The sequence below is a fragment of the Lissotriton vulgaris genome, chromosome 5 (genome assembly GCF_964263255.1).
Source record: "Lissotriton vulgaris chromosome 5, aLisVul1.2, whole genome shotgun sequence".
NCBI classification, from domain to species: Eukaryota; Metazoa; Chordata; class Amphibia; order Caudata; family Salamandridae; genus Lissotriton; species Lissotriton vulgaris.
Window position 1 is genome coordinate 1463233111 of NC_141693.1, and position 72089 is coordinate 1463305199.

The 72089-nt window shown below is 44.8% G+C and overlaps 1 protein-coding gene and 1 pseudogene across 1 annotated transcript; one reads left to right on the forward strand and one right to left on the reverse strand.

Moving 5' to 3' along the window:
• Positions 1 to 5141: 5141 nt before the first annotated feature.
• Positions 5142 to 54894, reverse strand: DYRK3 (dual specificity tyrosine phosphorylation regulated kinase 3). The gene is made up of 3 exons (XM_086923410.1): positions 54298 to 54894; positions 33169 to 33284; positions 5142 to 7078 (listed from the first exon to the last, which is right to left on the reverse strand). The coding sequence occupies exons 1-3, from the start codon at positions 54338 to 54340 to the stop codon at positions 5498 to 5500; spliced, it is 1740 nt and encodes a 579-aa protein (XP_086779536.1). The 5' UTR covers positions 54341 to 54894; the 3' UTR covers positions 5142 to 5497.
• Positions 54895 to 57052: 2158 nt separating this feature from the next.
• On the forward strand, positions 57053 to 59674 carry LOC147712755 (uncharacterized; annotated as a pseudogene).
• Positions 59675 to 72089: the final 12415 nt, after the last annotated feature.

Here is a 72089-nt window from a genome sequence, read left to right on the forward strand (position 1 = left end):
TTCCTCGCCCAATTTCTGCTGTCATTATTCGGTGGTAGCATGCACCACCTGATTTAGAGATGGCCTGATGGGTAGTATGGCAGCATTTAAGTGATGTTTGGGTCTGCCAGCAAAGGAGCCCTCTGAAGGGTACAGCGAACCCACTCTGCTACCTTTTTTGGTATAGAGTATGCATGCATCATTCGGTAACAACCGATTAGCCCGGAACTAACAGGCAACATCGCTCCCCAACTTAAAAAAAGCATGCTGCACCTTCACTAGTTACAATCCCCTCTCTCCCACATGTATGTAGAGTGCTTCACCAGAACTAAAACCAAGCCTCCAAGGCAACCCCTTCGATGTCTTTGGAGAGACGGAAGGTAGTCCTTTGGGTTCACCCCCCCACATGCTGCACAATCGTGGCAGTGCTGGAGGAATCCGGGGTATCTCTAATGCCCAGAGGCCCCACAAGGAACCATTTGAAAATGGTAGTCTCGACAGCAGTGCTTGCACTGTCCAAATGGATTTATTCAACCGGAGGCAATTACTTTTTGTGGTCATGTCTGAGGAATAACCAAGGCTGTGTGTAGGCCTCGACACCCATATTTAATTCTAATTGATGGCTTTAAGATCCTCAAGGTCAGCTTAGAGAAACTGCTTAAGCTCGCCTGAACGGTTCACTGCTTAGTTTCAAAGGATATTAGTTCAATACATTCAAACATGTTATGCTGACAATGCCGTCTCACAAGGCTCATGGAGTACAATAAATGAAATCCAAAGTGTAACCCATCGCTCACTGGTCCTACTCTCAAACTGGTCCTCCATTCTTGACTGAAAAATGTCACCACTGTTAGCCCACGTGTGCCTTGCACTTCACCTACAACCCAAAATTAAGAACTCCCAACTTCAAGCACAATAGACTAGAAAGTAGACCTGGCAGTGTCCAAACTACCAAGCTTTGGACTCCTTCCTGGCATTTATAACAACAAATGCCATAATCGGAAATTTGTAAAGGAATTAAAGACCTGTTTTTCCTCACTGAAGATCTAGAGTATTAGCAGCAGGCACAGTTTATATATCCTTTCACAGATACTGTTCTTTAGTGATACAAGACCATGGAGTGAAAGAGGACTATACATATAAATACATAGGGGTCACTAATAAAGCGTTATGAAAAAACACATAACAAGTACTGTTTTTTTGTTATGGTTTGCGCAAAAGTTTACTGTTGGGGGAGTTGTCACACCTTCACCAAGCTTAAAAAAAACTTGACAAAACCAGAAATCTTTGGTCTCAAAAAGCACACACACATTGCCAAAGTAGTCCTTGACACCTAAGGGAACTACTGTGTTTGGATGTGCTCCTTGTGAAAGGTCCTATAAGTATTTTGTGTATGTAATTTTAGTAAAAATCAAAAGGTCTTTGCCAACACTAGACCTAAAAGGATGTATTTCTTACAGTAATTGTTTGCCTCACAATCAGTATTGCTTTTAAATACCACAAGACACAGTCTTGTTGAGACTCAACTGGCTGAGAATACTCTGTCCATCACTAGAGGTATGCACAGATTTCTCTTCTGAATCTTGTCTAGGGGTGTTCTTATTAGTGCATCTGCCCTGAATATCAAAATGTTTATATGTTGTTAGAACAGGGTTTGTTGAAAGTTGCCAGATTCCTCTAGCCCATTCTGTCCAAATTTTAAGTGGAATTTTATTAAAGGGAAAGAAAACCCTATTCACAATTTCAAAAACCTGAATTCACTGGTTTCTAAAGGTACATAATTGTTGATGGATTACAATCTTTCAGTCGTACACCTGTTCACGTTCATATTTGTTTAGCCATAGCTCAGCTAAGTAGTGGCCCCAGCTGGTGGTGTTCTAACTCTTACATCTCCCCTTCGTGCATTGTGGAAGTAGCCATATATTTAAGCTTTCCTGAAAAATTGGAGAAGAGGCATAGAAATATGCCCTAAATGTAGGAGGGCAGGAAAATATATTATTCTAATTCCAGCCCTTGAATATTTGGGTAACTTTTATATTCATGCACCTTGCCAGAGAGTGAAAAGACAAGTAGTTGGTCGGGGAATTCTGGGAGGATGTGGTCTAATGGCTATGGCAATCAATCTCAAATCTGGGGAACTGGGCTTGAGTCTCGGCAATGACTCAACATCCTGTGATTCTGGGCAAATCACTTAATCTCCCCGTGACTAACAAAAATTAATTTGTCCTTGTGTAACGCAACTCGAGAGCATGTAAACCGCTCTTATACTGATACCGTCGGGCCAAGTTCGCGCTATATGAAACCCCGAAAGAAAAGAAAAAAGTTGGTGCACATGTGGGGAATATATTTGCAAGCGAACCAGAGACTGCGGGGAACTAAGAGGTGGGAAGTGTCAACACATAAAACACCAGCCTGTTGAAATTTTAGTTCTTTCAGTCACTCTCGGCAGGATCACTGCATTGATTTAACTTTTTTGCCCAGGTTTATTCAGGCGTCTATTATCAGTTTATTTTTCCATATATCACTTTTATATGAGGACCTTTTCACTGCTTTCTCCTTCATGTAATTACACAGTGAACACGTTCGTTACGGAACTCTTCACCAGCTCACAAAAGGGCGAGGGAAAAAAAAAAAAATAACAATTCCAATCTTTTCGTTTCTTAAGACCATCCATGATCATGCTCGTTTATCATGAGCTGGAAGAAAAGCCAACTGAAGCTCATAAAGAGGATTCCTTCTTAACCAATTCTCTTGGTCTTGCTTAAAGTGAAGGTTCACTCACATTCAATTTGTTAGGTGTCTTAACCACCTTGTATTTGTAGCTTTGCAGCGGTAAGGACGTGTTGTTCATAATAGAGGGCTGAATCCAAATTTACCATGGTTTTGGATTAAGATGGCCCTGTTGAAATTGTAGTGATTCTACATGCCGCCATAGGTTGTTTTTTCTTTTTGTGTGCAATGAATTGTGTTTATTCTCTATAATGCTTCTCAGTCAAGATTGCTCTGTTGAGACTGCAGTGCTTTGATATGGCACTTTTGTGTGATGCATTGGGTTTATTCCATATTTTATACTTTATATGCGTCTGTGTTCTTAAAATAGTTTTTCTTTGATGGATATTTGATTATATGAATAAAGAGGTTTTTGGCTGACTGAATCAAAATTTTGCAAAGGAGGTTACAAAGGAAAAGAGCTCTTTCAAAATACATCAAGTCCAATGAAAAGGGCATGGGTGGAAGAGGTAGCTGCAGAAGCTGATAAGTGATTCTTGTTCACCTTCAAGTTAGATGCCCCAAACTGGCTACATACAAAGTACCTATTGGGACAAACTGCTCCGGCTACAGTCTGCATTCCCATCATCTTCTTCCCTCATTTTCTGCGATCTCGCTCTCTCTCTCGACAATGATCCAAAAGGATCTCTGACGCTGGGTGTGTCACAGATAACCAACTTGACATTTTTCTTGGGGCGCTCTCATTGTAAGTGGTAACATTCACACATATAATAAAGTTATTTTAGATGCCAACAATCAGCTTATCCATATTTCTTCATCTTTGCCCCCCCCCCTCCCTTTAAGAAGGCTAGATGTTGAGTTCACCCCTGCATCATCAGACTAAGCCATGCGGCAACCAGTCTATACTTACATCTTTATGAGGGGGTGTTGCAGTTATTCATTACTTCTAAATAGGTGGTGAGCACGTATTTTGAGCAAAGGAAAAACCAAAACAACGACATGATCCATGGGCGAAGCACAAACAAAAAAATTGATTGCTAAAAATAAACCCTAGAAACTGAGATGTAAAGAAATAATTACTACCCAATAAACAGTAAGTTACATTCTACTGAAAGTTTGGTTTTTTTCACTAAAAAACAACACTGAGCTGCACACAGATTACAGATTTCTAGGTTAGGCGATGCCCATTGATGTTCCACTGTTATCTATGGCAATAAACAATTTCCAATTTTAGCTGAGTCAATGTTTCATCTGAAATGTTAAAAATCGCTGGTTAAATTAACTGCATGGGCATTTTGACATCCAAGTTTCAACTACCCATCCATGTCCGAGGTTTGTGTGTGATCTGTACCAAATGCCATGCATAAAGTCTTGGTTTCAGCAGTCAACCACATAATTTGTTTTCGTTAAACTATAAAATGGCATGAATCCCATGAGAGACATACTTCTATGCATAGATAAACTGCATCCCACTTTGTTGTTGAAATTAGCACACCATATCCAAAGAGAACGACCACTGGATACAAACCAATAGCAACCCTGATGACAGTTTCATGAAAGATGTCAAAGTAACAACAAAAAAGTGCAAAGTTCACACAGCCACAAAGCTGGAAACTGCACAGGACAGAGGAAGGGCAAACAGAACTACAGTTCTGCTACTGGCGGCGCAGAACATACGTTTATGGAATTGAAATTTAGTATTGCGGTTGAATCCCCATCATTACCCATGCCAAAACCTTTTACAAATAGAACTTAATCCTGAGGGAGAGGGAGCCTCTGGGAACCAAATAAAGTGAGTGACATTTTTAAGCAGTGTACAATGAAGTTTAAACTGTCTGTAGGCACAGTCTGAATTTAGAGTGTACATTTAGTGTTGTTAAAAGGTACACAATAGAAAGCCTTGTAAAACTAAGACAGCCACAGCTGAGGCAGCTTCCTTCCAATACAGCACAGTGGCTATCAAAATTGCTGAATGAGTTAACAAGGCCGTTTAGACCTCGGCCCCTTTTGTTTATAGACTACCCACAAAAAAAGAAAATTATGTTGTTATGTGCCCCATCCAATCGAAGACTCATCAGCAAGCTCCGGAGTAAATATCGTGTGATCCACCCAAAACAGGATTGTTCAAAAATGAAATCGCTCACTCGCCCAATGAAGGTTAAACGAATAACCTAATCCCCACCATCTTCCTGCCAACAATCAACAGTAGCCATAAACGCATTCAGAGTGTTTCGGTGTTAGAATAATGTGCAGAAAAGGTAATTTGGCAATAACATCCAAAGCAGTCAGAAATGGTGGTTAGGCGAGTTCATGTAGAGAAAAGCATAAATAAATAAATAGAATATTTGTAATATAACCTTCCCAGAGAACCCACAATGCCACACATCTTTGGAGCACACAACTACCTCAATCTGCCATAAATGACACCCAAGTTGGCGGAAGTTCAGGTTTTACTGGCAACTCAACATGTTTCAGGAAGGTCGTAACAGTGCTCTTTATCAACAACTTTTATGCCTGGTCTCAAATGCTGGTGATATAGTCTCTACCCTCCCTAGTGCTATAAATTGCTGACCTCGCTGAATGGATCTCAAGGCGACTGTGTGCACCAGATTGCAAATGAAAAATCTGGTCAAATAGCCCTTTGTTTAAAAGTCTACATTTCAAGTTTATGTACAAAGTTTTTTTTTTTAAATATGTAAAATTCAATAAAACTATTGCAATTTGTCAATGTAAAAGGGCCTGCGGTAGAAACCTAAATACAACATAAATGTATTTTTTTGCTAGTACATTAGCTAACCAGTTTGGGTAGAACTGTCCGCAATGGGATGCTGCCATTGGATTCATTCATTAGGTTAGCTCGTAGTTTGCTGGCGACACCCACTACAGGAGGTAGTTTTGAGTTTATCCCTGGGAAAGAGCTAGTGTGGTTAGAAATCCGTTTCACAGAAGTTTTATCAGAACCCGGGGGCTTGGGAACACGCTTGCTGATCCAAGGATGTCTCAGTGCTTGACTCGGGGTCATTCGAGCTGACGGATCCCAGTTAAGACACTCCTTTAGAAAATCAATAAACAGCGAGTCATCACAGCCTTTCAGGGCAGTCACCCAGTCTTTGTTGCCAGGCGAAGCCCGCATTTTTCCACGACGGGACCGGCTCCCGTTGAGTGCCACTGTGCCATTAGGAAGCGTTGTAACAGTGCAGTATCTGGGATAGCCTTTCGAGTTGATGAAGTTCTTGGCTCGCTTGGACTGCTCGAGGAGCTTAGGGGGTGGAGCCCCAAGGAGTTCCATCATGCATGCCAGCTGATCCCCCTCGTCCTCACCAGGGAAAAGGGGATAGCCGGTGAGAAGCTCAACCAAGATACAGCCAAAACTCCAAATGTCGATGGGCATACCATACCTGCTCCCCAGTATCACCTCGGGGGCCCTGTAAAAGCGTGACTGAATGTATGTGTAGACTCTTTGGTGTTCAAAGCAACTGGACCCAAAGTCGATGACCTTGATTCCGCTGCGGCCCTGCTGCTTTAACAGGATGTTTTCTGGCTTGAGATCACAGTGAATAATTTTGTTTTTGTAGAGGGCCTCCAAGCACTGCAGGATTGAGTGGGCAAATTTGCGCACTAACTGCAGGCTGAAGCCCTGGAACTTGTTGCGCTTGATGAGCTCATACAGGTTCATGCTCAGCAGCTCAAAGGTCATGCAAATGTGATTACGGAAGGTAAAGCTTTCAAGCATATGAATGACGTTCATGCTACCGGTTTTATCCTGTTTCTTCAGATGTTCTAGGATTCGGATTTCCTCAGCTGCCTGCCGGTGGAAGCGCTTCTCATTACGCACTAGTTTTAAGGCCAGGTGCTGATGTAGCTTATGATCAAAGACCTTAGCCACTTGTCCAAAGCTGCCCTTGCCAATAATCTTCAATACTTCATAGCGGTAGTACAGATGATCGTGGGGCACCAGAATATAGCCGCCCTGGTCGTCATCGTAGCCCCCATTGTTTGGGCCACCCACAACACCTTGTCGTTTTTTTGCATTTGGACCCACAAAGTAGATTTCTGAAAATCCCCCAATTTCCTGCAGTTCAAAGGCAGACAGTTGATGCTTGTATTGTTTTATAGATTGCTCTGCAGTCAAGTAGGACATTTTGGCAGACTTGGTGGAGCTATCACTGGACTTCGTGGTGCTCGAGCTGTCCACACTTTTTTCTTTTGAAAGCAGGGGCATGGATTTCTCTGATCCAGGACCCCCCGCTGATGGCAGAGATCCATTTCCCCTCCGGATGCTGGTATCCTCGAATAACTGTTGGACTTTCACGTGCCCTTGGCTACCATTCGACTGTGGGTCCTTCATGGTGTGTCTGTTACTGCTTACCTGTGCAGAAATAAAGAAAGAAGCAATTAATACACATTTGGAGAGAACAACAAGAGGATATAGAGCAATACAAAAATCACTTTCCAAAACAAGGCATTTCAAGCTTTTGAAAACGTTCTTATTCATCTTATTTGTAGGTTGCAGGGCAGCCAGATTAACCACCGCATGGGTTTTAGCATGAAGAGAAACTTCATTTCTAGTCACTTCAAACATGTTACTTCTACCCATTACCCAAATTAGGTTAAACAGGACAAAGATGGTAGGCCATTCACACAAAGAGAAAATGTGTTTGAACCACCTGGTGGGGAGGGGAGGGGGGGGGGGGGGGGGGACACAGTAAAAAAAAACAGTCAAAAACTGAGTTTATGGCATGTGTTGTGTGTTTTTTATATTAACTGGTAACTTTCAGTGGACTTGCATATCTGAACCAGAACCTTAACTCCGTTTTTAACTGATGGTTTTTCAGTGAATGTTATTGTTTATGATGTACTTAATTTCCACCCGAGGCCATGAACAGCAGGGTTTGGGTGCAAGGCCCTGCGCCCACCACGCCCTACGCTCAGTCTAAGCATGGCAGGGTAGGGCAGAGGGCCTGGTCCTGCACTTCCCAGCAAAACCAGGCACTAATTTTCATGTTTGGCTTTGCTTGAGCTTTATTTTAAATACTGTCTGAAATTCGCAACTTAATGGCGAACTTTTAAGTTAAGGACCGCTTTAGTTGCTCCCCCTTTTCGGGAGTGGTTTCATTATTTCATACAACTGGGTAAACGTGGGGCAGCTCACTTTACTCCGGTGCGTTTTGGCTTATCTAATTAGCCTGCTTCACAGGTAAGCAGTCTATCTTCCCTCGTGATGACAAGGTGCTTTTAAAGGGCAAGTGACAGACTACCTAGCTGTTTATCGTAGCCTTCTGGTTGTATATTTTTTAAAGTGCGCCTTGTGACTTACGAATCACGATCCATTTCATACAAATGCTGCAGTCCTTTGTTGTCATTCAAGTAGTTCCAAAGTACCTGGTCGTATATTTCTTTAGAGTATATTGAAAAACATATATTGTATTTCATAACTTGGGTGCAATAAGATTTACAAAATTACAAACCATTCCACACATACGCTGCAGTCCTCTGTCTTTTTTTTAACGCAGTCCTGCCACAACTGTTTTGATATCCCCTCTTCGGCCTTTGAGCGCTTCAAGTCAGTGAATGGGAATATAATTATCACCTATCCCATTCTTTACCCGCCTCCACTACCAATTTAGATTAGGGCAAAGTTCCAATACCTTTGCTCAGTCGGTGGAGATGGGTGGGTCAGCCTTCCATTCGTTTCATCCCGGACAGACTTTCCCTGTAAGTGGGGCCACCCCACTTACGGAGAAAGTGTGTTCAGAATATAGATATACGGGGAAGGTGGTGGGTAACCACAGGGCGATGGAAGGAGGGGGGGAAGCAACACGGCAAGAGCAAATTTACCTCAGTCATAGCAACAGCAGTGGACAGATACTAATCAAAATGAAGCAATCATTGCTTGGTCCATGCTCTACAGAAAGAGAAGGAAGTGATGCCTGGCATGTGCTCGCCAATTAGGAGGCAGCAAAGAAGAGGGACAATGAAGCCAACGAATAGTAAGCAATGAGCAGGCTCCAAGTCCTTTATTTTAAACAGTACCCCTCGCAAAGGCATTGCATGTGCTGTCGGCAGGCGAGATCTAAAAAGCAGCTTCACTTCATAGGCCCCTAACATTCTTTTGCCATCTAAGAAGTTTGAAGGAAGCCTTCTCTAAAATCAAATGGCTTCCTTTATGTTTGACCAAGCTCGTCACAAGCAAACACCTTATGGCCACAGGTGAGGATGTTTCAATGTGATCGCCAACACCCAGCTGAATGGAATGCAGCTAGCCATGTCCCCCAAGGGGTGAAAGTAGAGGGGATAGGAACATAGTGTTGTTCCTCTACGACACAAATAATTATATCCCAATGGGAGCACCCGGGACAGTAGGCGAAGGATTTCCTCCCAAAGGAGAACATTGCTGAGAAAAGCGAGGAGAGGACAAACCGTACGAAAGGAGCCAGCTTGGGCTTGGCCTCCTTTTGCGGTCACTCAATGGGCATGTGTGACCCCGCTTATGGTAGAAATTTGTCAGACAACCCAACAGCTGAACAGGGAACGTACTCTTGAGAACTGGTTGCCTGAAAAGAAATGTAGAGTTTCGTATGTGCCAAGTGTAAGGGTTTAAAAATATAGCTGCTTATGAGATCTCTCGTTTTCACTGGAATAAACTCCAGGCAGCTTACCCCCCAGGAAAAAAAACATTCTGGACACAGTGGTTGCATGTTGTGAGAAAGATCCGAGGCTATGGGCAATAGAGGAGCCTTCTCTTACTCCTTCAACAAGGACAAAATACAGGGCTCATCACAGCTTTCATAACAGTGACAGACTCGATGACTGTGGGAGAGGAGTACAAAATGAATAGAATGGTACAAGATTTTGAGTCCTAGACCATGGGAAAACCCATGCCTGGATATATAAAAAAAATTGTAAAAGGCACCTGGCAGCAGTGGCCCTTTAGGCAATATAAAAGAGAGACGGCCTAGACAGGCGGAGTTAGTTCCAGGTGAAAGGGCAACTGTAAAATCCAAGACCCTAAAGAATTGATTGAGGCACTATAAGGGACTGTTCTCAACAATATTCTCCCTGGTGCTATTTGGCACCATTAGGTCTTCTGATCTCTTGACAATGCTAAAAGACAGTAACACCCTCAGGGCACTGAAACGAAGTGTACTCACACATGACTAGGCAGAACTGACAGCAAGGCAATCTAAAAAGTGTGTGTGTTTGTTTATTCACCCCCCACCCCAACCCAAGGATGACCTGCTTCATCATTGAGTTCCATCCTCACACCCAGACTGCAAGGTCGGTTTTGAAAATGAACGACATTAGAAGATCCGAGTGCAATGAAAATTGTGAGTACAACTATCTCCAGAGATAATAATCAATCTCTATCCGATGCAGACTCTCGCCGGGACGTCTGACAGCTCCCACCCAGACTACTGCAGCTTCTAACAGCTATACAACAACCTATACACACATACAGGATTATATATGTGTATGATGTCTTTCTTCTAATTAACCAGACATACTTTTTGTGAGTTTAATGATTGAGAGGGAGTAGTACGTATCTGGTTGGGCCACACCCACTAGATCCTTTGTGTGAGTGTGAATCTAAAACTCGCCACATGAGAAACGGGAACACTGTGCAGTCAAATCAATATGGGGATTCCAGAATCCGAGATTCTGCTCAGCAAAGCTATTGAAGTCCTACATGGCACACAGACCGCAGCTGCCTGGGAACTTCCTGGTACACCATTTATGGAAACCCGGAGTCCCTATCCTTGCTCTGGTAAGTATTAGAAATAGCACTTTAAAGGCCAGGTACTATAGGAGAAAGATATCCACCCCCTCTTTTTCGCATAGAAACAGTCACAACTGCATTGAAAGAGGGCCTCCCAGAGGGTGGTCATTTTGAAAATAGGAAGGTGGGTATCGAACAATTGCAAAGTACATGGTCCAAACTGAATGTCAACAAAAGGTTGGCATTGGATTCTCCCAGAGGGAATTAAGCAGTGTTTAGATGGTTTCATTCTCCTTCTCTTCAATTTCAAGAACAAGTATTGCTGGAGATGTATTTTGTTACAAGGACAATCGCCGAACCCCCGAAGTTATTGTGTGCAATATTAGAGTACAGTGAATTATAATTAATGTACAAATGTTTCCTGCTATGAAAAGTATGTCCAGCCTAATTCTCAAGAGAGTTTCCATCACAGTCTATTTTCGTTGATAATTAACAGAATCTGACCAGAACATCTGTCCACGATCATACATTTGTCCAAGATCATACTGGCTACCAAGTTCAACTAGCATGTTCAAAGACTCATTTGTGAGAGCGGAATTCCCATTCTGGGTTTACTCACGCCAGTATGGTGGAATTTCTATCATCTATTCTATGTTCCTAGGTGAGACCAGCATTAAAGAAGCTTAAAAGTCAAAAACCTGTATTTTTGTGAGTATTCACTAACTTTTCTCAAGTAGTTTCCCACTCAAGAAACACATTTACAGAAATGAATTGAAAGGAATGCTCCACAAACATTGGTGTAAAGGAAGTGTTTCACCTTCGGGGAGAGGAGACAAAAAAATTAAGTGCGACCAATGTACATCAAATTTCTGCATTTGAAACTGTACATATATTACACTGCAGACAGAGGTAATAATTACGCCTTAGAAGCACTCGCGGATACAAACAGCTTGCATAGATATACAGCTGGGAATTATTTCACAGGTCCCAAAAATTAATGTAAGTAACCCTACCTGACTGAATAATGTTTTTTTTTTTTTTTTACAGATTCGTGGTTAAAAGTTTGGTCATTCTTAGAACTCGAGTCTCCCGATTCCCCAGATGGAAAATTAGCAAACTGGCCGGGCGTACCAAGTGATCACTTGGTTGAATGGTTATTACCAAAATTGCATTAAGTCTGGGGGGAATAGAATTCCAGGGAAGAATGAGGCAATATCACTGGACAGTCATGTTTGCTTCCGATGTGAAGCCCACTACATGCTTGAGTATTTCAGAGGTGTCTTAAAAAACAGGAATAGCTTACTTGTTCTATTTCCCAAGATGTTCCTCACATGGGGGGTAGATCGGAAACCTTGGCAGTGCCCTGTACCTTAACTGTGGTTTCTAAGGCAATCTACGGGGATGGCACCAAAATCCAGCCAATAGGGGTTTTCTGAACACAATAAATTACGATCACGTGGCTTGTATATTGCGGATTAGAACAGAATCATGGCTGCCTCGACACTTCGCCCTCCCACGAAAGCTTCAAAGCCAGCAACGAGGCTTACAGGCACTCGTCATGCACTGTAAAGGCACAGGATATCCAATTGAATGCACTTTTATTATCGTCAATATTGTCGGCTGTGACTCACGTTTTAGCGTGCACGTGCATCCAGCACGGATTACTTTTACTGTAATTTATGGGCGTCTGCATAATTGCAACCGGAGTTTATTAGGCACAAATTGAAGTCTATCTTTTGCTCTCTGCTTGTACTTTCAGAGGATCCGTCCTCGATGCATGAAATCCACAAGGTGGGTGCGAGGTAGACGATAGAACAGCCTTTCAGAAATACTACTTAACTAAACATGAATGCTTGAACGGGAGCGGAGTGGGCATGACACTACTACGAGCCGTCGGAAGAGGCCAGCGGCACTGCTCCCGGGTCTGTCAAGTGTGTCCAGGCAGAAGAATTCAGTAATGCTGGGACAGTGAAAGAGGACGCCTCACTGGTGCTGCAAATACAATGTGGTGAGACATGGGGTTTCATAGGGGACAGAAAGTTAAGTTAGACATACAAATGGAGACGTACACATGGGCAGCAGATTGGGTCATCTTGTCTGCCCATTCCTCGACCGGCTGGATGTGATTTGTTCTTAGAGTGTTATTCTTCAAAAAGCCAATAAAATATTTTCATACTCTGAGGCACGAAATGGAGTCCACGAAATCCTGGTTAAAAAATAAAAAAAACACACAAGTATGCAGGTCTTGATAAGAAGCTATAAGTGTACACTAGTAGAGAAGTGTGGCTCAATGGTTAGAGCGGCAGACCCATATGCAGTAGTCTGGCCGGGACCAGGGTTCAATTCCTGCCTTGGCAGGTCTCGGGCTCAATTTCCTCGGACCTGATAATTCTCGCCTCGGTGCCTATTCTGATCATGAGCCCCACTCTGCACCTCTGGGCAATAGCTTGCTTAATCTCCACAACGGCCCCAACAACACTGAGGATGCCTGACTTTACCTTGGGGGTGCCCCAGGAGTGGGCTCCTCACAGGGAAAGGCCAGGAAGGGTTCCTCGGCGGTATTCGTACAAGCGCCGAGATGCCTCCGTGTAGTCGTGTGCTATATAAGTGGGTAATTATCCTTTATCCCACGCGGATAGACAGAATATGACTGGGATGTGCCACGAATGTGAAAGAAAGGGCCTGGGACGCAAGACCTAGATTTAGCACAGGAATCCTGCTTCTGCTACGTGAGATCCGCACTTTTAACGCAGATGCAATCTGCAAAAGTAGAAGCATTACAAAAAAATGGAAGCTTTGCCTTCCTCAAAGTAGGGGCAGAGGATCGAGTCAATATTGTCTTCTTAACGTCTCAAGAGACTGATCCCAGCTCAAAAGGAGTCACACATTTCACTTTGTGGCAGGGCTTATTCCCCTGTGGTGGGGGGTGGGGGTGGGTAGAGGGGGGAGTGGGGCCACGCCCATGCTGCACAGCGGTGCTGTGCTCATGACGAGCTGGGCTCGTCATGACTCCGCCCACTCCTGTGGAACACCCGCACAGGAGGGGAATTATCCCTGCGTGGGCATTCCGCGGCAGTTATGACGAGCTCAGCTCGTCATGAGCACGGCTCCACTGTGCCTTATGACCTTATGACTAGCTGAGCTCATCATAAGCGCCGAAAGGGCTAGAAATGTTGCAGACCGCTAACAGTGTGTAATCTAAAACCCCATTACCTACAGAAAGTAACCACACCAGCCCTGCTCATGGCCTACGAGGAGGCTGTAAATGACTAAGTGCTTAGACGGGTTGACTGCTCAACGTTGTAGAGACCATGGGAGGCCGCTTCTTCTCCTTCCTCGCGGCCAAAGCATGGAACGCCCTTCTGCTCCACCTCAGACAGACAACATTGCTCCCCATCTTCGCAAGAAACCTCAGAACCTGGTTCTTCAATCGAGCCCCTCCTTGATGGAATGGAACCTGCACCCCCCCACCCCCCCTTGAGACCCTTACGGGTGAGTAGTTGAGCTTTAACAAACCCCTGATTGATTGATTGATTGATTGATAGTCACAACATGTCAGTTGCTGTGCGGTCAGTTTCCTTTTGTTCAAGTTTCCTAACATTTTTGTTTTGCCAATCTCTAGTTAGTCCTCAAACAGCTCGAAGGCTTCTCTGGTTATATGTTTGCAAGGCAGAGAGGAGGATAACCTCCACTGATTTCCACACACTGCAGTCTCAATGTACCCACTGAGGGCCCCACTCTGAAGTGGGGGCAACCTATTCAAATTCGTGGGTTTCCGCAGTAGCACCTATGGGAGCTGCCTTCTGGTCTTCCTGTGTAAATTATGTCCAGAGGCTTTGGACATATTTGGGTGGGGTACTTCATATCTATTATTTTTTGAATGTTGGGATATTTGCGAAGAGTAACATTTTTTCTGTATCACTCATGATCACCTGAAATGCTTCACGAGCACCATCCATGTACCTATCATTATGGTTAACCATTCACAAACATTTATTTTGCAAGACGTACATGTGTAAGGTTGAAGATGGATGCTGCCATGTGCAACCGCTATACACCAATTCTTCCTCTGCAGTTCTTTACTTAAGGGATTCTGCAGAGGGACTACACGATGTTTCCTGCACAAGCAGCCTCTTGGAAGATGTACTAGGTCATCTACATTTAAAGAGTGACCACTACAGTTTATTCTTGGAAGAGGACGTCACAGAATTCGCTCTGTTAAGGGAAAATGTGACCAAGACTCTATGGGACCTTTGCTGCATGGGAACATCTGAGCTAATCCAAGAAGAAGAAAGAGACTGACACAAAGTACTGAAGCCCTCTCCATCCCTCAACAGAGATGGGAAGGTTCTGCAAGATACCAGACTTCAGTAAACGCAGATGAACCGACTGGGAAGCACAATCTCGTGTAGTATCGTCTAATGCAGACTTTGCTTTCATCATCATTTGGAGTCCGATGTTACTGTGGAGGTTCAGTGCCTGGTTGGCTTGCCAGGCAGTCGGATAAAGTGACCTGAGGGAAGTCCTTCTTGCCGGAGGGCTTAGAATTGTTTCTGTGGGACAGTGGTCTGTCACAGTCATTAAAGCTGCTCCACTTCTGAGTGAAGAAACACTGGCCTGGATCCTACAATGCATCTAGGGGGTGGCAAATGGACATTTAGAGGACTACCAACACTAACTCTAAAATCAAGCAGTAGGCTTGCCTCCCAGGCCAGAATTAAACGAGCAGTGTCACGTTCTTTTACAGATTACCATGTACACTGTCCTTCTTCAACACTGCCTTTGGTTTGTTCTTGATTCTTTTAGGTGTTTGTGAACACTACGGCCCAAACTGTACATATTAGTGGCTTTTTACAAAGGAAATTCATTTTGGCAAGGCATAGATTGCAGCCAGCTAATACCTGCAAACTTTGCCTGCGAACATTGCTCCACTGGTTCCACAAGTGAACTGTTCTGGCACTTTCCTTTATTTTTGTGCTTTCAGGATTGTCCCTCATCTTGGCCATAAGGGAAGGGAAGGCCTGCGTACATGGGTATCCATAAGGGATCAGCAGGGCTTATTCCTTGGATATACCTCCAGGTCAGCAGAGAAAGGAATCTACAATCACGGGTTCCAAGAGAGAGAAGAAATCCTGCTGCCCCCACTACTCGCCGTTAAATAGGGCACGGTGCTGCGCAGCAAAATCTGCAGCTCTATTCCCAGCATCTGTTTCCTATTCTGGCCTCCGAGTGCAAGAGACAAAGCGGGAAGAGGGAGCCAGAATACCCGCAGGAACCTGAAATAGCAGTTTGGCAGCTGGACTCGAACACAAATAGTCGTGGATTAAAAGTACGCAGTCACAAAAGGCCGGGCACACTGTGCAGCTGTCAGCAGTGGATGCACGAGAGTGTGCTGGCACCGTGGGCGGGGAGCAGATCGGGCGACACGTGAAGCCACCCAGCCCTTCTGCTGCCACCGACTGACTGCTGGGAATGACCCTCCCCGTGAGGACACGGAGCACGCCCCAGCTCCCTTTCTCCTCCCAAGCTGCACTCTCGTTTCCTGGTACGGTCCAAGAGACGACAACCCCACGGCACACGAAACACCAGGAATAAGAACGGAAACCGGGTTTATACATCAAGGGATGCAGCCCGTCCTTTCCAATGAAGATAAATGGGGTGCATGGGAATATACGGACACTTATTTGTCTAGGTGTACTAACGCAGGAATATGCTGTAGATATATAGTACTCTTACATTCGACACACTGCTTGAGCAGACTTCCGGTAGCAATGAAGCCAAGAGGCGAGCCATTTACAGGGTAGAATGCTGGAATTTTTGACACACACTATGGGCGTGGCAATGGCTATCCTGGTTGTCCAAGGAAGGATTTTATTCATAAGGTGAGGTGGCCTGACCTTTATAGAAATTAAGAGGGTCACTGGGCCGGAAACGGCGTCAGATCGGCATGATGCGTTTCTGGACTCCGCGAGGGGCATCAACAGTCCACTCTTTCCAAAAGGCCCACTGAGCTGTCGCCGTTAGTCGTCTATCAGGAAAGCCTGGCACAACACTACCACAGCCACATTATCCTGCCACAAGCACTTACTCGCATGTAAACCTGAAAGCCAAGCAGAGGCTGTTTCGTGAACAAAGCTTTGCAATGCCACTGTTAAGTCAGCCTTTGGCAACAAAAATCAGAAAAACCATTAACTGCGAATGCGTTGTTGGGCAACAGCCACTATTTTCAGAGCCGCACACCTGGACCTTTTAGCAAGAGAACAAAACCAATGAACAGACAAAGAGATCAAACAGGGTAGCTCGCTTTGAAGAGGCGGCAACTGCTGCCAACTCCAAAACAAGCCTTTCACCCTGGACTCTTCCATCGTTCGCCAGCAAGGACTCTAAATAGTTCCTTGTGCGAGCCAAAGAGCTTGTCACACAAACACACCCAGAACCAGGGCTGGCCACACCAGAGGGTGTGGAGTGTGAAGCATCCAACTGAGGCGTACAGGACCTTCCTGTTCAAAACTGCTCCTAGGAGGCAACAGTACGAAACCATTTAAAATAGCCTCAGAACCCAAGGCAAATCACAAGGCCAGCTTTAGTCGGTGCCACTCAACTTGGTTACTTATTTCATGCCCTGGTTTTAACATAGTTCATCAGCAAGCAATCTTGATGGTCAGAGAGTGATGTTTAAATTTAGGGTTTTTGTAAGTGCTGCAGTCGCGGTCAAACCGAGGGTGGTGGACGGCAATTGTACGTGTAGGGAGGATAAATGTTTCACGCTCATATTGCACAATACAGACTAAGGTGTCCATATAGGAAGTGAACCACAATCTCCTTAGATTAATGAAGACTACAAACGTGTTAGATACCGCATTGACTCTTATGCGTCCAATACAATGGATGGGTGAGACACTTCACAGAATGGCTAGTTGACGTTGTGCCACGTACTAAATCTGGAAGTATCTCAAACCAGGACTATGCAATATGGTAAGATAAAAGGGTTTGCTTTGGGTTTTGAGAACGTGCCATCATACTGTCACATCAGTAACAACAAACAAGTCCGGTAGAACTAGCAGTCAGTAACACTATGTTCTCGGACTTCTGATTGCTAAAACTTTCTGAAGATGGCTCATGCCCAGAACCATCACTGCATTTGTGCAAAACGATTCTGTAATAACAAAAGAACAATGTGTACCCGACACAGTCCGCCTGATCATAAGATGAAAAAGTTTGTTTGAAACGGTTTACTTTGGTAAAGTAGGGCTGCTGAGTTTGCAAGAAATTTGAGAGAAGGTTGCATTCCATTGATCACGAACAGGTGCAGTCACTGGCTTTCAGTACCAGAAAGAGAGAAATTGAAATCCTAGTGTCTCGGCCACAAAGCAATATGTGGCTTATTGTCCAACTACCTTGCCACTGTGTTCTTCCCCTACCTTCCACATTGAGGGTTTAGGTCCATCAGTCCTAAAGAATTGTACATGGAACGGATGCATTGCAAGAAATATGGAGGACAGTTCCTCCATGTGAAAGGCTCATCTCAAGGGATCTCTCTGCAATTGGTTCCCAAGTTGGAAACAAACTTTTTCCAATCACAGGAGGTCGCTAAAAGCTCAACTCTTCAAGGAGACGTACAGTTAATCCTTTCCCATGTGCTAGGCTCACACCTCTTCTGCGGTTCCTTGGAATTAGCCGGTTAGACGCCTGAACTTGGCTATTGCTCCCATCTTCTCGGGCCTGCTGTTGACTCTGCTGAATCGTTCCAAAGGTTCACAAATATTTCATCATCCTATATGGATGAACCTTGCCATCAGATATTATACACCTGTTGAACGTGATAAAACTATGCTCAACAATGATCAAAATGTCTTTCATATACATGATCCCAACGCATTCAGAGTACTGCAAGCACTTGTGGTGCTTTATTAAACCACAAAACAAAAATAAAAAAAGTTACTGTTTAAATTTAAGCCCCATACTGGAATATTTGTTATTAAGGCACCTAATCCTCAAAGGTGATTCCAAAGGGCTAATTTCTGGATCAACTCGTGCTGTACTTGAAATTAAAGGGACCTGCACTTTGTTTCTAAACCCAAGCCTACGACCCCCAAAAACAAAATACCTACGTTCTAAAACTTTAGAAGAGGTAGAGCATTTGGAGACCTGCTCGTTTAATTTCTAACGAAATCGTGCAAAACTTGCACGGTCTTTAGCTGGCTTTATATAGCAAATCAGAAGCCCGAGATAGCAGCAAGGGGCTTGCACGACGGCCTTTGGGAAGCAGTGGGCTCGGTGCCAGCTTCAGTGCCGGGTTTAGGTGTGCGCTGCAGCCCGCCATCGCCCAGCACCTTCCAGGAATTGTTTATTTTCCGACCCAGAAAAGGCAGTCCAGGAAAAAGCAACGCAGCAGTGTGTCAGACGGCGTAGACAATGCCGTCAAATAGAAGAGGCAGGTGTGTGCGTGTCAAGGACGAGTAACATTACATACTGCATCTAAATGCTGGTTTTAGTGGAAAGAATAGGCAGAGAACCCTTGCACAGGATCAGAGTAACTGCAGCCAAGTGAAGCAAGGAAAAAGAACCACTGCAATCAAGAAGGGTGGCTGCAATGCAAGGGAGACAAGATACAAGCACTGGCCAAGCCAATAGGACTTGCCTATGTGAGAGTTATTGGTTTTGCCATTGTCCCTTAGCCATGTTGAACAGAAGCATAGCTAACTGTTCCGCATGGCTAAAAGTTACTGGCGTAAAGTAGTGTAGAGTGGAGGGGCATAGAGAAGAGTGGGTGGAGTAAAGTGGCGTGGGGTGGGTAGAGGGAAGTTGCGTATAGTGGAGTGGTGTTGCAAAAAGTGGGGTGGGGTAGAGTGGGATCGAGGAGAGTGGTGTATAGTGGAGTGGCGCAGTGTGGTTTAGAGTGGGGTAGAGTGGCACAGAATAGAGCAGTACAGAGTGGCATAGAGTGGTATAGAATAAAGTGGCAGCGTAGTAAGAGTTGTGGGTGTAAGTTACTAAAGCGTCAATAGAGATAGCAGCTGGAGTGAACGCAACATAAACAGTAAAACGTCTGAAATGTTTAAATTGCTGGAGACATGCAAATACATTCAGTGTCATGAATTGATTAGTTGTATAGAAAGTCCAATGTAAAATAAAAGTATCTACTGAACGCATTCTTTAAACCAAAGCGTATCTTTTGAAAACATTCATTACCCTTCTTTTGTACTTACAGAGCATAATTCCATGCGCCAAGATGTGTCTCCACATTACTAAAGCATCAATAGCGACAGCAGATAGGGTGAAAGCAACATAAATAAGAAGCCGTATGCCAGTGTTAAAGAGTACGATAGCACATTGGGCATCCTGGAATAAACACCAAAATGCTTATTCAAAAAAGTAATATAGTGTTTCAAAAGGACGAGAAAGAAAAAAACACGAGGAAGGAAGGAGCTAACAAAAGTAAGCAACGTCTACGAGAGCTGAGCAAACAAACGATGGCAAATTAGATATACAACAAAAACAACCAATGGTAATGGTGTTGGCGAGTAGTAAACCCATTGAATAGTAAACAACAGCAGTAATAGCTAGTGCAGGGTGAAAAGAGAAAACGGAGTAAGAGTAGAGGAAATGATGACGTAGCGGAAAAAGAGAGGGGAGGGCGAGGAGGCTCTTTTGTACAGTACTAGACAAATGCCTGTTCTTAGCCGGCTTTCTCTTGGCCCCGTTGCAACAACTCACCACTTCCTTCTGTTCCGGGCTCGTCTTCACCACTCCCTAAACTGCGTCTATTGCGATTTCTGGCGGGAAACTCATCTGTACTCGTGTGCGTCAAGACTGGTAGGAGTTTAATTTGCCTAAGCTTCGCGGAACATTTCACCCGAAGCCCGTTGTTCCCCAAAAATAATTATTTGAAAAAGCTGAATCGACGTCTGTTGGTGCGCCACAACTGCAAGACTTGCATTACTCGGAGTACTAAACATACACTGAAAGGTTCCCATATGCGACGAAAACTCCCCCGGCTTCCGAAAGCGTTTTGTTTTGAACTGTGCAAGCCTGGCAGTGGCGTGTGGGATTTCCTGCCTCACTCTCAAATATCTTTTTGCAGTTTGGTTCTTAGCTGTTGCTGTAAAATGTTGGAATTAAAGTGGATCGGAAAAACAGAGCATTCAGTGCTCACTCTTTGGGAGGCAGAGTCTCTCCTTACAAACCCGCATTACTTCACTGGCTTTTATGGAATTTCAATTATGGGAAATATATTTTTGTGCTCACTTACCCCTGAAAGTATGCAGCCTTGCCTGCTCAAATATTCTCTTTCTCCCTTGCCTGGTCGACGGAAATTACCTCATGGGCAGGCAACAGTTTGTTGTTTGGCATCCTGGAGAGGCTGGCCTCTTGACAGGGACAGTGGTTGAGAGTTCGGCACATGCAGTCCCACTATCCCAGAAGTCTTTCTCGAGGGAGATAACAATAACTCCGGTCCTCAACCCAGAATGCCATTACCAGAAAGATACACCCACTCACGCCTCGCCCAGGACATGAACCTGTACAATGTGCATGTAGAAAGGTTCAGCTCTAGGTGTCAACTACCAGAGACACACTTGCATTGCTGCTAGCTATGGGATGCCTTAGAGTAGCTATGCGCTCAATAAATGCTGTATTAAACTAAATTAAAAGAATTGTGGTCATGCCCTTAGGAGGACACATTGTTCTGCAGCAACACTCAACTCCCACAACGTGAGGATGGAGAATATCAACTCAAGCCCACATCATTATTATTGTTGTAGGGAAGAGACAGCCTACTCAATTGCTCATCTTTAAGAACAGAAAAAAAATACCACTTTAAGGAAGAAAAAAAAACAGTTGGGAGGGTGAAGGGTCCCTCAACGCTAAAAAGTCTTAATCATCATTAAAAACTTAATCCTTGGCTCAAAAAGGATGGCACCACTAAGAGGAACCAACATTTCCCTCTTCACCTCCAGGAGAGGGCCATATCTCTTGTAGATGGCCATTGAAGCACATGGGCCCACCTAGAGACATCTAACCACGGCACATCACCAGCTTCATGGCAACCTCTTCAGTTCTGAACAGGAGGGAAACATTAACCTGTATCAAAGTTAAGAACTATCTAAGCAGTGTAACTAGCGGGATAGCAAATTACAAAGATTTTAAGTTGTATGGCCATTCTTATTCGCATTCATATAGTTCCACAATTGGTTCTTGTGTGACCACAGGTAAATTGGTTTCACAGACCAAGCTTTGGGGGTTTAGGAACAGCACAGGGAGGTGGGGGAATGGTCACAAAGCAGCACCAAACAATACACCAGCAGCAGCACAGTGGCGGCTGGGTGCAGATCCAGCATCACGACACCAATGCTATTTGATGGAGATTCTCCTTTTGGCCAACAGGCTGCAGGTGTTTCACCAGAGGTTGCAGGTGGGAGACTAATGACAGCAGAGGTAAGTAGAGATGTGGGTGGGTCGTAGGGGTGCAGTGGGTTTAGCTTACCAAGGCCCAAATGCTTCACGTGCATAGGTGCCTTTCAACATCAGCACCTTCTTACCGCAGCCGGCCGCGGTACAGGACACTGCAGGCGCTGCCATGGAGATCAGTCGAGGTCAGGATCGCTGAGGAGACTTCACCTCACAGGTGAGCCACTCAGACTCGGCCTGTGGGCATGGGGTGCATACTGGCCAGGAGATGTGGATCCGCCTGGATCCAGAGTCCTTGGAGTCTGTTTCTTTTGGACAGGTCTGCTGCCCATGAGAGATTGGAGTCTTTATCGAAGGCTGCAGTCCTCCCAGGTTTTCAGAGGTCGCTGGCTGCATAACAGGTCAAAGGTTTGCAGATGCTGGAGACAGGTCAGTAGGGCTCGGGCCAAGGCAGTCGTCTTCAGCCTTCTCTGCAGGGATGTCTTATTAGGCCGTTGCAGATCTAGTTTCTAGGTCTGGGGGAGCCACCTAAATAATACCTTTAGGGGTGTTTCAGGGGAGTAGCAGGTAGGGCCAATGGGCACCTTACCTGGGGGACTACATCCTCCATTATGCCACCCTCCTTTGAGAGGGGGCATAGACCTAGCCCGATTGGAGGGGGCTCCACATCTTCAAGATGGCGGGGACTCAAAGACGTGCTTCAACTCGCCTCCCCCACCACAGGGGTGGAGTTGGCATAGGTGGTCACAACTTCTATTCTTCCAAGTTTTCCTGCCCAAAGTGGGGATGTAAACTGGGGGCTTCCATCTGCTGTTAGCAGCAGAGGCAGAGGCTAGGTGTAGCATTACAAAAGGCAGAAGGCCTTTGACGCTTTCCCCTTCGAGCACAGGCCCATCCCGTTGGGGGGGGGGGGGGGGGACACCTCTGCCCAGGATGTGCATTGTTTCTGGCAGAAGAGGCTCACCACCCAGGGGTCCAAAAACATATCTGGTGGTGTTTGGCTGCCTATGGCCGGTCAAAGACCACACTAGGGTTGGTAGGTTTCTACGGGGCACCTCTGAGGTGCCATCTGAGTACAGGGTGTAATAAATCTCACACTGGTATCAGTGTGGATTTATTGAGGAGGAGTAGTTTGGTACCGAACACTCCTTGGTTCAGAGAAGCTGTGGGGCTCGAGTTGTAGAATTTCCAGCTCATGTACTCTCCATGGCTTCCCTGTGACAGACAATATGAAGGTATGGACCCTAATATTGTGGTGGCATATCTGCTCATACAGATCTGCCCTCATCTATGGTATAGGGCACCCTGACTTATGGCTGTAAGGCTTGCTAGAGGGGTGACTTACTGAAACCATCAAGCAGTCCTGGCTGGCATGGCAACCCAACTTTGTTTTCTCTCCCTCACAGGGAGATGCAAGCTGCAAGTGTGGTGGCATGGTCCCAGTGAGGGGGAGTTCCAGGGAACATCTTCCAGCTCGCAGACCCTAGGTCCCCTGAATACCACTTACTATGGGTGTATAGGGGGGCAGAGGTATCAATTGTGGGTATGTTTTTAGTGAAAAAGCACTAGCACAGGGGACCTGGTTGGCAGGGACCCTGTGCACTACAACTGAACCCGCATCAAAACCTGACAAAGGTGGGGGCTAAAGTTCAACAATGCATGGGAGTAGAATCAAACTTAATTCATGGGGTTCTAGTGTGATCTTTGTTGCAATGATATATATCAGATTGGTGGATGCCAGGGGAAAAGTAGGGCTGTTTACAGATTAAATGATCCCAAAACCCTGGAGCTTCTCCAGGGAGCTCCAGTTCGACAGCCATCTTGCCCTATCCATGTATATTTAATTTTTGATGTCCAGAAGTGATTGATATTTTTATGAATCATCTCCTCCTTGCATCATTGCATACCTCTTTTACTAGTCAGATCTCCTAAACAAGCCATTATAAACCTTTCCCTCCGACTCTTCTTCCCCCTTCACCTCCACTTTTACTCATGCCAAATCTTCTACCACTATGAGCTCCCCAAAAAACGTTCTAAACCCACCTCTTGTCTATCCCTCCACTATCCTTTTCCAATCCAAATAAACTCACATGTCCACCGCCGAGATAAATGTAACATCTCCCTATACTAATACACCAATAATCCTTTTAAGGTTCCGGCGTAGTAAGCTACTCGCCGAAAAAGTGCTTCGAAACCTCGTCAGGGGAAGTAAGCGCTATATAAATGCATTTACAATTACAATAGAATGCCATTTCCGTGTCTAAATATTCTGAGTTCACGAAGAGCTGTGCGTTATGTGTATGATACAAAGGTGTTGCTGTCTGTTATGAGTGAGGGCCGAAGGTCTGCTCTAAGTGTATCAGAGAAAGTTTGATGCTACAACTACCTGCGAGAAGATCAAGCAGAATCTGTAAAAAGACATGTGGTGTGAATGGACGGGTACCAGACTGCAGCTAGCCCACAAGTCAGGAGATTGGTGCCACGCAGGAGAGCCAAGGACAATCCAATTAAATAGCTAAGTGCATTAGAGGTGCACATTGTTCACCCAGTTCTACATTTTCTGTTGCTTTCTCGTACGTGTTGTCTTGAATGTGTAGTGCAAAAGATAAAGCACCTCTATGCAAAGAAACCACCCAGGACTGGATGAGCTACTTGCACCCACTTATGGACAGCTGAAATCCTCTAGGACACCTCAGTACTCTAGCAGCCACATTCCTACAGAAAACCAGACAGTGCATGCGACAGCGACCTCAGCCAATACCTAGAGACCACCACTAACGCAAAAAGAGAATGATAACTTGGATCCCAAATGCAACCAAAAGAAACACTATGATTTAGGGGTGAATGTTGCATATGTTCAAGAAGACAGACAGCAGTACAGAAAAGACTTGTGTGCAAATCAAGGCAAATTGGATCAACTAACAAGGAAAAGGTAAATAAAGGACAAAATCAAAGTCGGAGGCTGTCCCCAAATTAGAAACAGATTAGCCGGTTCGCTGAAGGACAAGAACAGCAGGTATGGAACATCCTGAGGAAACGTTCATGAACAGTAGTCTCAATGATTTTGCAGGAAAGTCTGCCACAAGATACATTTGCTAGGCTATTCAAATGTATATTTAGTGCATTTGAGGCAAGAACTACAATTCTTGCTCGATGCAAGCATACTTCAACATTCTGGAAAAACAGATTTCTTTCTCATAAGAATGGCTCTTATTTATTGTTATTGATATATTTAATCTACAGACATGAGTTCCTAATGGCAAATGTTGGGACTGGTAAAATAATATTGTTTCACTAATTACCATTCATCAGAGCAAGAGATGATTTACGACCGTAGTACAGGGTTGACATTTCTTATGTCAAAAGGAGAAGTATGCGCGATTTGATTAATTTGCTTTCACGTAATCATACGAAATGTTATTTACCCAAAATTATGGGAGATGCAAATTCGGTATTTCTCGCTATGTTGTACGCAAAATGCGTTCTTTTGTCAATTTTTAACATGAGGTCGCCCACGTTCTGTTATTCCCATCCATTCGTGGTACATTTTTACTACGAATTGCATGAATGGCACTGAATTACATGTATTGCTGTAATTTGGGAAATTTCTCATAAACAGAACTTGACCAGAGACAAGAGTTCCTCGCCAGAGGCGTCCCTTTAGTGTAATTCATTGCATTTCTCCTGACACAGGATCTTAGAAGACTTGCTCTATTGGGGAAACATATTTACAACAAAGTCTTTTCCACGCATGACGTTTTCAACGATCCACTTACCCCGCAAACGTCTCTTCAACGAGGGAGCCTTCAACGACCGTCTTTACCACGCAAGTGGTATTCCTTTTGGTCGTCCAGCATGTAAGTTCTGCGTGGCCTTGGGGGGTTGGAGGGGTCTCCCCCACATTTAAAAAAAAAAAAAACGAGCAGGCTACATACAATGAAAAAAACGCACTAAAGTGTCAATAAAAAAAAAAAGAAAAGAGCCGCACCAAAGACGTGGCGAGTACGTCATAATTGAAGTCCTTTTTTAGTTTTGGTAGACGTGTTTTAACGCATATTTCGATGGAGGATGGAAGTAAGAGCTGGTGAACGTAACGTTTTTGAAATGCAAGTTTAGAACTTGCGTTCTAAAAAGCTGCGTGGTACAGCCACTTGCGAAGTAACATTCGCATGGTAATGCCACGCGGAGTATTTGTATTCGTGGTAAAGTCATATATTCGCTCTATTGTCCATAGACGTGAAGGAAGGGGCAGCAATAACATGGCCAGCAGGACCTCCCTTTAAGCACGTTAATGTCCAACATTGCTATATGGTGTCTGCATGAGTAACTAGGAGGTCAAGGAAAGCGAACTGAGAGTGCCTTTTATTGAGGCCCTACTACACAAAGAAAGTAAAATATAAAGAGTTTAGGTGGGAGAAACACTGCACAACACAACGCATTCTGCACTGGTTTCTGCAGCCTAATAGGCTGAACTGTCAATAAAAAAGGTCAAATGATTCAGTATAAGTGAGAGGCAATAGGAGGTGTCGACAAGAAGCAATGTGTTAATGTACTTTTAGGTCATCTAAACACTTATTTTATAATTTAGAGGCTTATTTTAACAAACCATTGTCATCATGGATTTCAATTAAGTTGGTTCCTTTCAAAACAACCAAAACCACAGCTCCTAGAATGCACGAACTTGCTAAAAGAAAGTGCAGGACTGGAAAAATCTCATTTCAGTGACCGAGTTCTTATAGGCCAGTCACCTGGATAGTGTCGTGAAAAAAAATTTGCTATTAAGGTTTATAAACGTTTTTAGACCTGGTATAGAGACAGCTTTTGCTTTTTTGCCAGCCTCATGTTTTCCATATTAAGTCATAATTAAAATACTAACATATTTGCATATAGTGACTTTTGGAAAGCCATCATTCACAGTTGCTCCCGCACACCACAACAGTATATAACAATGGGTTAGTCCACTTGAGACATTGCAAGGGATGGTGTTTTCCTCTTGCATATGTGCACATCTGCCTACAACAGAAGTGTGCTTCAGTGTCAAGACTGATTCAGAAAAGGGGGTGGTGATGAACAGAGTGTCTGAATTAAGCAGACCACTCTTACCCAGTCCAAAGATCAGGGCTTGATCCATCACCGTTATTTATCTCACTGCACCATCCCAGTTCAGAACCTGGCTATATGCAAATCAGTCTGTCCCTGGCCCAGTGCATCATGGGAACAGGGCAGACTAAACTACCAAGCCAATTCTTCACCAGAAAGGAGACAAGCTACCGGGGACCGGTTTCTGGCATTTCAGCCTCGTCGGCCCGGCTTGCTTGAATCCTGATGGTGCGGTGAGAAAGGGACTCATGTCTGAGTATACCCTGCCACACCCATAGTGGCCAAAAACGATTCAGAAAAGGGGGTGGTGATGAACAGAGTGTCTGAATTAAGCAGACCACTCTTACCCAGTCCAAAGATCAGGGCTTGATCCATCACCGTTATTTATCTCACTGCACCATCCCAGTTCAGAACCTGGCTATATGCAAATCAGTCTGTCCCAGGCCCAGTGCATCATGGGAACAGGGCAGACTAAACTACCAAGCCAATTCTTCACCAGAAAGGAGACAAGCTACCGGGGACCGGGTTCTGGCATTTCAGCCTCGTCGGCCCGGCTTGCTTGAATCCTGATGGTGCAGTGAGAAAGGGACTCATGTCTGAGTATACCCTGCCACACCTATAGTGGCCAAAAACGATTCAGAAAAGGGGGTGGTGATGAACAGAGTGTCTGAATTAAGCAGACCACTCTTACCCAGTCCAAAGATCAGGGCTTGATCCATCACCGTTATATATCTCACTGCACCATCCCAGTTCAGAACCTGGCTATATGCAAATCAGTCTGTCCCTGGCCCAGTGCATCATGGGAACAGGGCAGGCTCATCACCACCCCCTTTTCTGAATCATTTTTGTCCACCATAAGCGGGAAGGGTATACTCAGATGTGAGTCCCTAGCTCATTGCACCATCAGGATTCAAGCAAGCCGGGCCGAAGACGGCTGAAATCCCAGAAACCAGTCCCCGGTAGCTTGTTTTCTTCCCAGTATATGAATTGGCTTGGTAGTTTGGTCTGCCCTGTTCCCATGATGCACTGGGCCAGGGTCAGACTAATTTGCATATAGCCAAGTTCTGAGCTGGGATGGTGCAGTGAGCTAAAAAACGGTGATGGATCAAGCCCTGATCTTTGGACTGGGTAAGAGTGGTCTGCTTAATTCAGACACTCTGTTCATCACCACCCCCTTTTCTGAATCATTTTTGTCCACCATAAGCGTGGAAGGGTATACTCAGATGCGAGTCCCTAGCTCATTGCACCATCAGGATTCAAGCAAGCCGGGCCGAAGACAGCTGAAATGCCAGAAACCGGTCCCCGGTAGCTTGTTTCCTTCCCAGTATAAGAATTGGCTTGGTAGTTTGGTCTGCCCTGTTCCCATGATGCACTGGGCCAGGGTCAGCCTAATTTGCATATAGCCAGGTTCTGAGCTGGGATGGTGCAGTGAGCTAAAAAACGGTGATGGATCAAGCCCTGATCTTTGGACTGGGTAAGAGTGGTCTGCTTAATTCAGACACTCTGTTCATCACCACCCCCTTTTCTGAATCAGTGTCAAGACTAGCCTGCTAATCTCTGCTTTAATTTCAGCTTTAATTGAACTTTTTAAAGTTTTTTTCGATGAGTAATGTTTTGCTTACTTTTTTCCCCGCACATATGCAAGCCACCTGCACACAGGGGCATATTTAGGCCTCGACTGAAACAGTGCATGCCCAGTCGCTTGCAAGACATTCTGTTAGCTTACAGTGGGCTTAAAGCCCACCCACTGCTTTGCTTTATCGTCACTTAATTGCTCATTTCTGATTTGTTCATGCGTACAAGCCTCGCATCCTCTTCTTCGGTTTGACCCTCCCCTGTAACACGCCACAAGTACTTGTGTCCTTCCCCTGCTTGCGTTTTGAGAGGTACTTTTTTATTTTTGTTGAAGCAATGTGCGATCGTGTATGTTTGCGCGAGCGGTTTTCCTCACGTGCATCATCCTCACGCTCCTGTCGCTCTCTCACCCATACGATTCTGTCCCCCTCAAGTGCTCAGGTTGCCCCCAATCCGCTGTACGTGTTCTTGCTTGGCCCAGCCAACTGTTAATCCTGTTGCTTGCCCCCATCTGCTGTCTGTGTTGATGCTTGCCCCATCCGATGTCTGTGTTGATGCTTGCCCCATCAGCTGTCTGTGTTGTCGCTTCCCCTCATCTGCTGTCTGTGTTGATGCTTGCCCCCATCAGCTGTCTGTGTTGATGCTTGCCCCCATCAGCTGTCTGTGTTGATGCTTGCCCCCATCCGCAGTCTGTGTTGATGCTTGCCCCCATCCGCAGTCTGTGTTGATGCTTGCCCCCATCCGCAGTCTGTGTTGATGCTTGCCCCCATCCGCAGTCTGTGTTGATGCTTGCCCCCATCCGCAGACTGTGTTGATGATTGCCCCCATCAGCTGTCTGTGTTGTCGCTTGCCCTCATCTGCTGTCTGTGTTGATGATTGCCCCCATCAGCTGTCTGTGTTGATGATTGCCCCCATCAGCTGTCTGTGTTGTCGCTTGCCCTCATCTGCTGTCTGTTTTGACGCTTGCCCCATCTGATGTCTGTTTTGATGCTTGCCCCCATCAGCTGTCTGTGTTGATGATTGCCCCCATCAGCTGTCTGTGTTGATGATTGCCCCCATCAGCTGTCTGTGTTGATGATTGCCCCCATCAGCTGTCTGTGTTGATGATTGCCCCCATCAGCTGTCTGTGTTGATGATTGCCCCCATCAGCTGTCTGTGCTGATGATTGCCCCCATCAGCTGTCTGTGCTGATGATTGCCCCCATCAGCTGTCTGTGTTGTCGCTTGCCCTCATCTGCTGTCTGTTTTGACGCTTGCCCCATCCGATGTCTGTTTTGATGCTTGCCCCCATCAGCTGTCTGTGTTGTCGCTTGCCCTCATGTGCTGTCGGTTTTGACGCTTGCCCCATTCCGCTGCCTGTGTTGACGCTTGCCCCATTCCGCTGCCTGTGTTGATGCTTGCCCCCATCTGCTGTCTGTGTTGATGCTTGCCCCCATCTGCTGTCTGTGTTGATGCTTGCCCCCATCTGCTGTCTGTGTTGATGCTTGCCCCCATCAGAAGTCTGTGTTGATGCTTGTCCCCATCAGCAGTCTGTGTTGATGCTTGTCCCCATCAGCAGTCGGTCTTGATGCTTGGCCCCCAACCGCTGTCTGTCTTGATGCTTGCCCCCCAACCGCTGTCTGTCTTGATGCTTGCCCCCCAACCGCTGTCTGTCTTGATGCTTGCCCCATCCGCTGTGCAGGTTGATGCTTGCCCCATGCGCTGTGCATGTTGATGCTTGCCCCATGCGCTGTGCATGTTGATGCTTGCCCCATCCGCTGTGCATGTTGATGCTTGCCCCATCCGCTGTGCATGTTGATGCTTGCCCCATCCGCTGTGCATGTTGATGCTTGCCCCATCCGCTGTGCATGTTGATGCTTGCCCCATCCGCTGTGCATGTTGATGCTTGCCCCATCCGCTGTGCATGTTGATGCTTGCCCCATCCGCTGTGCATGTTGATGCTTGCCCCATCTGCTGTGCATGTTGATGCTTGCCCCTCCTGTTTTGCGTGTTGCTGCTGGACCCCTCCTGCTGTGTGTTGCTGCTTGACCCCTCTGTGTTGTTGCGTGGCCTCCTTAGTGCCGTTTCTAGCATCCTCCCACCGACTGTTGTTGCTTGCTACCCTTCAAATGTTTGTTTGCCCCTCCCACCCTCTGTGTTGTTGCTTACCCCCTCATATCTTCCTTGTTCTTGCTTACACCCCAACCAACTGTCTGCGTTGATGCTTGCCCCTTCCTGCCCCGTGCTGCTACTTGCCCCGCCCTCCTCCCGCTGGCCATTTTGTTGCTTGCCCCTTCTCACCCGCCTTCCATTATCCATGTTGCCACCGCCACCACCCCGTTAGTTATACAGTACATCACATCTTTAGTTTCTAAGTGATACAAATAACAGATGATACTATTAATCCGTTTTTGGTACTCACATTGCTTCCAGACAGAACAGCACATGCTTCCTCTATGGCAGAACGACCCAGTCCCACACACCCAAAGAAAGGAATCTACACATCTCATAACACTACAAAATACCACGTGGGCAGCACTAGCGCCAAGCGAAACCCAACAATGCAGTTTGTTGTCTGTAGCTCATAGACTCATGTCAAGGCACAAAAGGAGCAAGAAGGGTTTAGTTTCCTACATAATCCAAAATGTAAAAAATAAAAAAATAAAAACACAAACTACAGGGACACTTCGGTATTGGGCCCACCAAAAATGGTCAATTTAACACATATGGTATTTCCATTAGTTTTGCCTTAAAGAACTTACTAGAGCAGACAACAAAGCAAACCTGCCCCATCACAGCGAAGGGGGAAGGACAGCAAAAAGGTCCAAAATGTGTTTTTCAATCCATGCAAGAACACTGTACATTTACCATCATATAGCAAGCATTCCAGTGTTGGTCAATGTTCCTTTAACATATTTGGTTCTCAAGTTTTAGTCAAATCTTAGGGGCATGGCCTTACTTCTTAGGGTCCCTTTATGCCCACTTCTGCTCCCCATGATTATGAAGTGGGATAAGGCATACGCTATGCAAGCGCTACACAAGAAACCAAACCGACTTATCAAGGTCTCTTGCTTTTGTTATTCCCTTTGCATTTCCTCCTCCTCCCTTTTCATTACGACCCCTTTTCCCCCTACCTCCCACCAACCGGTATGCTTCAAAGATGTGCACGGGCTGTGCAATTACTTCACATGAAACAAACATAGCATAAACATGAGCCCTACTTCCTCTATCCCATAAGCTTATTAGCTTTCTCTTCTCTTTCACGCCCGCGGTTATTCTTCTGTTCAACCAAAGAGGTTTGAAGCATTGGTATTACAGTATACATACGTCACAAACAGCAACTTAATAAAACATGGTCCCTTCTTCACGCGGACCTTTTCCCTCCTCTGTGACTTCAAATGGTCCGAGAGTTGCCAAAGTGCTATAATAACAACCAATATGTAATAAAGTAGCACAAGTGTGTTTACGACAGAAAAATCAAGGGTGTATTACTCCTACAGTAATCGATATTTCTCCGACCTATACGGAAACCATTAAAAGAAAATGCAGCCTATACTCCAATGGGTAGTGTGCGTACAGAAAAAAGGTCATTTAATCGGATAATCTGTAATGGTAGTACTCCCGAGGTTCAGGCGAACAAACTGGCCTGACAAACAATGCACTTTGGACCATGACATAATGTTTATGGTGGCTTGGATGTCATGGTGAAGACAAGTCTTCTGGGAAACATTAGGAAGGACACTTAATAATGTATCAGCTACTGTCAGGGTCACTGCAAAGCATGCCAAGGTATCCAGTTCAAAGTGAGTAAGTGGCCAGGTGTTGATGTTGTGCAAAGATGCTAAATGCAGACTGCTCGTCTGTGCACTGGGTGTGAATGATTTCCAGGGCCCACAGTGCTCCATGGAATAGTTTTTGAAGGGCCCTTATATGTATTATTCAAGGTGCACATTTATTATTAACCCCAGTACTAGGGATTTGTCATGTTGGAAAAGGGGATTAAGAGGTTCGTTCGCCATAAATAGTAGTTCCATGCCCCCATGGATGATATCTTCTGTCACACCACACAAGTAGATCTTCCCAGAAATCTGCTCACAGGTAGTTGAACCAGGCATTCCTACAGCAAACAGAGGCCACTCCTCCCGCTCCTACACATGCTTGTCTAAGACCTTCAGGTTATTATCTTCAACTACAGCCCTCATCAAGCAGCACACCACAACTACAAGCAGGCTTCATACAATTTTTTCAATAAATAAGTGCAGTTGCTACAACCCTGACAAGTAGTCCCACCATACGTACTCCCATATCCAGCAGTTTGCTTAGCCCGGTCAGTACCTCACAAAATATGCTTGTCTCACCCACCACGTGTGCAAGGTCAGTGTCCCAAGACCAAACACACAGCACCTGGAGGACCACCTGAACGGATCCTCTCCCTACCCCCAAAAAACCTCACTGCATCAGCACACCAAACAAGCATGTCAAAAAGTCCCCAACCAAATATATTGTGACCCACAGCAAGAGAAGGGCCAACATCCATTAGGTTGATTGACTCCAACAAGCAGGTCCATTGCTCAAAGCAAGGAAATCCAGGGCTTTAATTGGAAACAGCTCGGACTTTACTCGCTCGCCTAACCATGTATAGCATCTGATCACCATGTAAGGTGTCCACCGTTTACTTACAGTGAGTCTTCCGATGGCAGGTAGTGCAGTTGGGCTTGGCTCCTCGTTTGGTGCATCCTGGGTGCCCACCTGGTCTAATCGCATATAAGAGTCATACAGGCCATCTCCGACGCGCACTGCAAGCAAGATACAAGAAGGCAAAGTCTCAGTTCACTGACACAGCACAGAAATACAACCCACGCTGGTATAATATGCACAACGCCACAATAATTGTTCTTCAAGCAGATTAAAAGAAGACTGCTCCTGGGTGACTTGTGTCCAGTAATAGGTCTCAGCAAAGAACATAATGCACTCTAGATAGTGGTTGCTTTGGTCAGCTTAAAACACAGCAATTTTGGAATAAAGTATCAGACTGCACCAGTTGGATAAAGGAAATCCCAGGGCCATCTATGTGCCATGGCCTTATCTAGTAATCAAAAAGCCTGAACAAAGGCACTCACGAGGCGCTGGCGCCATTGCGGAAAGCAAGCAGACTACAGGAACACCTTCCTCCAGCTCTAGGAGCAAATGACCTGAACACTTCGAACACCCCGTGAATTTAAAGGAGAGACCAGTCCAGGATTCCGTGTAAGGGTCACCCTGGAGGGCCGGTTACAGGTTTCCTGTCATCACAGCCTTGCTTCATGCAGCTTACAGTACAGCGCGTCTAGCAAGGCCGAAATAGCAGCTGCAATATTTTCCCGGGGTACTTCTCTCCCCAGGTTCGCTTCCGAGGCTTCTCGCATGGACGTTATGCAAATATAACAGGTGGTTATAACTTCCCGGCTCAGTGCTGGCTGGGAGCCTTCTAAAAAAGAATCGGGGACATTCGTGAAGATGATGGGAAGTACGAGGCAGTAGAGATTTACAGAAAGCACTTGTTTACGACACCTCACCAGCTCAGAGGGAATATGACATACATTTAAAACTGTACAAGAGCGCGTGCATTTTCAGACAACAGAGGGTCTCGGACATGGATTCCCTACTGTATGCTAAAGGAGAGGCGGCCAGGCGGGAAGAGCTTATGGACTGGGACTTGGGCATAATACCATTTTTTTTACTACTTGGGTAGTATTGTAGGAGAGGAATCGATACAACAGACCGACCAAAAAAGCCATGCTAATTTGGCAACAAAGGGACATCGTAAGATACTAATATTGTGCAACTTATGAGTAGCGACTTCAAGCAGCACATCTTAAAATATCACAAACAGCCCAAAACAAAGAAACCAATCAGACGGTCACGGTTTGCAGTGGGGGCGGGGATGGATTCCACTCAATACTGCACACTCCGTTTGTAGTAAGTGGAGGACTTGTGTCGGGTGCAGTTCATCCAGACAATACCATCACAGACTTGTCAGCTAAACAGCTCCTCCTTTTGTACGTTTCGATGACGCTCCGGAGCACAATAGATCTGCCCGTAGGTCCACCAGCAGACCTAATAAAGACAGCCACAGCAATCAAAGCAGCGGCGATCGCCATTGGTTCTCTTTTGGGATAGTCGGCCAGATTCATCAAGCCGAAAACGGCTCGCAAAGGGCCAGATTCTGAGAATCTGGCCCTTTGCGAGCGCTATTTTTGCATTTGGGATTCATCATCCCAAATGCAAAAATCGCATTTTTAGAAATCCCATATTTGTGAATAATTGCATTTAAGTAATCTCAATTAGAGATTCCTTAAATGCAATTCAAGAAGCATTTAAAAATTGTGAAATCGCTATTTTTGGCCGCCATTTACCGCGAAGTCTGATTTCGTGGTAAATAGCGAAAACTTAGAAAAATGCACTTTAGTGCATTTTTCTAAGTTACACACACACACACGTCCTTTGGACATGTGTGTGCGCAACATCAGTCTAAAATTACATTTCAGGGGTGCTACAGGGTGTCCTTTGGACACCCCTGCACCCTTGAAATCGCATCCTTATTTGCGATTAGCAAATTGCAAATCGCAAATAAGGAATGACTCCTTATTCATTCCTATGGTCCTTTAGGCCCATAGGAATGAATGGGGAGTTATTCCTTATTTGCGATTTGCAATTTGCTAATCGCAAATAAGGAAGCTGTAGGAATCGCAATTTTTTTTGCGATTTCTACATTAATCCCGTTTTGCAAGTCCTTAATAGCGATTCCTTAATAATCGCTATTAAGGACTCGCAAAACGGGACAATGATGAATCTAGCTAATGTACACAAAGCATACTTGAGTTAGGCTAACCATTTTCCGATTAAGGGGAAATTCCATGTTTTTCCTGATTCCCCACCCCTAAGGCTATTGTTGCTCGCATGATGGGACCCCCCCCCCCCCCCCCCAAAATATATTTTTTAAAAACACAGGCCGATGGGACACCTTACTTACTGCACCGATACTTCTAGTCTGAGTCTAGACAGAAGTATCTAGAGTCTAGACTAGAATGCAGGGGCCGAGCTGATTCAGGGCAACACATGCAAGGATACCTCATACTAGCAAATGTTGACACCTTATCTGCAGGCACGGATGTTACGTAATACTCTGCCTTGAGGCTTTGGTGCCTTTAACACATGGGTACTCGTAAACATTTTGTCAAAGGACACAAAAGCTTGGTCTGTGATGTGACTGAGGGCCGCATTGATGCCACCAGGGTGGGTATAGGGGAAGCAAAGCATATAAATGTAGTGTCCGAGGTGCACAATGTGAAACTAGAAAACTTGGGATTAATCCCAGCTCCTCCACTTTACAAATTGTATGATCTTTGGCAATTGATTTATTTCCTTTTCCCTCCTTTTCTTCATTATCACATATAGGAGGGCTTGAAAATACAGGACTTCAGAATGTGTGCTGTACAAAACCTTTTCATGTGTTTGATTTAATGAACTATAATGTTGTTCAGGTAGAATAGGAACTTAGACCACCCTAAGAGTGCACAGAATATCGGACTTAACTTTAGGTTCACTATTGGCACTGCTTTATTTAATTTTTCTAAATTCATATTTGAGAACTGCCACTTTAAACAAATACTTCTGAATGCACGGATATCTGATATACCAAGTTGAAATGGTCCTGCATATTAACGAAATGCACTTTTTGAATTTTGAAGAGACTATCATATTTATGCACTCTTGCTGCAAGATACCTTTAAAAATTAAGATGTTCCAAAAGATAAGCGATGCAGGAAACCTAGTTGCTTCCTTAACTTCAATTAATATTTAAATAAAAGCTTGCTTGTTTATTGAACATCTTTTTAATGTTCGTGCTGAGTGAAACGAACAGCAGTCCAGCGCTGCTGTTGATTAGGGGGCCGTATGTAAAGGTCAGGAGGGCTGCATGCAGTGCCCAGGTCATACTTGGAGTGTTCCTGCTTCAACACATTTTTTTTAAGCAACCTAGTTTTAGTTTAATTAACACCTTGAGTGCTCATGACGGCTCCTGGCCGTCAAGAGTCACTGTAGTCATGTGCTCATGACGGCTGGTAGCCAGCCGACTGTTGCCGCTCCGCCTACAAGCGGTTAATTCCCCGCCTGTGCAGAAGAATTAATCAGTGGGCAGAGTTCGGACAGCCCCCGGCCGTCATGAGCACACGCCTACTGTGACTCATGTCATGAGCACACGCCTACTGTGACTCATGACGGCCTGGAGCCGTCCTCAGTCTGGCAGTGCCACACCCAGCCCGCCCCCTCTCGCACCGCGGTGGAATTTGCCCCTCAGCGAAGGGGTTAAACACAGTCTTTTGAACAGACCATGAGTGGGAAGCCTTAAACAAGATGGGGCACACTTATCCGACACTGGGATGGTCATTGTCTGGGTCAATATGGAGGAAGTCTTGGAAGGGGCTGGATATACTAAACATGGAAGGAAGAACCTAGCCCATGTGGCAAATGGGAGACTTTCATAACACAAGGTGTCATTGTGGGCCATGGCAAAGTTACAGGGAGAGTCTACTAGATGTAAGAGGGCCTCTGGAGAAAAACGGATAAAGGAGACAAGCAGGGCGAGGGGAAAGAAACCACCACAATAATCAAACTGCCCATTCCACCTTGTGGTATTGGTATAAATCGTAACCATAAGGACAGTACTATGTTGTTGAGCCCAAAACATGTACAATAGAATCAAATACTTTCAAGCACTTAAAAAAAAATATATGTTTTTTTACTGAATAACAAAATTTTTATACCATCGGAAAATCGGTTTTTGTCCAACATTATATACATTGCTATTATGTTCAACATGTACTACAAATGATATCAAAATCAATGTACTAATCTGTACAACCCACCCTACATTTCACTCCGACTAAATGGTTACCCTCATACATGCGTCAGTCATCATTCATACTCTTTAAGCATGCATCACATTAAAACCATCTGGCATATAGAACCAAGCCATACAATGTGGGGGATATTCCCACAGAGTTCTTAATACAATATAATACAATACAATGATTTTACCAGTAGTGAACAGCAGTTTGCAAGTAGAGTATACTATACAACGATTAATCACAATTTATCATTACAATAATTGCGTTTGTTTCTGGTTCCAGTTTGGGTTATAGTGACGCATCATGCGTTTTGGTGCACAACCAAACTTTGGTACCATCGTCTTCAGGACACTACAAGGCCAGAGCTAAAAAAATGCCTAGAGAGGTAAGACACCGGGAACGTCCTTTTCTAAGAAGAATACAGCAGGATTTATCAGCATGCCACAGATATTTATGCCTGTGTAAAGTGACATGTTTCAAAACAACAAGGGGCCCCAAGTAGATCAGCAAAGTGAACAGAAAGGGCTTCTAGGCAGAAAGCTAAGATGTTCTCCTAAATCACAGTGTGAACAGATAGTATCAGATGCGCCATTACATAAACCTTGCATATAGTATACAAACTGTATATGGCACATGAATATTGTCAACGGCGTTTCGATTCCGTATTTAAATCACAGGGATCATCATCAGGACATTTCATAAATGCCTAAAAATAACAAGCCTCTCAAAACCTAAAAAGGCAACAGTGGAGAAAAATGTTTTCAAAGAGTTATGAACTAGATAAACGAAAATGATTTAAAACATAGACATCGTAGTGCCTCAGTGCTTAAGTCAGTGTCTGGTAAAAACAACTTGATGCATAAGACAATAAAAATGAAGCCGTGAGCATGGAGGGCACGCGACTATGTTCCAAGTTGTGCCAGGGTCAGCATTGTCTTATTGTGACTGGTAGTGCCCTCGTGAGTGGGAGTCTATTTCCGTACAACAGTGGTGGTAGCATATTTTCAAGTCCACCTACTCGTAGAACTGGCTAGAGCATGGTTGTGGAAAGTTCACGGGCTGGTGTCCTTGGAAAGATGTGGTTTTACCGTGACAATGAGCACAGGGCAGGAGATAAAAAACGTTTGCTCATAATCCTGTTTTGTGCCACGACGTTGAGTGAAAACGTACGCAAGTTACGGCTCAGTGTGGAGATCTGCGTTGTCTAATTGCGACTAAGAGTAAACTCGTGAGTGAGAGTCTACTTCCGTGCAGCAGTAGTGGTGGTAGGGTACTGTCAATTGCAACTGCTCGTGGAGCTGGCAAGAGCATAGTAGTGGCAAGTACACGGGCTGGTGTCCTCGGAGAGGTATGGGTATACCGTGACATTTACCACAGGGCGGAAGGTAATTAATGTTACTAACAATCCTGGTTGTGCCACGACGTTGGGTGAAAACGTACAAAAGTTGTGGCGCAGTGTAGAAGTGCTAAAAGACGGCGCAGTGAAGATGGAAGCCAGACTCACCATGTAATTGGCATGGCTTGGTTCCGGGTGAATGGGTTAATTAACAGGGGTCACCTAGAAGGGGTTAAAAGTTACATTTAGTGGAAATGAGAGGAAAGATTGGAACCTCGCAGTAGCGGGGATATAGCGGAGTCTTACCCAAGTGGGGACCGTTAGGCACGATTCGAGAATCCGATATGTTCTTGACACCAGGGAGTACCTGGGAGGGGAGGATGTAGGGAGTTAGGAGGGGGTTCACAGTGTTAGAAAGTATAGATGAACAGTCACATGCTGACACCAATCGCCTATTGTCTCCGAGAGAAACACATTGGATCCGCAGCTTGAACACGCTTGAACCATGTGGGCTCAATGATAAAATTGAATTTACGTGTTACCTGTAATGTATATTCATTATTACTGTCATTATGTAACAAATTTTCCATAGCATGTAATGCCACTTTGTCATAACAAAGATCCAAAAACGATAGGTGTTATCCATCATACTGTTCACATCCACTTTTACATTCATCACTTTATTTTGTCAAACTTTGCGACCCCTTTTTTCATTAAGGCACCATACATCGGAGCTATTATTATAGATTGCTTTAATCGCCTTTAAAAACCATTCTAAGATGGCGCCCGTTTATACATAATTAGTCCGTTTTTGATGTTTAGCAGTAAGGAGGCGGTAGCGTATAAGATTTCACACACCCTCAGGAGACCGCGCAAGACAACGAGAGAAGGGCTACACCGGACCGTGTTAGGTAAGCGGAAGTTTAGATGTGAGATAGGAGAGGCACACGAGCAAGCGGGTTGTAATGTTTTGAAATTCTCCACAGAGTACAAACGAGCGGAGAATTTATACGGAGCATCTCCAAGGGCAATCAAACTGCAAGGGACCCACCGAAACTACAGAGGTAGGCGACGCTGTTTTGTGGCAAGCTTAGACGGGACTTTTAAACGCAAGGGAGAGATAGTAATGGCATTACTTTTCCTGCAGTTCATAACACGGGTGACGATTTCTACACAGAGTTCCATTACAGGGGATCTACACATACGGGACATACGCCAGACAGGAGAGGTAGGCAACATTCTAACTACATAGCTTCTGATATGGATTAAAGACAGTAGCTTACAGACAGTCATGAGATTTTCATTTATTTATTTTTTCAGGAAGGAGATAAGTTCACTTTTTCGAGTTGTTAATCACATTTGCTAGTAGTCAGGTAGGCTGACTTGAATTCATTTTAATTTATGTGGATATAGTCACTTGATGGTTTATTAGATTAACATACATAGGCACCATGGCAAAGATAACAATGGGACTCGTTATGACAAACGGGCACTAGGTTTTGCATGTACACGAGGTGGAGATCTAGGCTCCCGCAGTTTAAATTCTGATTATCGTTATTGTATTGGCTTTATTTTTAGTATTCCCCTGATGAAGGTATCCCATACCGAAATGCATTGGGACTAACTGCAAATGATGTTAAGATGAACAAGTACATGATGTAATGTATTTGATGAAAAAAGAACACATACAAGAAAGAAAACTGGCATTAAAACTACAAAGTTTTTCAATTGAATTGTTTTAATTTTTGACCCCAACATAGAGGGGCATGGACAATATCTCAGGAGCACGAATGGTTGTTTAAACTTTGATTTACTTTCCAAATATTGAAATGTGGTGTCACATTTAAGTGTGGTTTACGTAGCACCCCACGGGGGCTTGTGCATAGTGCGTCGCTTTCAAACAGTCTCTGTTTGGTTATTTGATTTCACACTGACGTGAGCCAGTCAGTTTAAGCGGCAGCACCAAGGAACAATTGTTTACTTTTAGAGATTTGGTTTCACACATAGGTGTGCAGAGTGTCAATCTTGTTACAGTATACCGTGACATTAACCACAGGGCGGAAGGTAATTAATGTTACTAACAATCCTGGTTGTGCCACGACGTTGGGTGAAAACGTATAAAAGTTGTGGCGCAGTGTAGAAGTGCTAAAAGACGGCGCAGTGAAGATGGAAGCCAGACTCACCATGTAATTGGCATGACTTGGTTCCGGGTGAATGGGTTAATTAACAGGGGTCACCTAGAAGGGGTTAAAAGTTACATTTAGTGGAAATGTGAGGAAAGATTGGAACCTCTCAGTAGCGGGGATATAGCGGAGTCTTACCCAAGTGGGGACCGTTAGGCACGATTCGAGAATCCGATATGTTCTTGACACCAGGGAGTACCTAGGAGGGGAGGATGTAGGGAGTAGGGTTCTATGAGCATAATTGGAAGGTGCTCAGGTGTGCGCCAAGGGCGAAGGCTTACCGGTTCAGTCGGTATCGTCTACTCCTAGTCGATGAGAGCTGGGTTGGGCTGGTGCAGGGGACTAGCCTCGAGCATGCGCATAAATAACCAAGGCCGAGGGAATTATTGGAAATGAAAGAGGGCTCGGGTCAAGGGGAAGGAGTATGTTTCCATGGCGGCCATCTTAGGATGGTCAGTAATTAAGGACGTGACGGGGAATAAAAACCGCAGTCTGAGGCGGTAGTGCTAGTGACTGTGATTATGAGGTGCACAACGATTGTGAATACAATTAGGCACTTATTTGGAAATGCCCACTTCAGTTATTGTATTATATACAATTTTGAACACAACAAGCAAGGTAAATTACATTGCATGCAATACAATGGCGACAATTGGGCAGACTAGATTTGTCCAGTCTTCCTGAAGATTAAGTTCGGTATTTAAACTGTCAGTTTTCAGGATCCATTTTAGTTCCTCTTTATTCAAGAGTCTTGTGAGGTCACCTCCTCTTGGTGGAAGGGTGGCTTGGGTGATCACTGTCCAGCGGACATCATTCTCGTTGTGTGCCTTCTCGGTAAAATGTTCAACGAGGGGGGCATTTGCTGTTTTGCAGCGGATCCTGCTGCGATGCTGGGAAATACGCAGTTTAATCTTCTTAGAGTTCATAACTCTTTGAAAAACTTTTTCTCCACTTTTGCCTTTTTAGGTTTTGAGAGGCTTGTTATTTTTAGGCATTTATGAAATGTCCTGATGATGATCCCTGTGATTTAAATACGGGATCGAAATGCCGTCGACCATATTCATGTGCCATATACTGTTTGTATACTATGTGCAAGGTTTATGTAATGGCGCATCTGATACTATCTGTTCACACCGTGATTTAAAAGAACATCTTAGCTTTCTGCCTAGAAGCCCTTTCTGTTCACTTTGAGTGTACTAAAGTGTCTGTGTATTTGAGGTACAGGCTTGTGCCCCACACTGTGATACCGTTGAAGGATATTCTTTCAAATATTTTGTTATGGAAAATACATGCTGACCACTGTCAGACTGGACAAATCACCGCAATACAGAATCCATTGTGTCTGTATTTATTTACTTGTTTTATCCTGTGCTGCATGTGTAAAGTGACAAACAGGCCAAGTAATTAAACCCTACACCATAAGTAACATAAAAGCAAGATTAATACATGAAGGAAGGCAGACTGTCGCTTCGAGCTGGCAGCGTTGTGCTATGGGAGTGTGCTGGGGGCGTGTGGTACGTTCCGCCCTTCATGCCATGTCTCATATCGTGTGCTAATCCCACCATGCTCCCTTTAAATACCCCTGCACCCCATAATCATAACCCACCCTTACTCCTTAACACCATGGCTGCTAGGGAGATTTTTGTCCTGTGCTGGAAAATCCCTCCTGCCATCATTTCATGACGAGCTGGGCTCGTCATCAGCGTGCGAGGAGGCTACGCCGATGACGAGCCCAGCTCGTCATCAGCATGGAAGGGGTTAAAATACCCCAACACCCGTAAACACTAACCCATCTTAACCCTATAAATATACCCTGTACCCCAAAACCCAAACCTAGCCCTGAACCCTTAAAATACCCCTGTACCCCAAAACCCAAACCTACCCCTAAACCCTAAAAATAAACCTGTACCCCCAAACCTAGCCCTGAACCCTAAAAATAACCCTGTACCCCAAAACCCAAACCTAGCCCTGAACCCTAAAAATACCCCTGTACCCCAAAACCCAAACCTAGCCCTGAACCCTAAAAATACCCCTGTACCCCAAAACCCAAACCTAGCCCTGAACCCTAAAAATAACCCTGTACCCAAAACCTAGCCCTGAACCCTAAAAATGCCCCTGTACCACAAAACCCAAACCTACCCCTGAACCCTAAAAATAGCCTTATACCCCAAAACCCAAACCTAGCCCTGAACCCTAAAAATACCCCTGTACCCCAAAACCCATACCTATCCCTAAACCCTAAAACTACCCCATTACTCAAAACTATATCTGAACCCTTAAAATACCCTAACACCCCAAAACATACACCTCAGTACCCCAAAACATATACCCCTATACCCATACTTCCCTTATCCAAACATAAAATAAAAAAACACATGCTTTTACCATTCATGCATTTACAACGAATTTTGTTGTAAATGTATGCGTGGTAAAAGCATATAAAATGTAATGCCAAGCGTTATAATGGCATTGCGGAGTCATGGTACTTTCGTAATGAAAGTATGCAGAGTGATGGTATGGGGAAAGAAAGTTGCGGAATAATGGGTGTTTACCCTCCCCCTGTAAGTATATTGGTGGCACGGCGGCCCACATCTCCAGCAACATACTCATATTTTTTCACCACCCATTTGAAAAATGCACAGGTCTCTCTCATTGATGGCCAGCACCGACATACACTTTTAGACACACCTCCCGCCACAAGTTCTAGAATTGCGAACTTTAGAGCTGGGGAGCTACGTTCGAATCTCAGCATCAGCTCAACATCCTGTGATTCCAGGCAAATCGCTTTGCCTCCCCGGGCCGTCCACAAATGAGTGTGTTCTTCTGTAATGTAAATTGTGCTCATGCCATGTTGTCGAGTTCGTGCTACATAATATTGCAAGGAAAAATAAAGTAGGGAAACTCGAGTTCACACACTACTGAACACGCACTCTTAAGGGCATCAGCAGTGCACTGTGAATCGGAACGTATAACAGGCCTGTCACACATAAGAAATGCTATCAAAACGAAATCCTACAAAACAATATACTACTGGCCGGCAGCAATTCATACCCAGACAACGTCGGGACGGGCTGCTAGTGGAATAATAATACTTAATTAAGGATATAAAGGAGACCAAGGGATAAAAGAACGGAAGTCCGGGTCTATATATCCTCTTGAGACTAATCCTAAAGGGTGTGAATTGCCACCTATGTCTTGGGGAGAATCCCGCTTAGTCTAATAGAAGACTGGAAAGTGAACAACACTGTTTTTTCTTTAAAAGTTTATCCTGAAGAAGGTGATGTCAATCAACTCTAGTCCACCGAAACACTGCGTCAACAACTTGTTTTTATTGTATTGTAATTGATTTATTATGTACCACTGGATTGTTTTGTCTATATGTCTAGGAGATTCATTTTAGAATTTGTGTTTGAATATTGCGATCTTCGATCCGAAGCATAAAACCAACAATGCTCTGAGGTTCCCTATCTGCGATTAAGAAGTCAAAATATAAGCAGAGCTTAACTGTGGAAAATAGAAAGGATTTTTTGAAATGTGCAATGGCGACCTAATTAAAAAAGAACTAGTGTGAATTTTCCTGTGAAATACTTAATGAATGGTTTAGGAATTTATAACTAATTTTAATGATGTATGTAAGATATTTTTAATACAGGGGGAGATATTTCTTACAGAAAACAGGCTTTATAGTTTTGGTTTTAATGCGTTTCATTACATACCAAAGAGATCATAACAAAAATTTTAAATGAAATATATCCATATATGCATAGGGTATTCAAAAGAGACTGCACACCGAAAAACCACCAATGACTATCCAGAGTCCCAAAAGGGAGAAAGCAACAAGCACTACGAACTGAAAAAGATACGGATTTAACACCAATCACAATGGTAAGCCAGTAACCCATGGAGACAGCCATACAGTAATGCAGGAGTTGTGCTTGTCTAGAAGACCCTACAAGTCCTATTAGAGATAATCATGCAAGCCTTCTTGGGCAGCACTTTGTTGCACTGATAACTGTGGACAAAGATTCAAGCCTCTGAACACAGGAAAACACAGATAGCAACTGGAAAACCATTCAGTCCCCATCAAAGTTCCTTGGGACGATTTCTTTCTACATCTATTAGGGTTGTGCCCGAAAAGAGCACCTGTACCTAACGTGTAGGTTGTGCGTTTTTGTTTTTACAATGTGGGGCTAACCCAAGACACACTTGAATTGTACCTTCTCCCTACACAATGAAACTGAAATGACTGGAAACTAAGAGTATTTTAAGAATCGCCAAGAAGCCCACCACTCCTCCAACCCTAAACTACTAAACGACTGTACAAGGGGGCTTGGGGGGAGCATCGCCCGCAGGGCAGTTTGGGAGGGACTGTGGCTGGCCACGGGGTGGCCATTTTCATTTTGGGCGATATCATTTTGTAGCCCAAAGGGAGCCCAACCATAAATAGGTTGGGCTCCTGCTCCCAGCCACCATTTTAGGTTTGGTGACCTCGTGGCTGGGAGCTTAGGTTTTTGGTTTTTCCCTCCCTCCCGTTTTTTTCTGTTAGGAGGCTTTAGTTTTTCTTCCGAGGCGTTAGGCGGCATTTGTTGAGACAGGTGTGCAGGGGTATGGCTATGTATTGTCGCTTGGAACTGGTGCCGTGCGGGGGTAACTGGAAGTTTGTCAAGGTTGACTGAGGTTGTTTGGGTATTGTTGGATTCGGGTTATCGTCATGGAAAGGGTAGGCAAGTTAAGTTATAGTTTGGTTACGCAGGTTCACGGTTTGACGGTGCTAAAGAAGCAGGAAGGGGAAGTTGTTCAACGGATGGGTTGTATTGAAGAGGTTTATGTTTTTTTGCATTGATGTATTTGGTTGTAATGTTGTAATGTACGGGCGGGTCGGATTCTAGGAAATTTTAGGGGTGGGGCCAAAGGGCAGTTACATGGTTGTTTAGTGGGGTTTAGTTTTGTAAGGCGTTTGCCGAGGAATTTTTAATGTGATGCGCACCTTTTTCAATAAAGCGGCCTTTTACACACAGCACAGAGTTTGTGGTCTGCTCCCTCCCCCCCTCCCTCACAAAAAAACATGTGGCCACAGCAACCTTTTTGCCCCACAGAAAAAGACAGCATACGAAGGATTCCACTTTATTCTTTTGAGTTTTGAAAGTCTGCCTTCCTTTGTCGAGCAATAGCCTGGGGAAGTTTAAAACCGCACAAACTAGATTCCTCAACATAGGTGTCCAACCCTTTAAAAGTTGTTGTACTTGGAGCCCGTAACTGATTAGAGTCGATTAAAAAGAAACAACCAGCTTCTGACACGATGACAGATCCCAGGAGAAATTGGATCACTAGCAGAAGATGACCAACAAATATAGGTTAATCAAGGGCCTTGAGAGGGCTAAGGGAATGTTTACAATCAGCGTGGTTTGCTAAAAGATGCGCACCTTTATCTGATGAATGGATATTTCAATGGTTTTTAAATTCACTGAGGATACTGCACGTTTTTACTTGTTATGAATAAAATGTTGCTTACCATTTTGAATGAATGTGATAAAGATTAATATAATCAGATGGTGGTCTGAGTTTTGAAGCGAGGAAGATACCATTAATTGCAGCACAGTAATTCACCTCAGATATCATTTACTGTTATTTCAAATGATACCTATGAGCGCCATTGTTTAGTTGTACGCATACTCACTTTTTTAGCAGCATGCAGAAATATATAGATAAAACCTAGCTTGGGTTTATAAAAATCAAACTTTTTCCTTAAATCAACATTCAACAATTTCAGTAAAAACCAATTAAAAAATGTAGATAAAGGCCAGAAAGAGCCAGTGTATATAAATTGAAATGCAACATTAACAGTTACCAAAAGAAGAGGATAAAGAACACCGCTTTCCATACGAAAGAAATACGTTGAGTTTCAAAGATGTAAGACACTCAACATCCCTTGAGAAAATTAAGTCGAAAGTGACTAAAAGAGCAGATCATTCTTTTAGCGTAAACATTTGGACAGCCTAAGGTTTTGGACCCAAAAAGCAGCGGGAAAGGGAGGATCAGTTAACCTGACACTGCAGTTTTACTTGGGTACATTTTTACTTAGTTGACAGAAAAAATGACTGCTTGGTTTGGACTGCTGTCATCCCAAGGAAAAATAGGAGAGTTTCGTTTTTAACAGGTCGCTAGAGGTAGGAACATGAAATAATGCATTATCTGTTCCCAGGTATACGTTTTCGCGCATACTACTAAACAGTATTTTTGTTGAGTTGTTAAAGATTGTTCTTTGCAGGTATGGTCCTTCGAATAAAGCTACCAATGTACCTTTTCGGAAATTGAGCAAATTGGGAAAAATGTAATACAGGCATTTACCTAGGTTGCAAGTAGGTCAAATTTTTTACAGATACTGAAAAGAAGCATGTAGATAACAGATGTTGCCATGGATAGTATAGCGTGGCCATGTAGAGTGAAGTGCTTACCACAAAGGGCCCTTATATCAAACACCAACAATGCGAGCAGAATGGGACATGCCACCACGGAGGTACATCTTCACTATAAGCAGATTGTGCTAAAACTCCTAACATAAGCACAGTGGAAGCAGATAGTATTAAAAATCCCCACCGAGGTACATCTGTAATGGTAGAAGCAGAAGGCAATAAAGCTCCTCACCAAGGTACATCTGCAACGGTAGAAGCAGATGGCATTAAACCTCCTCACCAAGGTACATCTGCAACGGTAGAAGCAGATGGCATTAAAACCTCCTCACCAAGGTACATCTGCAATGGTAGAAGCAGATGGCATTAAACCTCCTCACCAAGGTACACCTGCAACGGTAGAAGCAGATGGCATTAAATCTCCTTACCAAGGTATATCTGCGCAGTAGAAGCAGATGGCACTAAACCTCCTCACCAAAGGTACATCTGCAACGGTAGAAGCAGATGGCACTAAAGCTCCTCACCAAGGTACATTAGTACAGTAGAAGCAGATGGCACTAAACCTCCTCACAACTGCCACGGTAGAAGCAGATGGCACTAAACCTCCTCACCAAGGTACATCTGCAACTGATCGAACAACGTGGTCTCGAGTATCCTCCTGAAGGTCAGCAGGTCTTGGGTCTGTGTGGGAGAAGGATCTCCCACCGGTGGTTGTTCCTCGGATGTGCGGGACGGTGGCAAGTGAGAGGTCGGGGGAGCATAGCTGGAGGTTGGGAATGTAGAAGGAGAGCAGTCTGTTGAGGTAGGCTGGGCCGGTCTTGTGGAGTGCCTTGTGTGCGTGGGTGAGGAGCTTGAAGGATATCCTCTTGTTGACGGGGAGCCAGTGCAGGTTTCTCAGGTGGGGGTGATGTGGCCGTGGCGTGGTACGTCAAGGATCAGTCGTGACGAGGCGTTTTGGATGCGTTGTAGTCCTTTGATGAGCTTGGCCGGGTCTCCCGCATAGAGGGCATTTCCGTAGTCGAGTCTGCTGCTGACGATGGCCTGAGTGACTGTCTTTCTTGTGTCTATCGGGATCCATCTGTGGAGAATGCGAAGGGTGTTGAAGCAGGAGGAGGAGACGGCGTTGACTTGCTTGGTCATTGAGAGCGTTGAGTCGAGGATGATTCCCAGGTTGCATGCATGGTCGGTGGGTATCAGGGCTGTCCCCAGTGCCGTCTGCCACCAGGAGTCGTCTCAGGCTGAAGGTTTGGATTCGAGGATGAGGGCCTCCGTCTTGTCCGAGTTCAGCTTCAGATAGCTGGTCTTCATCCAGTCAGCGACGGCTTTCATTCCTTCGTGGAGGTTGGCTTTGGTGGCGATGGGGTCCTTGGTGAAGGAGAGGATCAGCTGAGTGTCCTTGGCGTAGGAGATTATGTTGAGGTTGTGCTGTCGGGCTACGTGTGCGAGCGGGCCCATGTAAATGTTGAACAGCGTCGGGCTGAGGGAGGATCCCTGGGGTACGCCACAGATGATCTCGGAGGCTTTGGAACAAAATGGGGGGGGGGGGGCTCTGGGTTCTACCGGAGAGGAAGGAGGTGGTCCAATCCAGAGCCTTGTCTCAGATCCCTGCGGCGTGGAGGCGTGCGCGTAGTGTGCGGTGGCAGATGGTGTCAAAGGCGGCAGAGAGGTCTAGGAGGATGAGTGCTGCGGTCTCGCTGTTGTCCAGCAGGGTCCGGATGTCGTCGGTGGGAGCGATGAGGGCAGTCTCGGTGCTGTGGTTGCTGCGGAATCCTGACCGAGAAGGGTCCAGGATTCTGTTTTCTTCGAGATATCGGGATAGCTGTCTGTTGACGGTTTTCTCGATGACTTGGCCGGGAAGGGGAGCAGAGAGATGAGCCAGAAGTTCTTGAGGTCTCTTGGGTCTGTTTTAGGTTTTTTGAGTAGGGCGTTGATCTCCGCGTGTTTCCAGATCTCTGGGAAGGTCGCGGTCTCGAGGGAGAGTCTGATGACGTTGCGCAGGTGGGGTGCGATGGAGCTGCTTGCTCTGTTGAAGAAGTGGTGCGGGAATGGGTCTGTGATTGTGCGCATGGTCTGCAATGTGAAAAGTGTATACTATCTTCTACGTACCTGGCAGTTGGATAAAAAGTTAAACAATCAAATGTTTTATAGCCATGCTGTACAGTACTGCGGATGCTTTGCAGTGTGGCCGAAACAAATTGAAAAAAGAACCATAAAGCAGACAGGCCCAATGCGTTTTTTTTTTTTAAGTGCTTTAGCGCTGGATGCATCATAGTCTTTTTTAAATCTTTTTTTAGCCAGGCTACTACACAGCTTGGCTACATATCATTGCCAAAGCCAGCACTGCCCATGGTATACAGTGTGAACAAAAGGCATTGGCAGACCCAATAGTCTCAAAGGCAAGACCTATTGGCTTTGCCAACGCTTGTTAGGTCTCAGCACACCACCTCTGTGATTCTGAGTAAATCAGTTAATCTCCCCCAACAGTAGGGAAAGAAAGAACAAGCATTGGAAATGCAATAGGTCTCGCATTAGAAAAGTTGGAGCTTTGGTTTTGTAAATGAAATTTTTTTTATGTGTTGGTCTTGAAAATAGCTAAATTAATAACTTTGTCATTTACAATGCCAATAGTTTTAACTTTTCTCAAACGTGACACCTAAAGCATTTGTAATGTAATATGGAGCAGGGGAAGGGAGAGAAAGTTGGCTGAAAACACCATCTGCACAGCGCACTGTTCTCGTTCTGAACTCCAGGTTTAGCTTTATTTTATTTATACTTATTCTTGCAATATTATTTAGTGAGTACTAGACGCGATGGTGTCAGCCACTTTACAACGCAAAAGAAAAACAATAGCCCAGTTTCTATGCCAAAGAAAGAAGACATTTCCTCCTACTTACTATAGATAGAAATAGATACCATTTACACACGAGAAAAAGGCAAGGCAAACAATAGACCGTGAAGAATGCTAAAACCGTTCCTGCTTGTACGAGAAAAATAGGATTTCCATGAGACAGTTTACAGGGAACAGCAAGACACCTATCTACAAAACAAGAAAAGAAAAAAATGCGGAACCTATTGTATTGCATTTACATGAGTGTGAGCTCATTTTCCAGGTGGAGAGGTGAGTTAAAAGTGAGCATTCGCCCGATCTGTATCTAGTGTTTGCAGTGGGCAGATCTTCTGTTGCTCCTCAGTAGATGCTATGGGATGTGCTTAAATTATGTCATTTACAAGTCAAGGCAACCAGTCTGTGTGAAAACAGTTTCCTCAGGTTGATGGATGCCACAGAGACAGTGTGAAGCAGTGGAGCGCTGAGCCCTGGTACAGTGATGTACCTTCAAAGCAGGCCATCTTGTCGCCATCTCCCACTTTCCCTTTCACTTCCTAGTGACGAGAAAATACACTGGAGACCTGGTGAGTATTGCTTTTCAGAAAGAAAACGCCGGCGAGGCCAGGATCAAAGGTGCTGCTCAAAACTATAGTAATGCAATATTCCACCAATGCACTTGCCATTCAAGATGCAGCGGCGTTCTTTAACCCCTTCGCTGCTCATGACGAGCTCAGCTCGTTATGCAGTACACTGGTCGTGTGCTTATGATGAGCTGAGCTCGTCATGAATAATGGGAAATCAGAGAATGCAGCGCCGCAGGGGAAAACCTCTAGCAGCCAAGGTGTTAATGCCACAGGACTTCAGCCACACTACCTACAGTTCCAGCAGTCCACGGTGCTGCTGTGCTGTTCCATGTGACATTATTGCAACACAACCATCACCCACCAGACATTTAAGATGCAGCTCTGATATTTTTAATGCTACAGGACTTCAGCCACACCAACCTACAGCACTAACAGTCCAAGGCGCTGCTGTGCAGCTCCACACTAGAGTAATGCAACTAAATCAATAGCCAGGGCCACTGGAATTATGCGGTATGCGAGGGACAAATTATGTGACAGGGTTGAGTAAATTATGCGGCAAGAAAAGGTAAATGCCGAGGGAAATATGTTGTTCTATTACTGGGCTTTCAGTTATCCAAATGCATTCTGAGATTTGTAGTATTAGTGCCATAGATCAGTGGTTCCCAAAGTGTGCGCCCCGGCACCCCGGAGCGTCGTGATGAGATGCAAGGGGCGCCGCACAGGATGTGAGTTGTGGAAACTGCAGGCTGAGAAATGTTCCATCCCTTCCCCTGTGAAGTGTGGCGTACGGTGCACCCCGAGTGTCTTGATTAGGCCATAGTACAAGATGAATGCGAGGCAAAACGGCCTGACAAAGTAAAGCAGATGAATTATGGTAGAAATAGCGAGGGGGACACAGGCAGGGCCCCGGAGAACCTAACTTCTTTGCCAAACTTTGGACTCCATCCAGAATACCAAAGATAACAAGAGGGAGATCAAGAGCTATATTCAAATCCAAAGATGATGACAACGTTCTTCTTAAGGCCTCCCAGAATGTGGACAAGTAGGGGCATTCAAAGAACATGTGACAGTCAGAGGCAGCCACCAGGCCACACCTAGGACATGCCACCACGCTCCCCTGAGTGAACTTCGAAAGCTTTAGAGGGGAAAAGTAGGCTCTATGGATGGTAAAGAGGTGATTTCTACGCAGCCAAGCCGGTTTAACAACATCCCACAACATTCTACAAGATGAACTCCAAAGGTTTTGTAGATTACGATCAGTCATACATGGAGACCAAAGCTCGTCTGGTAGTAAAAATATGCCATCCATTTCTTCCAAAATCAAGTTGTACCATACTGAGATTTCCTTTTTGGCTGGAAGTTTATCTACCAAAAGAGATATTAAATAGCTATTCCCTCCTAGGGGAAGTTTGTTTGCACGGGTTGGCCGAGAAGTATATGCACGGGACCAGCTGGATATTTGCATATGCTTCAACCTAGCAAAATTAGGGCCAATGGTATTTCTCAGGCACTCCAACGGAAGTAGTTCCCCATCCAAGAATAGATCGCCCCATACAGCCAACCCAGCTTCTTTGACCGGGACCGCAAGACTGTCACTCAACCAAGCCGGACTCTCAGGGAGTTCCCATAGCGGGGTCCTACTACCGTAGTACCCTATTTTAATAGCTTTGGTAAGCTGTGCCCACATTCTAGCCATCCCCTGTAGGATCTTCAATTCAATTTTTTTGAAGAAGTTAGGGTCCCCAAATTTAAACAGAAACCCTGATTGGCTGACACCCTCTCCTTTAAGCAAAGTGGAGTTCAAACACCCTACCCCATACTCAGCTGGGTTCTTTAAGAGCATTCTGGCATGAGACAGCTGGAACGCCCATGCATATGTCTGGAAGTCTGGGGCTGCAATTCCCCCCTTTTGTCTGCGCCTTCTAATCTTCTTCCAGGAAATCCTCAGAAGGTGCTTACTCCAGATGAAAAAGCTAATGTCAGATTGTAATTTTTTTATTAATGAGGGATCAAAATATAACGGAATAGTATTAAATAAAAAGGAAATCTTAGGTAAAATAGCCATCTTAACTAAATTAGCCCTTCCTAGTAACGATAAAGGGAGTTGTGCCCATGACTAACAGTTTACGGCATTCCTTGGCCACAGATACAAAGTTTATATTGATTAATGTCCTTAACAATATTAAGGCCCAAATATCTCATCTTATTACCAGGACGAATTGTAATACTCGATGGAATCTGATCTACATTCCATATCATCATCTCCGTCTTGGAGGCATTAACCTCGTATCCGCTTATTTCCCCAAACTCTGAAGCCACCCTGAGAACTGCCGGGAGCGTCGTGTGTACCTCCAACGTATACACAAGAATATCGTCGGCGTACAGGGCCACCTTTCTCTCCCACCCCTTATACGTGAACGATCTGATGTTAATATTATCCCTTAAACACTGGGCAAATGGTTCAATGTATAGATGGAAAAGCAGCGGGCGAGAGGGCAGCCCTGCCTTCTTCCCCTCGTGATGTTCAGTGGCTTCGTCAACATCACATCCCTTCGACTCCGCTCTTACCACCTACACATTCCAAAGGGACGGTGGAATGCCTACATAAACATGAAAAGGCATATAATATTTATAGTTTAATTTCTATAAAGCTACTAACGCTACAGTATGCATGCAATATTCAGTTAAGTGCACGCCTGTGTGTACTCTTCCTATTGTCTCGGGCAGTGGTGTAAATGCAGTGCTAGAGGGAAACTTTACAAGTGCACAAATTCTGTCTTTTCTCTTTCTTTTAAAGCACTACTCGTACCACCCCTGCGCTCCACTGTTTCCCCTCCATACCGTTTCCTTCCTCTTTAGATAGGTCAAATGGTCACTCCACTGCAAACAAAAAACATAACTAAAAAGCAGTGTCATTTGCAACGCCAATAGCTCTAACTTTTACTAATGCGAGACCAATTGCGTTGCAAATGCTTGTACCAAATATGTCACAACTCAAAGGTAGCTCAAACATAAAGAGGCAGTATGTATTTACCTAGCTGACTGCCTTACATACGTTGCCATTATTTCATGGTTTACAGCAGCTACTAGTTTGTAGCGACACAGCTGCGGCACTTCTCCTACCCTCATGCACAACATTGGATGCGTCCTACTCCGACCACCCTATAAACCCACACGTTCCTAAAATACATAAAGAGGGTAAAACTGACACCACCCAGAAAACTATTCAGTGCATCAGCAGGTGTACGAAGCTCTGTACAAATACTACATTACCATATTTTCAGAATAACCGCTCACCCTTGACACTAGATTGCGAACGCGCAGCAGAATGGAGGTCAAAGATGACTGTAGTTCTAAGCAGATCCTTAGCAGCCTTATCCAACACGGTACAGCCTTTACTTTAAAAAGTAACTGAGGCACCCTTCACGACTATTAGACCGCAATAAGGAAATACCAAATGCCCACTGTTAAACTGGCTCTCTTTTTCTGTTAAAGATATTTGTATGATCCTCTGAGAAGGCGACAGAAAAGAAAACAGCGGAGTTCAATTACTACATTTGTGTCAGTTGTGCAGTAGTTACCTGCTGTGATAGGGCCATCAGGCTTTCTGGTCAATAACATCATGGCTGCCAGGGGGATGGAGGACGAGGAGGCTGCAGGGGGCGATCACCACCCATCCCCGAGTCAATGGGACACCCCGTCCTTGTGCAGATGGCCTCACTCATACAGTGAAAGAAGAGCAATCGGGAGATCGTAGGTGTGCGAGAGAGTTGTCTGTAGAGCTCCTGTGTTGAACCCAAAGCCCCTCATTGGCTAGGCCTCGTGCGCTTGGTCGCTGTCCCTTCAGTAACCTGCATTTGCTGTTAAGATTCCACCTCACTGGAAGTAGCGACTCCGGCACCGGATCCTTCCCATCCCCCCTCATTAAGCGTGGGCTGATTCGGTCAACCCTAGTTTCTCGTTGGTTGGGGGAGGGGCTATCTGCCTCTTTATTTTGCGGTTCTCTCACTTGATCCCTTTAGAGGAGGCTCTTGCTCTCTCCGAACTAGATCCCGTCGGAGATCCTTGCAGGAACGGATAGGTGTTCTCGCGTTAAGGCCGGGTTTACTTCTGTTTTCTGTGTCAGGCTCCTGCTCTCCTCTTCCTCGGCCTCTGCCTCTGGTTATGCGATGAGAGAGAGTACGAGCTCGCCCCTCCCTATTGAGGGAAGCGATGGATGCGGGGCGGGGCTCCCAGAAACGAAGGGGAGCGGCCTCCTGCGGCAACAGGGCAAGCAGCTGGAGATGTGAACCAGGCGTACGATTCTAGCCTGCAATGCTGGCTTTTCTTTCGAGGAAGAAATAGTGATGTTTTAGTGAAGGTCTGCTAAGAAATGTAACAGCTTTAGCAGAAGTTTAGAAGCCATCTATTAGCATGTGTGTAGGGAAGGGTGTGTAGAGGGTGCTGTTTATGTTTGAAGGATCCGTCGGAGGCGTGTCGGGAGCAACTCAAGAAGTGCGTTTTGATCCCGGGATAGAAAGGTGGCAAACATCAGACATTTAAAAGAGATGTGTATTGGAGAATGCGCGTTTCCTGTCGCTATGAATGTGGGAGACTTTGGCAAACAGGCGGCGTCTTTCAAAAGGAACAGGCACTAGACAAAACAACAAATATTAACTGATAAGAACACGGAACGGCGGAAATGGAGTACACATATGATACTTATATGGGGGATACGATAAGTGGGTCGATGCTTTGGAAAGAGGGATATTGTCCTCTACGACGTGTTTTAACATCAGTTAGATGAACCGAACTATTGCAACGTATGAGCATGATGTTGACACAGATGCACAAAGACAGGCCAAAGGTTTTGACACATTAACAAGGCTAGTGTTGCGATTTTAATGTGAATTCACCAACACCTTAATTAAGGACAAGCCTCCATGTCATCGCGCAAAGCGTAACATTTGTTTCAACGTGTCTGTTTTCTCCCTATCTAAATAGCCACAATTTCAACCTGTTCATTTTAGCAAACATAAAACATTATCTTAAGTATCGGTAAAAGTTTTCATGTATGATCCCAGGCTAAAGCTGTATTTTACCTACTCCTCGCCCCGTTCACCACTAGTTGCCAATAAGGAAATAAACGTCCGCTTCCCAGAAGCCACTATCTTAACGCTGCGAGTGTCATTCACTGATTATATAAAAACTCTTAACTCGAGACGGTAATAAATAACTCGTAAGAGGAACGAAGAGCCAACCCTTGCTTCCAGTATGGAGACGGCAACGGGATCCTTCTTCCGGCCTCAACCCTCCCGGGGTCCGCCTAGCCTGAAACCTGTGTGTTCCGCCGGTTGCCGTTGACAACCATGCAGCATCGTCTGGCTTGCGTCCCACTGGATGACGTGACCGGAAACGTCATTGAGCTGAGACTCGAGAAATAGAAATGAGACTGCTTCGTGTGTCATTATTAAACAGGTACGCTCACCGTTCCAAGATGGTCTCGACGCTCACAGACTAGAGCACGGGCGTTTTTAAGGATGGCAGGTCAGCCAGCCATCTTAGACTGAACTTATTTTTTAACAAATTAGTCTGTGGTATAGCCTGCATATAGTTATGCTTTAAGCAACTAATGTCTGAACTCGATTGGCTTTGTCTGTTACAGAAGCAGCACACACGCCAATCGAAAATTATATTACATTTGTGAACTAGAATTTTATGGCAAGAACGGAGGCTCCTATTATGCCTTCTTTTCTTGCTTTATTTTGAATAGCAGCAAGATAAGCAACAAACTACAGATACCCAGAAGGCACAGCAGGAAACTACTGGCCAATGGGGTTAGAGTAAACAAACAAAGGACCAATCACAATCAGAATAGTATAAATGGCCAGCTCTGATCACACAAAGTCCTCTTTTCTTGCTGCTACGCAGTCAGATAAGTCGCATATTCTATTTACTCTACTGACTTAATTGTTTTACTGTGTTTATTTCATTGTTGTTGCATGATTATTGCTTATTTGCTACTTGACTGGTACCATTATTGTGTATTGCTTCGAGCGCGTTCGCGCTCGCTTTCCCGGCCTTTCTCCGGTTCTTGTGCAGGTTCGGCCCCCCCCCCCCCCCCCCCCCCCTCGCGCGCTGCAGCGTGTGGTTCTTACCGCTGCGCGCGCTTCCCACTCCCGTTCTGCTCCTCACCGGCAGTTCGTCTGTGCTCTGTGCCTTTCCTGCTACTCGGCTGCCTCTCGCTGTTCCCTCGCACGGTGCCCGGCCCCAGGGGTGTCTCCCTGCCATTCCGGCCCGTTCACGCCCCTTTGCCTTTCTGGTCCCATTAACCCTGTGTTTACTGTTTTCCTTGCAATGGAGATTCCAAGCTCTCCCGAATTGGACACTGAAGACAGCAAGGCTTTCAAGTCTGACCTCAGTCATTTCATTAATAATTCTGTTGAGACTGCTGTCGAGGCTTCCATGACTCGTGTTTCTAAACACATGGAGAATTCTCTGTTAAGCCTCATGACCAAAGCTTTGGCCCATTCTGCGGGGGAAAGCAGAAAACGCAAACTGGTTCCTTCCAATTCTCTTGCCAAAAATGTGTCACTTTTGGGTCGCGAGTCCTCCTCGCATTTGACTGAGGACGTGGTTCCTCCCAGGCCTCCCACCAAGGAGGGGATAAAGATTTCTATGTCTAAAAGTAAAACTAAGACAAAAAACGTGGAGGTTCCTAAGAAGCTGGTCATTAACACTATTCCTGACACAGATGATGACGATGATTTAGGTGACACTGATGATTTGGCAGATTTCTTTCAGTAGGTTGATCCTCCTTCCCCTAAGAAAGCGAGATTGGATGCTTTTGCATCCCAGCCTGTATTGGATTCGGAGGGCAATCCTATGTTTGACCCCGCTTCTATCAGACATCCTAACTCTACTGAGTGGTTCTGCACTCCACATGTGGGGGAGTACATCTCCTCTAAGCTCCGTCTGCCTTTGGACAAGTCTGTTCGTGCTAAACTCAAGTCTGAGTGTCCTAAACCTTCCCTTCCCTGTCATGTTACTGTTACTCCTTCTATAGATCAGCCGCTTCTTACCTTCTTCTCGAAGTTTGGCAAAGATCCTCGCAGGGGTGTGGATAAGGCCTGGTCCACTTCCCAGGACAAGCTTTTGGATGTCGTGGGTCCTGTGGCCCGGGTTTTGGACATGGCGGACACAGCCCGCTTGGATGGTTCGGACCTTAATCCAGAGGAAATCTCTTTATGGCTCCAGAGATCCTTTTGTCTGTTAGGTAACGCCAATGCGGCAATTATCCATGAGTGTCGTAAGGGCGTTCTGATCAAATTGGACCCGAAGCTAGCCAACTTGGCTACACAGGATCCGAGTGTCAAGGCCGACTGTCTGTTGTTTGGAGATTGCCTCGTCAAGGATCTCAGCCGTTACGTGTCCACTTTTGCTTCCTTGGACAAGGCCCAATTTTCCATCAAAAAAGTGTTTGCCCCTCGGGTTTTTGGCAGGGCCGGCAGAGGCAGGAACCGCTCTTCCGGCTGCGGTTACCCGAACCAAGGTTCCAGAGGAGCAGCCAACTCCGGCTATCAAGAGTTCAAGCTGCAGTTTTATCCCCAAAGAGGACGTGGCTTCCGGGGCCGAGGACAGAAAGGTTTCCGTTCCAACAACAACAACGTCAACAACCAAGGTGAGCCCTCCCCCTCCTATCGGAGGTCGTCTTGCTCTATTTCTTCACAGGTGGCGCACGCTCACTGCAGACCATTGGGTCCTCAATTCCGTACAAGGCTATCTCATAGAGTTTTACGCTCAGCCTTTCCAGTCTATTTTTCCTCCTCCGTTGGTTTTTTCCGCAGACGTAGCTCTGCTTGTCTCTCAAGAGGTTCAAACTCTTCTCCAAAAACAAGCCATTCTTGCCGCTCCCTTCGATCCCTCAGGCTTTCTAAGCTCTCTCTTTTTGGTTCGCTAAAAGAACAAAAAAGTGCATCCAGTCATCAATCTCAAGTGGTTCAACCAGTTTGTGGTTTATCGCCACTTCAAGATGGAGACCATTCTCCATCTCAGGGATACCTTGCGCCAATCCGATTGGATCGTCAGACTCTATCTTCAAGATGCATATCTTTCCATTCCTATGCACGAGTTCCACACAAAATATCTGCAATTTCAGTGGTCCGGTGTCACTTACCGGTTCTGTTTGCTTTCTTTCGGTCTTTCTTCTGCTCCTTGGTGCTTCACCAAGGTGATGAAGCCTGTGGTATCCTATCTGCGCTCTCTAGGTATTCGTCTCATCATTTATCTGGACAATATCTTGATCATGCACTCGGACAGGCAAACTCTTCTTTCCCATCTCAATGTCGCTCAGTCTCTCCTCCTGGATCTGGGGTTCCTCATCAATTCCGAGAAATCCATGTTAGTCCCTTTCCAGAGTGTAGAATTTCTAGGTTTCCGCGTAGACTCTTCCACCGCATCTCTTTATCTTCCAAAATCCAAGTTTTCGGCCATTCGGTCAGAGTTATGTCAAATTCTTGGCCTTTCCGATGTGTCTCTACGTTCTCTTGCAAGAGTCGTAGGTCTTTTGTCAGCCTCCATCCAAGCGATTTTTCCCGGGCCTCTACACTATCGAGCACTGCAGCGCTTAAAGATTTGTCATCTTCGCCAAGGCTTGGCGTATTCAGACCTTATCCAGTTGGACCTAGAGTCCCGTCTCGAGCTACAATGGTGGATAGACCATTTAGATGCGTGGAACGGGAGGACGATCTTTGCAACGGCCCCAGATCTTGTATTAGAATCAGATGCCAGCCTGTCGGGTTGGGGCGCCCGATGTGGTTCAATCTTGACTGGAGGTACATGGTCTCCAGAGGAGTCGTCATTGCACATAAACTGTTTAGAGATGCTGAGGCTCCTTTGCAATCCGCAGTCTGGCAAAGAACAAGGCAAGTTGTTCCATTCTCCTTCGGATGGACAATGTTTCTGCGGTCCGCTACATAAACCATCTAGGTGGCACAAAGTCAAAACCGCTAGCGGAACTAGCAAAGAGTCTTTGGGAATTCTGTCTTCAACACAAATTATCTCTTCGAGCGGAATATCTTCCAGGCAGTCTCAATGCCATAGCAGATTGGACCTCTCGATACCTTCGAGATTCAAGCGGTTGGAAGCTACTTCCCTCCGTCTTTCTTTCTCTCTCCCAGAAATGGGGTCCCTTTTCTATCGACCTTTTTGCTTCCCGGCTCAATTCCCAACTTCCCGTTTTCTTCAGCTGGAGACCAGACCCGCTTGCTCTCGCAACAGATGCCTTTCTTCAGGACTGGTCCCTGCATCTCAACTATGCGTTTCCTCCGTTCCTGATGATCAACAGGGTCTTGGCCCAGGTTCGTCGTCAGTCGACATCCTTGGTTCTCCTGGCTCCTTTCTGGCAGGCTCAAATCTGGTTCCCCCCTCTCTTGGAACTGGCAGTGGACTTTCCGGTCCTTCTTCCTTTCAGCGAGGATCTCCTGCTGGATCCGCAGGGTCTTCCTCACGCCATGGTTCTGCACAGATCTCTGGTTCGTCAGCTTGGAAGATTTCCGGACTTCCCCATCTGACGTCTTTATTTCACAGGAGGCTTCAATCTTTATCAGCAGGGCTTGGGCCCCTGGCACTTCCAGAGCCTACAAGTCCGCTTGGTCTTTATGGGCTAGCTGGTTTATGGAACGGTCTGTCGATCCCTTTTCAGCTCCTTTAAGCCTTGTGGTTAATTTCTTGGCTTCCGAAGCCAGTGCGGGTAAATCCTATCGCACTGTTAATCTGTACAGATCAGCTATCTCCTTGAATCATTGTCCTATTGACAATAAACCTGTTGGTTCCCACCCTTTGGTGTGTCGACTGCTGCGTGGAGTTAGATTCTCAAAACCTCCGTTGGGTAAGTATTCCTTTTTGTGGGATGTTAATTTGGTGTTCAAATTGTTTATTTCATGGCCTGACAATGATGCTCTTTCTTTGAAAATGCTTTCAGCCAAACTCACCATGTTGTTATGTTTAATTTCAATCAAACGTGTATCTGATGTCAGGGCTTTGGATTTGTCTTACAGACAGTTTTCACCTTCCGGTGTTTTGTTCCAGGTTCACAGGCGTACGAAAACTAATCTACAATCTGTGATTTATCCTTATTTTCCTTCGCAACCTCAACTTTGTGTTGGACAATGTTTAAAGAGTTACGAACAAAAAACTGCTGATCTCAGGTCTTCCTCTCATTCGCAATTGCTCATTTCTTTTCACAAACCCCATCATCCTGTGTCCTCTGCCACTTTAGCCCTTTGGGTGAGGTGGATTATGTCCCTTGCGGGCATTGATGTTTCTGCTTTTGGTGCGCACTCCGCCAGGGGTGTTTTGGCCTCTAAAGCCTTTTGGGCAGGCTCTCGTTTGGAGGATATCCTGAAATCAGCAGATTGGTCTAATGATGCTATTTTCAAAACGTTTTATTGCAAACCTGTTGTTACTGCTTCTTCTGTAGTTGTTGCTATGCTTTGAACAAGCATAATAGGAGCCTCCGTTCTTGCCATAAAATGTAGATTTTCCTAGTATTTATGACGGAAAGTCTTAATTTTATTAAAGACACGGAGGCGAGTATTATCCCACCTCTACTCTACTAATTCTTTCTGTTTTCCCACCCTTAGAAACTCCGGCTTTACCACCAGCCTCCAACTAATGTTGCGTCTGTTCCTGTTGATGGACTTCCTTCATCTGGTTCTTCACTTTGTTTCAATAGGAGTGTCCTCCAGGAATACTGAGCATGGGGTTTTTTAGAAAATTAGGACTAAGGGGGCGCACTGCCTGGGTTGAAACGTTACAAAGTGTGTAAAGAGCAAAAGTATCGTTGTGTAGTGCGTAAAGAGCAGACGGCAAAACGCCCTTAACCGTCTAAACAAGTCAAAGACAAGACAATTTAACAACAAATAAGCTCTCGCAACTACATGTGTGTATATCAAAACAAGGTTCAATGACCAACAGTAAAAAGGAAACGCAGACGCAGGTTCTTTGGTGTGATACTTCTTGTTACAGCAAGATGTTAACTTTTCTCCAGACTTAAGAATGATATCAATCGCCGACACGTGTTTCGTCGTGTGCGGGTGAGTCAAACACGACTCTTCAGGGCTTACACTCCCAATCCACTGTGTGGTTGGAGTAAGTCTGGGTCTTTACAAGCTCAGTTTCAGGCTGTATCCCGCTATGCCGTCAGGCGGGGAGCCGGGAGGGGATTCTTATTTCGTGCCGAATTGAGGAAACGAGTAAGTATCCTCTGAGGCGGTGTGCCGCTTCAGACAATCCCTCCTCTGTTTGTTCCCGGCGGTCGTCTCTCGTGTACGAACTCGAGAGACGACCGCCGGGAACAAACAGAGGAGGGATTGTCTGAAGCGGCACACCGCCTCAGAGGATACTTACTCGTTTCCTCAATTCGGCACGAAATAAGAATCCCCTCCCGGCTCCCCGCCTGACGGCATAGCGGGATACAGCCTGAAACTGAGCTTGTAAAGACCCAGACTTACTCCAACCACACAGTGGATTGGGAGTGTAAGCCCTGAAGAGTCGTGTTTGACTCACCCGCACACGACGAAACACGTGTCGGCGATTGATATCATTCTTAAGTCTGGAGAAAAGTTAACATCTTGCTGTAACAAGAAGTATCACACCAAAGAACCTGCGTCTGCGTTTCCTTTTTACTGTTGGTCATTGAACCTTGTTTTGATATACACACATGTAGTTGCGAGAGCTTATTTGTTGTTGGAGTGTCCTCCAGTGTTATCATGCAGTCCTGGGTTTTCTACAGGATCTTCTGGCATGGATTATGACTTTTTGCATTTTACTGTCTATATTTCCTTTGTTTATGCATTCCCTTTGACTTCTTGCACAAGAAAAGAGGACTTTGTGTGGTCAGAGCTGGCCATTTATACTATCCTGATTGTGATTGGTCCTTTGTTTGTTTACTCTAACCCCATTGGCCAGTAGTTTCCTGCTGTGCCTTCTGGGTATCTGTAGTTTGTTGCTTATCTTGCTGCTATTCAAAATAAAGCAAGAAAAGAAGGCATAATACTCGCCTCCGTGTCTTTAATAAAATTAAGACTTTCCGTCATAAATACTAGGAAAATCTACATTTACCATCAAAATTAAGGACAATGAAACGAGTACTGTTGATTTAATTATAAGACCGGAGGCTACCATTATTAATATTTTATGTGAAGCTGCAGTATGTCGCTTTAAGAGCTAGGATGTATGTGTGGAGTGTTTACTGTGTTCTGGAATTGTTGACTTGTGTTTGGGGTTCTTGGGAGTCAGTTATGAGAGGATCCTGAATACTTACTGCTGTACTATTGATGTCTCCTGTACTGGGGGTTTAAATAAAGGAACCTGACTACTTGAAAATACCGGTGTCACTTTTAATTGCTACACCGATTTGGCGACGAGGACCAGGAGCCCCCAGTACAACCTTCAAAGGAGAATTTAATTGGCTTATATTTAAAATAACTCCAAAGAAACGACTTCTGGAGAATGTTTCAAATTCCTCAATACGGACCTGAAGAACAGTAACTTTATGGAGTAAAAAGAAGGATCTGGATTCTTGTGGTTCGTGAGTTTTTAAAAAAAAAACTACAAAAACTTTTGATTTTTCTCTTGAACTTAACATTTTGAGACTTTATTGTTGTTACTTAAGCCTTTTGCGTAGACATTACAGCGCAAGCAGATCTCCAGCGAATTAACTTTTATACTTCAATTTTAAAGTTAAAATAGTTTCTCTCTGCATTTAAAATCAGCGAGGGAGCAAAGAGCCGTTTACCGATGTGAGAGCGAGCCATGTTCTTTTTCAAAGTAACCGGCGCGTGTGTACATATCTCCAACGCATGCCGTCTTCTTTGAGAGTTCGACGAAGACATCCTCCACGTCATTCATCACAGTTCTTCTCACCGGAGACTCTACGTATTGATGTCATAGGTCACGCTGGGATCACGCTACGTGTCGGCCATATTGGGTTTTTTTTCTCTTCAAAATCGACTTTATTCATCGCGATTAACAAGCGATTAACAACGCAGTCATCATCTTGAATATTAACAGCGTAACGTTACTACTGGACCGATTTTATCAATCTCTTGTTAAGTAAGACTACACATTTTGATCTGTCTTTTTTTTTTCTTGTATATTCTTATTCTTATCATTTACAATGAGTCTAGATTCAGGAACAACCACTGCTGCACAAGGTAATAATTCAGTTCCAATCTCTACTCCTTCTGGCAACATGGGTATTAACTTGAGTGATCCTAAAGAATTTTTAATCCATCCAGGAGAACCAATCATCAAATGGCTAGATTGGAAAGAATATTTCTTAAACTATGTAGCTACTCTAGAAGATAATGGCAACATTTTGTCTCCTGAAAGGAAAAAGAGAATTCTTATGCACTGCTTAGGGCCTGAAGGTCTCAGAGTATATTTACAAATGCAGAAAGCTGAGAGGAGTGGGGATGTTGATGTATTTAAAAGCGCTATTGCAGATCTTGATGAACATTTTTTCCTGATTGTTTGTGTGGCAGTCTCCAGACGTACTTTTTACAAACGTAAACAAGATGCGAATGAGACCATTGAGGATTACGTTTCTGCACTTAAAAATTTGGCCATTAAATACAAATTTGGATCACTTCATGATGATATGATTAGGGACCAAATAGTTATGTGCAACAAGAATAAGAATGTTCAAGATAAATTGTGGATAGAAGGGGATGCATGTCTTAAGGACATAATTACTCTAGTTAAGAAAGCAGAACTTTCAGACAGGTGTGCGAAGGCTGTTTCTAGTTCCAGTTCCAGTGATCAAGTGACTGTTAATAAGATCATTGATACAAGGAGAGACAAAAATCCTAATTTTAAACAGTCGAAACAATTTCAAAATTGGAAACCACGCCAGAATTTTAAGAAAGAAGATAAGCCTTCCCAATTTTTTGCTTGTTACAGGTGTGGCAGTACATCTCATACTGCAAGATTTGATAAATGTCCTGCTGTATCATCTAAATGTGCAGTTTGTGGCCTCTTTGGTCATTTTTCTAAACTATGCAGAAGGGGTTCTCAAAAGAAAACTAAAGTTGCTTGTGTAACAAGTGATGATTTTGATTTATCTGATGATGATGAGGAAAGTTTTTGTGAAGAGAATTCAAATACCTCTAGCAGCAAAGTTAGGCATAGGTATGTAGTTGTAAACATTACGTGTGATGACACTAACAAACCGTTATGTATTGTTTCTTTTGGTGGCATAAATGTACAGGTGGCAGCTGATTCAGGTTCGCCGTTTACTATTATACCTAAATCTATTTGGGTTAAAAAATTTGTGTGTGAGATTGGAACACAATTGCAACCTTCTGATGTAATTCCTTCAAGTTACACTGGGCAAAATATTGTCATGTTAGGTTTTAGAACCTTGATGTTTGAATTCAAAGGTAGAAGGGCTATATGCAAACTTTATGTAGCTGAAGATGGACCACCGGTTTTAGGCTGGAAAGATCAGCGGTCACTGGACATAATCTTAAACCCTAATAGCCTTGAGCAAGTTTTGGTTATGTGTGAATCCGAGAGTACAAAAGTTTGGGTTATGAAGGAATTTCCTGAAGTTTTCAATGGGAGTATTGGGAATCTCCAAAGCTTTTCTCATAAGATCAGAGTCAAACCTAATTCTGTTGCAAAAATCCATAAGGTGCGTCACATACCTTTAATTGCCCGTGATGAAGTAAAATTGGAAATTGACAAATTGCTAAATGCTGGTATAATTGAACCTGTCGAGGCGTCAGATTGGATTTCTCCGATCGTGATCGCCAGACGTTCCAATGGAAAAATTCGCATGTGTATAGATTTAAGGTATTTAAATGATAACATCATTGTTGATCAATTTCCTCTTCCCAGGATTGATGAGATGCTGACATTGACCAGAGGTGCTAAATGGTTCTCAACCATTGACTTATCCTGTGCTTATCATCAGCTCTCTCTACATCCCATGAGTAAACATCTTACTGCATTTTGTACCCCTTTTGGGTGCTATCAATTTTGCTGCATGCCTTTCGGACTTGCGTCCGCGGCTGCCGTCTTTCAGAGGTTGATGTATGAATTGTTTGGCAACCTGAAAGGGGTGATATTTTTTCAAGATGACATCTTGATCATGGGGTCTAAGAAAAGTGTGCATGATGAGCGTTTGAGAGAAGTGATGAGTATTCTCCAAAGTAAAGGTGTCACGGCAGAACCATCAAAGTGTAAGTTTGCGGAGAAGAGTGTCACCTACCTTGGGCACAAGGTTAGTGCCTCAGGGATAAAGCCTAAGTCTAGTTTGGTAAGTGCTATCCGGGATGCTCCGGCACCAAAGTCAAAAGAAGACCTGAGATCATTCTTAGGTCTTGCAGAATTTTATGCAAAATCTGTTGACAAATTTTCAGAAAAAACTCACACCATGAGGTCTCTTTTGAAGAACAAAGTACAATTTAATTGGTGCAATGTTTGTCAGAAATCTTTTGAGGAGATAAAAATAGCTATTTCCCAGGCTCCTAGTTTACAAGGTTTTGATCCTGCCGCTGATACCTTTGTTACGACTGACGCCAGCAGCAAGGGTTTAGGCAGTGTTCTTACCCAGATTAATGAAAACAATGAAGAGGTTATCATTGCATTTGCCTCGCGCTCTCTTACTCCTACTGAAGAACGTTATTCTGTTGTTGAGAGGGAAACACTTGCTGTGGTGTGGGCTTTGGAACATTTTCGTAAATTTGTATGGGGAAGGAAGTTTGTAGTTCGAGTGATCATAAACCTTTGATTAAGTTGTTGACGACTGATGGTCTCACCAATGCCACAGCTAGGATAGCTAGATTATCGATGAGACTCCAGGATTTCATGTATGACATTCGTTATGTTCCTGGCGCAATGAATTTCACTGCTGATTTTTTAAGTCGTATGTCTTTGCCATTGATTGAGTTGGATAAAAATCAATGGAATGATTTTTCTATTGCTCTTGTATCTTTTGACACTGCTCAGAGTAGTTTCAGCAAGGAAGAGTGGCGTGATGCAGAAAACTCTGATCAGATTTTGGGTGTGGTGAAACAGCTAGTTATTAAAGGTTGGAAAGGAATGGATAAAAAAATTGTTAATGATGATTTAAGAGGATTCCGGGAAGTTCGGGATGAACTTAGTAACTCAGATATGTTGGTTGTTCGTGGTAATAGAGTTGTTCCACCAAAAGGCGTGAGGAAAAAAAATATTGATCTGTGTCATGAGGGTCACTCTGGGATTACTCATACTAAACTTTGTGTGAAGGAGCTGTATTGGTGGCCAAGGATGGATGTTGAAGTTGAGAGGTGTGTTAGGTCTTGTGTTCAATGTGAGGTTTCTGATAAGACTTTTAAAACTTTTAATCCACCATTGGCATCACCGGATTGTCCAAAGCTTCCTTGGGAGGTTTTAGATATTGATTTTATGGGCCCAGTCGTGTGGCAAGATGGTGTACAGAAGTAAATTTTAGTCTTGATTGACACGTTTTCAAGGTGGTTAGAAATTAGTGTTGTCAATGTTATCAATGCCAAGACCGTAGTTAATTTCTTGGATGAGATTTTCTTAAGGGAAGGTTTTTCTAGGTACATTTTATCGGATAATGGTATACAGTTTAAATCCCAAGAAATGAAAAATTATTTATTGTCGTCTGGTATACAACAGAGATTCACAGCTCTTTATCATCCTGCTGGAAATGGTATTGTAGAAAGGGCCAACCGCAGTATTAAGGGTATGCTACAGTTGGCAAACAAAGGCAATTTGTCTTGGAATTTTGAGTTAAAAAAATTACTTTGGGCTTATAGGAACACTATTCATGGTTCCACGAATCAGAGTCCATTTTCATTAATGAGAGGCAGAATTCCGCATACAAAGGCCAATCCAGGGTGGATGGATAAAGGTGGTATGACTAATTGTGATTTGTCTAAGGTGAGAGAAGACATTAAAAATTCTCAGATGAAGAATAAAACCTACTATGATTCTAGACATGGGGTTAAAGAAGTTAATTTGTCTAAGGGCCAATGGGTTTGTGTAAAAAGTGCCAGGAAAACCATCAAAGGTGAGAGTAGGTACAGTGAACCCAGATTGGTAGTCAAAGTTATGAATAACACAGGTTTATTACAGAATGGGGAAGTATGGCATTTTAGTCGTCTCGCTCCTGTATCCAAGGCGGAAAACAAGGTGGAGAAAAAAAATTGTGCACCATGTTGGTGAGACATTAGTGCTGAGAGTTCTCAGTGTGAAGATGTCTCGTATAATCTTCCCCAATCTAGGAATGTGTGTTTGGATTCTGATATTCATGACAGTAATTCCTTTTCTGAATGTAATTTACAAGTCAAGGAGAATGTGTTACCTGGTACTTCCCACGTAATTCCTGGTACTTCCAACGTGTATCTTGATGATTTGACGGACAAAATCTTGTCACCAAGTACTTCCAATGTTCCTAGTGATACTATTGTTAAAACCTCTAGTGGAAGAATTGTTAAGAAACCAAAAAATTTGGAATTGTTTGATTGCACTTAGCTATTTTTTTTGTTTTTACTGTTTCATTAAGAAGGGGGATTGTGTAGTATGTCGCTTTAAGAGCTAGGATGTATGTGTGGAGTGTTTACTGTGTTCTGGAATTGTTGACTTGTGTTTGGGGTTCTTGGGAGTCAGTTATGAGAGGATCCTGAATACTTACTGCTGTACTATTGATGTCTCCTGTACTGGGGGTTTAAATAAAGGAACCTGACTACTTGAAAATACCGATGTCACTTTTAATTGCTACAGAAGCCAATTAAGGCGGCAAGTAATGCAACAATTTATATACGGATTAAAATGACAATGGAAAAAGCAGGAATGAATATGGAACAGTATAAAGCCCATTCGGTAAGAGTTGCTGTTACATTCTGTCTTGTACATATTTGCAATAGCTATGTCTCTTTAAACACTGTGAATCTTTCAGTAGTGTTGATGTTCCACTTAGAATTCAAAATTTCCAAACATTCTTGACAAGAATTTTCAATTCTATTAAGGACAAGGAGGCGAGGATTATGCTAATCTCATTTCTTTAATGAAATGCCCAGCAGCCATAGAAACAAATAAAAACCACAATACCCATACACGCTTGGGTAACAACCATAGAATCTGCAGTATATAAGGTTACATAGAGAGTCACACTTCCTCTTTCTTTTGTGAAAACAGAGTCAATAAACCAGAAAATCCAACATGGAAAGTCAATTAAGGCAAACACCATCACCAATCCAGGAAGTCCAAGGAGCATCCAGAACGCAAACGACTGAAGAATATTGGAGCCCCAAACTCAGAAGGAACAGGCAAGAAAATCCAGGCATCCTTGAAAAGTCTTCATCTGGGATCCTGAAAAGAGACACAAAGCCGTAATACAAATGCCATACAACATTTTTAGCATAGAAAGCAGGGGGGGGGGGGGGGGGGGTAGAAAAACAAGGAAAATGCAAATAGACCACAGTAAGCATATATGCAACATGAGTACAATCGTAATAAATGCATACAACAATGGGTGGGATAATCCTTGCCTCCTTGTCCTTAATAGAATTGAAAATTCTTGTCACAAATGTTTGCAAATTTTGAATTCTATTTCAGGACAGGAGGCTCCGATTATGCTTGTTTAAAGCTGATCCACCACCACAGAAGCAACATTAGCAATAGGCCTATAATAAAACGTCTTAAAAACAGAATCAGAAGACCAATCAGCGGACTTCATAATGTCAAACAAAGTGACTCCCATTGAGAAAGCTTTGGAGGCCATCGCCCCTCGAGCGGAATGAGCCCCAAACACAGCAACATCAATACCTGCTTCCGCCATGAGCCAACATATCCATCGGGCCAAAGTAGCCGGGGTAACGGGGCAAAAAGGCTTCTGCAAAGCAATCAACAACTGACCCTGCATATCGGAACGTAAAGAAGCAGTACTTACTTCATAATCCTTGAGACACTGAACAACACAAAGGTTGGGATGGGCGGGGAAGGAGGGATAAGTAATGAATGCAGTGTTCATTTTGGTACGGCGAGAGAGCCGAAACGTGACGCCTTCAGGCGTAAAACTACGACAGGCCAAATCCAAAGCATGGACATCAGATACCTGCTTGCAGGAGACCTGACACAGTAACATAGTGAGCTTGGCAGCCAGTTGTTTACGGGACAATAAAGAATTGACAGGCCAGGCCTCCAGAAAATGCAATACCACCGACACGTCCCATAAAGAGACGTATTTAAGACGTGGAGGAGTAGTCAGATGGATACCCTTGAGCAACTTAGTAATTAAAGGGTGTTCACCCACCGGCTTACCATCCACGTGGAGATGGCCCTCGGAAACGGCAGAACGGAAATTGTTCACTGTGCGATAGGCCACACCTGAAGAAGCAAGGGAGGCCAAAAATTTACCATCACAGAGACATCTGCTGAAGTGGGATCAACCTTCCGTTGAACACACCAGTCACACCAACGCTTCCAAGATCCCCTGTAGCGTTTGTGGGTACTGGGAGACCAGGCATCACTAATGAACCTGGAAGCGTCTGCAGAAAGGCCCGGGATCGACCAACGTTCCCCGAAATTCGCCACGCAAGGACCAGGAGAGAGCCTGACAGAATCAGGGGATGCGGATTGTGAAGAGGATCTAACTGGAGATTCCACTTCTGGGGAAGAAGGAGCGGCACTGCACAAGACATCTCCAGGAGAACCGGGAACCACGGTTGAGCCCGCCACAGAGGAGCAATCAGGATCAGTTCCGACTGATAACGCTTTGTGCAAGCCAGCACCCTGGGAATCATCATGAATGGGGGAAAGGCATAACACAGAGTCGACGGCCACGGTGCAGAAAGGCATCCGTGGCGAGGGCTTCCGGATCTGGCCTCCAACTAAGGGACAGCGGGAGCTGGGTGTTGAGGGGAGAGGCAAATAGATCTATCTGACACTGGCCCCAAGTCCGGAGAATGCAGCAGAACATGCAGGGATGGAGTCTCCAATCGCTGAAATCCCTCAGGTGTCTCGAATTCCAATCCGCAATCTGATTGTTGCGGCCGGGCAGATATTCTGCAATAACTGTGATCCTCTGATGCAGACAAAAGTGCCAAAAATCTTTGGCAATCTCCGCCAGCAACCTCGACGAGTGCCGCCCAGCTTGTTGATATAGTGGACTGCCGATACGTTGTCCATGCGGAGAAGTATACAGCAGTTGTACTGCAGGGGAGAGAGGCAACGGACTGCAAAGAAGCCCGCCAGGAGTTCCAAACAGTTGATGTGGAGAGTGAGCTCCCGAGGAGACCAACGACCCCCTGTCGAGACTGTGCCGCACCGGGCTCCCGAACCCCAGCAACTGGCATCTGACTCGATCACTATCTCTGGCGAGGAGCTGAACAGGACTCGCCCATTCCAAGCATCCATGTGGTCCAGCCACCATTGCATCTCCCACCTCGCCTCCTCGGAGAGAGGAATCTGATCCGAATAGCGAAGGCCTCTTTGGAGATGACGTATCTTCAGGCGCTGCAAAGCTATGTAATGTAGAGGGGCCGGGAAGATCGCTTGAATGGAGGAAGCTAACAGACCGACAACGCGTGCTAACGACCTCAATGACACAGTCGGTTTGGAAATAACCGAAGTCAACTCCCTCTTGATGTAACAAATTTTTGGAGTGAGTAACAGAAGTTGACACGTAAGAGAATTGACCTGGAAGCCCAAGAAGTCTATTATCTGAGTCGGGCTCAGGACTGATTTCTGAATGTTCACCAGAAACCCCAGGGATTGCAAAAGGTCGATGGACCATTCCAGGTGAGTCAACAATTGGGATGGGGACTCCGCCAAGATGAGGATGCCGTCCAGATAAATGATCAGACGAACACCTTGAGTGCGCAACGACTCCACTACTGGCCTCAGCAGTTTCGTGAAGCACCAAGGTGCCAACGAAAGGCTGAACGGGAGTACTTTGTATTCGTACCACGTCCCCAGCCAATGGAACTGAAGGAAACGCCGATGAGGAGGGAAGACAGGGACGGACAGGTAAGCGTCCTTGAGATCGAGGCGAACCATCCAGTCCTTCTCTCTCAGAAGATCCCGTAATAGTTGGATGCCCTCCATCTTTAAATGCCTGTAAACCATCCCTCCGTTGAACTCCTTTAGATTGAGGACCAAGCGGGACCCTCCCCCTTTCTTTTCCACCAGGAACACCGTGCTGACGAACCCCTGAGGATGGCGCACGGATGGAACAATTGCCTCCTTCAGAAGAAGGGAATCCAGTTCCGCGGAAATGAACTCTTGATCCTGAACGGAAAAGCAAAGAGGAGCGGGAGGGTGGGACTGACTTGGGGTTTGATAAAACTCTATCTTGTAACCTTGGACCGTCTCCAGC

Coding starts and splice junctions, on each gene's coding strand:
- DYRK3 (XM_086923410.1), bottom strand. CDS start 54,340: ATGATGTTATTGACCAGAAAGCCTGATGGCCCTATCACAGCAG. Junction 33,285..54,297: donor TGATGGCCCTATCACAGCAG/GTAACTACTGCA, acceptor TCTTGCTTGCAG/TGCGCGTCGGAGATGGCCTG. Junction 7,079..33,168: donor CTGCCATCGGAAGACTCACT/GTAAGTAAACGG, acceptor ATTTCTGCACAG/GTAAGCAGTAACAGACACAC.